At 36.6% G+C, this 72,089-nt stretch overlaps 1 protein-coding gene across 4 annotated transcripts; it reads left to right on the top strand.

The window, feature by feature from the left end:
- The first annotated feature begins 22,074 nt into the window (after window positions 1-22,074).
- Window positions 22,075-63,804, top strand: LOC149535178 (uncharacterized). 4 transcript variants are annotated; one of them, XM_089807597.1, is made up of 7 exons: window positions 22,075-22,421; window positions 35,011-35,210; window positions 36,401-36,541; window positions 36,628-36,708; window positions 62,274-62,398; window positions 62,534-62,605; window positions 63,351-63,804. In XM_089807597.1, exons 1-6 carry the CDS (start codon window positions 22,187-22,189, stop codon window positions 62,580-62,582), a joined length of 831 nt encoding a protein of 276 aa, XP_089663723.1. In that variant the 5' UTR covers window positions 22,075-22,186; the 3' UTR covers window positions 62,583-62,605; window positions 63,351-63,804. The 4 variants fall into 4 exon arrangements, with proteins under 4 accessions (XP_089663723.1, XP_089663722.1, XP_089663721.1 ...); XM_089807596.1 differs by lacking the exon at window positions 63,351-63,804 and adding an exon at window positions 62,729-63,155; XM_089807595.1 differs by lacking the exon at window positions 63,351-63,804 and adding an exon at window positions 62,718-63,155.
- The last annotated feature ends 8,285 nt before the right edge of the window (window positions 63,805-72,089 follow it).

The raw sequence follows: 72,089 nt of genomic DNA, 5'->3' as shown, positions 1-72,089 counted from the left end.
AATTCATTTTTTGGATCTATTAATTCTGTAATTTCTCTGTATTTTTTGAATTTTAGCCTAGTTGGGCATTCGTGTAGAGAAATTTCTTTTAGCATAGGTATTGTGCAGTCACACCCTGGCCCTATGCTGAGAATATTCTGTAGGGAACATTATACATTCAACATTCTGACATTTATTGGTGGATGATATCATTAATCTAGCAAGGACATAGTGAACAAATTCCATTGACGACCCTTGTTCAAGCATCGGCCAATCCAACTATACTGACGACAATTTTGTTTATAAGTCTAGTGGTGGTAATTTTAAATGGGTAGCTGGGCTTTCCCACAATCAGTGTGGGATAAACCCCATTGACTCTCGGCACTACAAACCTTAAATCTGGTACCGGGATTATAACCCTGGCTCGGCCAGTGCCCATCAATCATTCAAACCACAATGTCTGTCGATAGTCTCCTCTGGCCAGTGTTTAGTCAGCAACAGTGCAGACCCAGTCTGCCATGCAGTTGACTTTAGCAACAACCTTGTTTCCACCTGGCCCAATTAGAATAAGACACATGGAGTGCCTACTAAGTGAAACAGAAGGCACGTCAACTGCTAACTAAGCGCTCTGTTAGCATAATCATACACAAGTTGTACTGTCCATGCCAAATTTTGTATGACACATCAACAAGCTAACTCAGATTGTCATCTATACAGACCGTATAGTGTCATATAGCTGACATCATTAATCGTATAGGTGGCGTCATTGCCACGTCAGAAGGGGTCTGTGTTTTGGCTAACGTCAACAATTTGTGAGCCTAAATTTGATGGTCATCTGACCATCATTCCAAGAAAAATTTGAACTACTGTAATAATCATTTGATCATCAAATTTAACATCATGTTTTCCTCTCTAGACCCCTCTTTAGATGCAATTTTGATTTGGCAGCTCAACTTTCAGAGGCCATAACTCGATCATCCGGACTCCATATCATGTGCAATTCTTTTTTGATTTTGGGTAAAATTTTCTGAACTTTTTAGTGCTGTAGCTATTTTCTAGTTTTGGTGCATGGATTTGTCAAAATAAGCTTTTTTTGGCGATTGTACCTATCTAATCCTGCATTTTCCAACTTCAAACACATCGTACGGGCTCACTCGGACTCCTTTTCAGGTTCTATTTTTTTTGAAAGTGCATTTTTTTGGTCTACTTTTTAGATCTGTAGTTAGATTATAGGCTTATGTGGACAAAAATACCACTTTTAGAGATAGGTCCTATTTTGCATTGTATTGCTTCACAATTGTTGTATTTTTGAGCTACATTGTAAAATTCCAGGTTTGAGCTCCATACTGAAGTTGTAATCAGCAAAATTAGAAGTCCACATTATCCATTTTGACAAGTGGCCTATTGTAAATGCACTATACATAAAGTGCCAAAATCATTCATTTGGAGGGGGGGATTTTTTGATTGAGTGAAAGGGGGGGGGGGGGGGGTGCACTATGTATTGTGTCTCCTTGATCTTGTGCTCTTGAATTATGGGTTCTTTTTCAAATTTAACTCCACATAATTATGCTACTTGGAAAGAAAACATTAAAGAACCATTGGTAGAAAAAGGTTTACTGCGTTATGTAACCAGTGCAGCAAAGAAACCTCATGCTGATGTTGATGAAGCTCAGAAAGAAGATTGGGAATCCAAACAAGAGATGTTCCTAGGAACCTTGTTGAAAAATATCTTTGATCTTGTCAAATTTCACATTAGGAAGCTTACCGATCCAATAGAGATTTGGGCTAAACTTGAAGCTTTGTATGGGACAGTAGATGAAGACATGGCTTACACCATAGAGGAAAAACTTCTTAATTTGGATCCTAGGAATTTTGACACCAACAAATACTATCTTAAACAAGTAGACATGTATAGGGCACAACTTAAGGATTGTGGTGAACCCATCAAGGATGGAAAGATGATCAAACACGTCATGTCTCATCTTCCACTTGAATATACTCCTTTTGTTTCCAGTTTTAATACTCATATATTAACGATGGGTAGTGCCTATATCAAGCCTTCATTTGAGAAATTTTCAAAAATGTTGATCTTAGAACATGACAATCTAGTGGGTATGGGAATTCTCAAGTCTTCCAAGACCAAAGCCTTGGTAGCAAATGAAGGTAATTCAAGTGGTAAAAATTCTAACAAGAAGTAGAAGTAGTGGAAGGCTAAGCCACAAGATGACACAACAATCCTCCTCAAAATAACAATCTTCCTCAAATCAATCTTCTTCCACTCAACAATCTTCTTCACAACAAGGAAAGTCTTATTCCAAAAATAATCAAAAGGGGAAAAATTCCAACAAAAGGGAGAAGAAAACTTGTTCCTATTGTAAGAGGAATGGTCATGATGAACATGAGTGCAAGGATAAGTAGATTGATGAATTGGTCAACATAATGAGGAAACACAAAATTGATGTACCAAATGCATATAAGGATAAGGGATATTCAACCACTTCAAAGGGTAAGGGACAAGCTTTGGTAGCTAGTACAAATAATGTTGAGGAATGGGTTCTTGATTCAGGAGCAACACATTATATGGGTGCTTCAAGGGAGCAATTTTCCTCTTTAAAACCATCAAATGTACCTTACATCTATGTGGGCAATGATACTCAAGTGGAAGTTCAAGGGAAAGGCAATGTTGAGTTGGACAATGGCATCTTCAAGGATGTTCTTCATGTTCCTCACCTTAGCACCAACCTTCTCTCCATCTATCAGATAACTCACTATGGATGTGGCAACAAAGTAGAATTCCTCCCTGATATAGTTGTGGTGAAAAATCTCAAAGATGATTCAATGGCGGTGGTTGGAAAGGAAAATCATGAGACAAGACTTTATCTTTCTCACATCTTGTGCCTAAGTCCACTTCTCTTGCCTTGTTGACTCATTCAAATACACAAAGTGAACAATGGCATGAGAGATTTGGACATCTTAATTATCACTACCTTCAACAACTTAGCAGCAAGGATATGGTCATTGGTCTACGTCAAGTCAAGTATTCAGATGGTGCATGTCTAGGTTGTGAAGCAGGCAAGCATCCCAAAGAGAAATATGACAAGAGGAAGTCATGGAAGGCAACTATTGTTCTAGAATTGGTTCATAATGATGTAGTTGGCCCATTTCCAATACCATCCTTTGGTAAGGCCTGCTATGTTCTCACATTTATTGATGACTTTTCACAGTACATTTGGGTCTTTTTTCTTTCTCATAAGAGTGAAGTATTTGATAACTTCATCACCTTCAAAGCTCAAGTTAAGAAAAAATTAGGGAAAGCCATCAAGATCCTAAGAACAGATAATGGCAAGGAATACGTCAACTCCAGACTTATAGACTTTTGCACACATGAGGGTATAGATCTTCAACATTTAGTTGCATACATGCCACAATAGAATGGTGTAGCTAAAAGAAAGAATAGAACCCTTAAGGAAATGACCACTTATATGCTTCAACATAAGTCTCTCGATCAAGAGTTTTGGGCAAAAGCCATGTGTTGTGCCAACTACATCCAAAACAGAAGTTCGCATAAGACCTTAGATGGAATAACACCTTTTGAGGCATGGTGTGACAGAAAACCAAGTGTCAAGCACTTCAAAGTTTTTGGTTGTCCAGCATGGGCAAGGATACCTCCACAAAAGCGAAAGGCATTAGAACCACAAAGAAAACCATGCATATTTGTTGGATATCCTGACCATCTCAAGCATACAAACTAATGGATCTAAAGACTCATGAAATCTTTTATGAGAGGAGTGTTCACTTTGAAGAAACATGTCCAAGTTTGGCTTCTTCAACTCCTCCTTCTTCCTCCTTTGTGGACAATGATCATAGTGATGACAGTGACTCAGAAGATGAAATTCCTCCAACTTTGACTTGCAGGACACCACCTTCGCAAGGTCAACGAACAGTTGAGGATATTCCTTCTTCTTCTAGTAGACCTCGGTGGGTACAACAAACCCTTGATGCAATAGGTTCGTTGGTGGGAAATCCTTCAGATACTTGAAGGACTAGGTCATGCACAAGTCATTTCCACATGCATATATAGCCATTGCTTTAGATCCATAGTAATTTAAGGAAGCATTAGGGATTCCAGAATGGGACAAGGCTATGGAGGAAGAATATAACTCCTTGATGAAAAACAAAACTTGGGACTTAGTTCCCCTTCCTAAGGGAAGAAAGGTGGTTCGATGTAAGTGGATCTATTGAACAAATTTGTAGTAGATGGAAGTGTTGATAAGCATAAGGTTAGATTAGTTGCCAAAGGTTTCTCGTAGGTTCCAATTTATGACTATACAAAGACTTTTGCACCAATTTCCAAGGTGAACTCCATTTGCCTAACACTAGCTATTGTTATAGCTCATGGTTGGGTTGTACACCAGATGGATGTTAAGAGTGCTTTTTTGAATGGTGAACTTCATGAAGAGATTTATATGAAGCAGCCACAGGGGTTCGTACAAGATTTTACTATGGTTTGCAGATTGAAAAAGTCTATTTATGGTCTTAAGCAAGCTCCTCAGGCTTGGTATGCCAAAATGGATTCATTCTTACTCTCAGTAGGATTCACCAGGTGTCACTATGATTCAAATGTCTACATTCTTTAGAAGGATGACTCACACTTGATACTAGTGCTTTATGTAGATGACTTGATCATTGTAGGAAGCACTTCATCCATCATTGCCAGTGTCAAGACCTCTTTACAGGACAAAATTGCTATGACAAACTTGGGTTTTCTACATTACTTCCTTAGCATTGAGATCACATAGTCTTTACTGGGGATCACACTTTCTCAGCCCAAGTATGCTCTTGACTTGTTTTCTCGATTTCACATGAGTGACTGCAAGCCTGCTCCTACTCCCTTTCTATTAGGTGTCAAGCTAGAGGCTAAGTGTACTAATCCACTTGTTGATGCTACATTATACAAATAATTAGTTGGGAGCCTTATCTACTTGACACATACATACCCTAATATTTCTTTTGCAGATGGCATGGTTTCACGCTTTATGCAAGAACCACATGAGCTTCATTGGAAGGTTGCCAAGTGCATTTTGCACTACATAAAGGGTACACATACACATGGGATACATTATGGAGTAGGTATAGGACTTCAGCTAGTTGGATAAACAGACTCAGACTATGCAAGGGACCTAGATTCTCAAAAGTCTACTTCAGGATATATCTTTCACCTTGGTTCTGACCCTATTTGTTGGCAGAGTAAGAAGCAAAAATAATGTTGCTCTTTCTTCCACAGAGGCTAAGTATTGAGGAGATATCAATGCAGCTACAAAGTCTCTTTGGTTACAACACATCCTAAAGGAGGTTGGATTTGATCTACCTAAGCCTACAATTATTCATTGTGACAATCAGAGTGTCATTGAGATATCTAAGCATCCAGTTCAACATCAGTAGACTAAGCACATTGAGGTTCACATGCACTACATTAAAGAGCTTATACATGAGCTACAATAGAGCAGGTCGCTGATATCTTCACCAAACCCTTCACCGAGGTCAAGTATATTCATTTGCGAGATCTCTTGGGGGTGTGGGATATATCAGAAAGGGGAGTCCCTTGACTTCTCTCTTCTTCTTTCTATTGGGAGGGATTTTTTCCTCATTTGAGGTCTTCTTCTCTCTCATCTTCTTTATTGTACTTATCTCTCTTTTTGGAGGAGGGTTTTTCCCATGAGGTTTTCCCTCTTTCTCCACTTTATGAGAGATTGCATTGCATCATTCTATAGCATTGCTTTTGTACATGGGTACCTAACATGGCCTAGTAGCCAGGACCCATCTTGCATTCGTAAGCTTAAGTGCATTCCCCTAAGTTGCATTTAAGGGGGGGGGGGGGGGGGTGGTGTTGGTGTAAATAGATATTTATTATTTACACTTTACTTAAGTTTACTTAGGTTAGTGCAATATTTTATTATTTTGCATTGTTTTATTATTTATTTTTATGAGACACTTAGGAGTTTGCACACCTTTTTGAGTTGTCATGTTGACAACATAGGAGTACGCAACTCTATTTCAGTACATGGTGTCTACAACACTAGAGTTTGCATCATTCACTGAGTTGTCATGTAGACAACATAGTTATTCAAACTCTTAATTTAGCACATGGTGTCTACAACATAGATTTTTGTGCTACACCATTGTAGGCTTATCCTCTCATCATCGCACTTACTTCCGTGCTTAATGGAGGATAACCCATATTTGGTGGACATGTGTCTGGTTGTATGACTTATCATGATGTTGATTATGAGGCATTCTAGATGCATCTCAGAGGCCTTTATATACAGGTACTCCTAGTGTACTTGTACATTGAATTGAATACTATATAATTATTCTGATCATACTCTGGTCTATTTTGTGCTTGTGTTTTGAATACCTTGGTCTTGGGTGAATTTTTTCATAAGGAAAATTCTCATAGTCTCCTTTTAACTGGAGTTTTGATCTTTCTTCTCTTAGGAGCCTATGGGGAGGCTTGTACCTCTTGTTCAGGTGGAGACACTTCTTGTATTTTTGTTTCAGCTCCTACTTGCCCTTGTTCTGGTGGTGGCACTTGAGGATTATCTTGAGTTTGCGTGACTTCTACATTCTCTACCCCATGATGTTCTGGTACTTGAGTTGTTCCTTCTTCTAGCTCAGCTTGTTGGGGCAAAGTTCTTTTCCTCTTGCCTTTACCCTTCTGAGCCCTATAGTATCCAACCTCTCTGTCAAGTTGGTGCACTATTTTTGGCCTCACTGGGGACTGAGCCATGAATGTGGGCACTATTACCTTTGCTCCTCTACCTTTCATTGGATGAGTTGTAGCTTGAAAAACTACAGTATGAGGAACTGGATCTAGCTTGAAAGGTCTTTTGATCCAATCCTTGGTCAATTGGATAACGTGCCTCTCCCTATGATTAATATCTAAATTTTCCTCTTTATCGATCTCCAGATTCATGATAGGTTGATCAAAAATCTTATCTATACTGTACAATGGATCTAGGACCTCTTCAATATCTTGTTGTACTATCTTTAAAGGGACCTTTATCTTCAAGACACTACTTGCAAAATAAAGACTAATCCTACAATAATCCCTTATTCGAATTTTGTATTCATCTATCACGTTCATCCAATGATCCTCTGTTGCATCTTCATGTTGGAATTGTTTCCCCACTAATTGCTGCACTCTTCCAATGTTATCAAAAAAAGGATGAGGAGAGTTATATTCATCCAAGGGATACTGATCCCACTTAGACTCAAATGTCAAAATATCCTATTTTTGGACCACAGTAAACAGTCCTATAGTAATGGGCCATACCCAAGTTTTCTTATGTTGCTTTCTTTCTCTCTCATATGCAGACAAGAGTTCTCACACAATCTCCAACAATATGAGCCTATCACACAGATACTTAGGGAGCTTCTTGGGATTGACAATCATACTCGCTACCCTCAAATAAGTGAATGTCTTATATTGGATGTAGTAGGCACTGATTTCTGTAATCTTTGTCACTGCCTCATTTGACATCCTTTTCACATAATCTCCCTCAATGAATTGAATAATTACAAAAATAAAGGCATCATTCATTATTTGATATTCCTTACTATGCTCTAACAACTTTTTCTTTATGAATTGAGGGTATACTACATAAGGCCATGCATTTGCATCCTGTATGTTGCCTCTTTTGAACAATCCTGGATAGTCTATTGCTCTTGTAAGTAACAGGTACACCAAATAGGATGTCATATAGAACTTTTGATTGTTCTTGACTGCCACCAGTTGCTCATCCAAATTCTCATTGAGAATTGAAGCCCAATCAATTGGCATCTTTGATGTTTTGATGGCCTCAATGAATTGTACCATCCATATGTTCAGGTGTCTTGATGTCGGTAACCCCATGACTCTACTCAAAAGTATTATAGAATATTCAATATCATCTTTCATATAGCCCCTTGTCATGTCCACTTTACACCAAGAGGAGTCTTATCAATAAGATACGAGGATTAGATGATTTTTGATGCTTTCTCTCCATGCTCGTTGTACCATCTTTCCACCTGATGATATGTCAATCTAATATATTGATCTACTCTTGGAAGATGGAATACCTTCTCTATATTTTTAGGTCTTAGATCTAGCATGATCTCTCCAATTATGCTTTTCACAACCCTTTCTTCTAAGACATAGTTCTTTGCCAATGCCATGATCAATTCTGAAGACTGTATTGATACCAGGTTAGATGCTGCGTTGACTAGCCTTGATCTGATAAGAGCAGATATCATTGGAGACCTCTTGGTTGGTTTGTTGCATAGAACTAAGAAGGTGTTCCAATCGATATGGCCAAGTTCGGTGTCTTGAAAGCATGATTTTTCCAGAACATCTTGAAATTTAGAGACTACTAGTTTTAGAGCCATTTTTGTAGCGAGAGAGGACAAGGATGAAGCCATTGAATATGCATAAAATCAACATCCATTAGTCTGGAGGTGGCAAAAAGTAACTAACTAAAGCCTAATTACAACACAAATACAACCCAAAAAACCTAACCAAAACTATTATACAACATCCAAAAAACCTATTAAAAACCTCTAGAAAACAAAAAAGAGTGCACCTTGCACGTCTCATAGGTGCACTAGGTGTGTTTTTCTCTTAGCAAAACCCTCAACAAGTGCACCTTGTGCACCCCTAGCACACCCTTATGACACCAAGGTAAATTAGAATGTAAAAGGAAAAGAGTGTGCACTTAGTGCACCTCATGGGGTGCGCTAAGTGCACACCCTTTACTTTCCTTAGGAATGCTTCCACCTTCGTAAAGGTGCACATATACACACATTAGATAGGTGCATGCCTGTGCACCTTACACTAGGTGAAGCTTTGTTTAAGTTTGGTTTTTTATTTGTTAAATTTAGTTAATGAAAAGGAAAGGTGCACACCTTTACATTAGGTGTTGATGTTTAATGTTGTGTGCTTTGTGTGTAGGTGAGGGAAGAAGGATTGGGCGTAGCGGAGTAGCGCACCTCAAGCACTACGAAGGTGTAATAGGTGGAGTTGGGAGGAGAGAAATGATGAAGAAAAGGGGTGGGGTCCCGGGCTTCATAGGCTTGGGCTAGTTGTGCACTTCCAAGAGGGAAGTGCTTTCCTTAAGTAACCAATGCACTAGCGCACCTAGTGAGGTGTGTTAGTTTCACCTCTCTTTTTTGAAAAAATGACTTTCTCCTCCAAATATATGGTTTTTGAAATTTGGGTTTTCAAACAAAGACCTAGATTAGGAAAAACACTAGGCAAACCCCTAAAAAAGACTTAGACCTTGGACTAGGGATCCGAAAAGCTAAAAAAATAAAGTAGGGGGTCCCCATTTCTAGGCAAAATGGGGGCATGCGCTGTGAAACCACAACAAAACTTTCTATACATATCATGTTCACTTTGTTATTTTCCTAAATCCCCCCCCCCCCATTTTCTAACAAAACTTCTCTTACATATCAATTATTTGTTGCTTGACTAGGGTTTGTTCTGCCTTGACTATATCTTCGTAAAAGCTCATACAATTACTTAGATATTTGGTTACTTATTGTATTATAGTTTTAGAGTTGATTAATTTATATAAATTAGTTTTTAGTGGGTCAATCAAAGCTATCAAATTTACACAATCCATCTAAATTTGTTAGATCATTTGTAGATTTGATTGTGTGGTATTTTTTATCATCAACATTTTAGATCACACTACACGATCCATCATCAAGATGCAAGAGAGCACATAAGGAAGAAAGATAATGTGTGTTGGTGTCAGGTGAGAAGAGACCTAAAACTATTTGAATGTGTAAAGTTGAACACAACCTGCACAAACCATTTCCATGTTATAAGAGGAAATCACTATTCTAGAAAGTTTAGGTATTCCTTGTTTCATGCTCACTAACTTTTTTTATAGCCTTTACAATTGCAAAATACTTTAGACATATCTATTTTGTGCATATTCAATAATTATTTCAATTCATTGTACAACATATCTTACAACCATTTTGTCATTTATTTGGAACACGATTTGAAATTTGGTTTGGTTCAATATTTAAACCCTAGGTATTGTATTTATTTTTTAATATAATAACAAATATTTTGATAATATGCCCTTGTAATTTATTGTCATTTAACAAAATATATGTTAAATAAAAAGTGTATGATTGCTCTGAACCCAAAAAAATTATACATTTCCTATACCCTTATGTTTTGTATAGGTTCCAACTTGACACAATTATTGTAGTATATTTGGTTGTCTTAAGGGCCCATTTGGCTATGAGAATACAAATATGGGAATAGGAATTGTTATCCTAGAATAGAAAAAATGGATAAATATTCCTATTCTCGGTTTGGTTCAGCCAAAATTTGATGTGGAATTCATGGACCCAAAAATTTATGTTTACTAAAACAAATAAATCTGGAATAGGAATGTTGGAAATATATATATGATAGGCTAAGTTACTAAGAGGGGAGGGGTGAATCAATAACCAATAAAATTTAATCTTTATTTACCAATTAAACCTTCATGTGAATTCTAATCTAATTCCATGCATAAGAAATTGAAAGCATTAAAACATTCAAAACACTCTGAGAAACAATATGGCGACCCATAAACCTGTGAGATAGAAAGTAAAACTAGGGTGGGGATGATACCCACAAGCTTTAGTACTATAGTATAAAGTTGGCTTGTTAAGGCTTATAAGGATCACTTCTGATGATCTACCCTATTAGGAGCAATAAGGACTACTAGGTCCACCTTGCAAAAGGATTTACAAACATACAATAAAGTATGCACTCCATAAAGAGATTTACAAAAGACTATTAAGTCTACCTTGTGAAAGAATTTAACTAATCCACCTATTAGGATGAAATAGTGGTTGATCTCTGATCTACAACTTGGTTTGCTGAGTGAGATTCCTTTGAGTTTGATGATCACCTTCCTGTGATAGATAAATCTTTGCTGCTCCTTATATTGTTGTACCCTTTGTATTTCACACTTATGCTCTTCTTTGCTAGTTACATTCCATACATACTTCTCATTAGATGTGATACAATACATTACATATACCAATCCAAATTACAAATCAACAAAGTCAGCTACAATACAAATTTACACAAAATACACAAAGTCGACCCAACTGCAGGAACTCAGGTTCTGAAGACTAGCTCGGTGAGGTTCTGATACTCAGCATCCACTATCAATGCTCGACATCGTTATGCATTTGGTAGATGTAGAAGCTCAGTCCATATTGATCATTTCCAAGTAGTTTGAACTCAATCTGCACTGGTGACTCAGTGAATACCGCAAAACTCGACATATAAACTGAATCACTTGATTCACATTCCATAGCTCAGTCAATACTATCACAACAAGCTCGATATAAACTAAATCACTTGGTTAACACTGAGTGGCTCGGTCAACACTAGATTCACATTAATGTAACTGTGAACTCGGTCAACACTGCACAACTTGGTTTGCACTGAGGAACTCGACAAACCTTATGAACCTAGGTTTACACTGTTGATCACCATCCTGGTGGAAATTACTCGGTACAAACTGAATATTGTTCCTTGAACTTGGTAGCAATTGTAGAACTCAGTAAAGCCCAAAATACTTGGTTAATACTGTTAACTATACAATAAGCTCAGTAGATATTATTTTTCTGGATAATTGTGTGTCACTAATAACAAACATGAGTGTAATGTCAACAAGGAATACATATTCCAATTCCACCTATTTAGGTGGAATTGCAAATGCTCATTTTGGGCCAAAATTGGAATAAGTATTCTTAATTTATTCTAATTTTCAATTCCAATTTGATGCACCCAAATGGAGAACTCAAAATTTTAAGAATTTACATATGCATATTCCACTTGTATTCTCGTTGCCATATGGACCAGAGAGAATTTGTAGGACCAATTGAACATACGTGAATTGAGTGTCCAATTCCCCTTTTTATAAATATAAGGTTTTTCTTTTGTAGATATTGACTTGCTTCTTTGAAATTCTCTTGGTTTAAAATCCATGTTTGCATGCTCCGATTGATCTTCCTTAAGGACAAATTCAACTTTCTTAGAACTCATGATTATTACAATTTTTTTTTTTTATCAATACCAAAAAGATCGCTTTATGAGTGGGTCTTTTGATTTAGGCTAAATCACCAATTAATTATAGGAAGAATGTGTATTTGTTAATATGTACTACAAATTGTAGAACTCATATTACTAAAAGAAATAAGGGCATCTCACCTTAAAGAAAAATGGAAACTTGAAACCTCAATATCTAAAATGGAGAATGCAATTTATCCATAGATTTCAAAGTATGGAGAAATTGATATTTAGGTGAATCATCATTAGCATTAAATGATGTAATTTTTTGGATTAGATTTTTCTTATGGTTGTAGATATATTACGGTAAGTGTATTGATTTTTTAATATGCTTTGTTTTGTTATTATTTTGGGTGAATTATGAGTCATGAGGATTACATGATTGTTTTAAAATAGTTTTAGGTCTTTACTGTAGGTGTGCTTTTATCATTTCCCCCCTTAATGTACGAGTGTTGTTGGCTACTACATTGTTGTTTCATTGTTCTATGCACTAATGCTCTAAAACCTCTATCTCGAATAAAAAGTAGCATATAAATGTGTATATTCTGGAGGTTTATGAGTTGAATCACTAGGTATTGGCCTTATGGGGTTTTTTCAAAAGGTGTGTGGCATTTTACAAATTGGACTACTTGGTGCTTCTTATTTGACTAATTGTTTATGATCTATAGTGATAGGGAATAAGAATCACCATTCATCCAATCTTCCCTACATTCTCTATTCTAAGACAATTTTGACCTTTGGGATCCATGGAGTTTGTGGTATACCGAAGATAATGGTTTGGGATAATACAAAGGGAAGAGATCCATAGCTCTTGGGGAGTTTTATGAATTAGTTGGTTGTTGGCTTGTTATAATTTTTCCTGCTCTAGAGTTATGGGATGTGGATTTTAAGGACATATTTTGTTGGGTATTGGCATTTCGTAGTTTTTTTTGAGCTAGATTGATATTTTACAATGATCTTAAATGACCATGTAGATGTTGTATAATCATATTAGATTTTAGGGAATGTGTGTCATGTAAACAAAATATATTTAGAGAACAAAAAGTAAAGTACTTGGTGAATGAAAGATTATTCGGTGATTTGGTTTGCACATCAGCCTTTGAAGAGTTAATCATACTTTTTACTAGACTGATGCAGCTTAATATATTTTCATGTGCATGATTTTTATAATGTTTTAGTTGATCTCATATAGCAACTTTCTCTAGACATAATTAAAATAATCAATGGTTGCACATTTTTTGAAATCGTAAGTTTGTGTGTTTTTTTCTTCACAAAATATTTTAAATTCACTTCAAACCAATGAATTTTTTTAATATGGTTGGGATTTTAAAACTTTGATTATCATATAGTAATATAGAACTCTATTTTTCATCCATGCATATAATATGAACACTAAATCTTTCAGAAATTGTATTTGATTCTTTCTACCATTACTATTCTTATAAGTGTAGAATGGACAAAATTTTCAAGGTACAAACATAACTACCATGTTGTTGATGTTGAAGGTTTGTAATATATGGTTGTCTAAGGAGACATACTAAATGGATTTCACCACCACTCTTATCTTCATTTGAAATTTTACTTTTCTTATCCAATGTGCACCTAAATTTGTACAATAATATTTCACTGCAACTAATTATTATTTTTGTTTATTGTGAACTTTATTTTTACATTTTTCATAGTGATGTTAATATACAATTATTTCTTACATTTACATTGTTGTTAATAATTTGATCGTCGAAGTCTGATTAAATTTTTGTGGTATTTTATTTTTGTATTTTTATGTGGATGATGACATTTTATGCAACATTGATGATAAGACAAGGATAGAATGAGCATGACTACACACAGAAGAACTAAACAATACAACAAGTACCTAGATTTGTGTATTGTAACCACCAAATTTCAAGTGTATTTGGTTATAAATTTACACTTTAGCAGGAACTCAACCTTGTCGACCATGTCATGCTTATATTTCAAATTTGAATCACTTTATACAATCTCTAGAACATATAGATGAACCCTATAATCTTTAAATTTTTAATCCAAATTTGAGACTACTTTGAATGGAAATTCATTGACAATCTCACATTAGAAGTGAAATTGAAAATATATATCATTATTGAAACCGTACGTCCATATGATTCTTGCTGCACAAAATGTTTTAAATTCAATTTCAATTGGTGAACAATTTTAATATGGCTGGGATTTTAAACATGTGATTATCATATAGTAATATACAACTTTGTTTTCCACTTGTACATATAGTATGAAACCCTATTTTTTTGGAATTTATAGTTGATTTGTTCTACCATTATTATTCATGTAGGTGTAGAATGGACAAAAATTTCAAGCCATAAACATAACTACCATGTTGATGATGATCATGAAACCACCTTCCTATTCTATGCACCTTTGTTAATTAAAAGTGGTATTTGTTTCCTATTTTGTTATATTCAAGTAAATCCACATCTAGTCTCCTACCTACTCACTATGTCTTGTTTGCAAAAAAAAATCACATTCTTCTAATACTGAAGTACTTTATGAACATCATTAACAATTTTCTTTCTTCTTAACAAATAACTCTTCCATTTCTTAGTGGCTTGTAAAAATGCATTGATTTCTTTGTTATAAACATTTAATTCTCTTTTTGTTTATAAAACACTTCACATTGATTAAAACTAGCCAAACTTGTTATTGTAGACCCATTGGATGGTTGTGTTGGCATATCTAAATATTATCTTTGAAATCTTGGTGTGAATCTTGTATCCAGTAATGGCATTGTCACAACATTATAATCTTGTGCTTCTTCAACCTCTACAATTACCCATCTTTTACATTCTTATTGACCATTGATTTGATTTCACATTCACATCTTTGGTAACAATCCTCCTTGGAATTGTATTTTTTTGTTATGTTTTCATCATAATTTTGTTGATGTTGTTTCCTTAACCAAAACCATCCCTTGTTTGCAAATATAAAGTCTCTTGAAGTGAATATTTTGGGACTAAAGATATATGTTGATCCATGAATACCACCACATGTATTTGCACTTACACTTTTCCTAAAATATGCTTGTATTTTGACTTCTTAATAGCAATTTAGCATACCTCAATCTCCTTGTTGATTGATTTAATGTTACCATTTATGTCTGGTGCAAAAATAACCTCACACCAAAGTCAATTAATATGATTTTAGGGTTCACATTGATGATTAGTTTATAAAATTTGTATCAAATAAAAATTGACCACCACCTTGTTGATTTTGTAATGTCCCCTTTTGAAACACACCTGCTTTTGCCCAAAAAATAATAATTCCAACAAATACAATTTATGCCTGAATAGAATTCAATAACACATTTACATATATGACAATTATAATACCACTTTGGAGCAAATCCTAGATTAGGTCTTATTAGCACTATTTTTATTTGTTTATTATATCAAGGGTTAATCAATCATTATCATCCATCATTTGTGTATGAATAAATAAAGGCATGCTTTTCTCTCACTTTTGAATTGAATTTGCAAATACTATTATTTTTCCAAGTTCTTTATTATTGTACACGAATGATACACAAGACATGAATATGCATAGATTCACATAATATATATCTTACTTCACTTTTTGTAATGCTTATTTTACATGCTATGAGAGTTCACATTATTTTTCTTTTGATTGTATATAACTAGAGAGACAAAAATACATGCTCAAATTTTAAGGTAAGATCTTAAGATCATGACCTATTGTTCTTTGACTTGATCATTAAATCCACCACATTATGAAATATTTTATACTCTTAAATTGTTATTTTAATTTGATGTTTACAAGTTGAAAGAAAAGAATTACATACTCTAGAGGTCATGTTTAGTCTACTCTCAAGCTCAATGACTTATATTCAAAGAGCTCACCAGGCTTACACTGTTTGAGAGATGCTAGCCCTACCTTACCTTGCTATAACCTATGCTATATTATTATTTTAACAACATTTGAATACCTACCCCTACAAAGCATATATTAACAATACCAGATTTCCACAATTCATTTTTAATAACTTTTTGTTTTGTTTCTAAATTTGATTGTTGATGTCAAAAAAATACACAATCAAATCCAGGAACAAAAAAATCAAAATAGATATTGTTAGAGTAAATAATTAATTATTAATTATTTATTCTATTACTTAAGCTTACTTAGGTTAATGCATTTATTTAATATTTAGTATTTAATCCATGTAGTGGTTAGTTGTTGACAACACGGGAGTTTGTTGCCTTCTAGTTGTCACACTTATCTTCTACCACCTTCCAGCTTGTTCTACAAGCTCCCATGAGGCCTTTATAAGCGGTCTCTCACTCATTGTAAATTCATTCCATTTTCACATAGCAATTCTAATTTTCTATTGTGAAACATTCTTGTTCGATTTTTGCTTCAAGCTCTTTGCTCCATAGGCTTTTCTTCAGCAAGTTATTTGCACTGCAGGTGATCTTGGTGCATTATCGGAGTCAAATTCTCAACTCCTACATGGTATCAGAGCCTCCCTGTTGCTTCTTGTTTGAAGGTTTTTGAAGCCGTGATTTGATGTCACAAACCCTAGTTTGTTTGTGAATTTTTTTTTCAAATCAGGAGTAGAGCAATTTTTCGGAGCATTTTCAGCCCAAACGGATGCCACCATTGGATCTGAAAGGCCGTTTACAGTCAGAGATCATATAAAACTTTTCGATTTTGGACACAGGGCATTTTTGGAGATTTTTTAAGGCCTCAAGGGCACTGTCATACGGACAAAAAGGGCAAAATTTTTTTTTTAAAAAAAGAAAAAGGGCGACCGCTGTAGCAGCGCCGAAGCGCCACCCGGCGGCCACCACCGTCCGCCTGCTCTCGGCTTGTTTCCTCTGCCCGCCCGCCGCTACTGCCCCGGGGTCCGCCGATGCCACCCACTCTCCGCCACCGCAGCAGAGCTTCAGCCCCCGCCGACGACCACCCGCTGTGCAGCACAGTAGCACCGTCGGGTTTTTCCTCCCGGGCGCCACCGCCGCCGGCGGATATTGCTCCAACGCCGCTCTGCGGCATTTCAGACCTGCTGACGTCAGCTTTCTGACAGCTGGTGTCATTCATGGCAAGCCAACATCACTTTTTCGGTGACTAAAATTTTTTTGGCGACAGTCTCATGACAGGCATACAGCCGTTAAATTTCGGCCAGTGTTTGTAATTTTTCAGCAAGTGTTTTTTTGGAGCAGCAGTCGGTTTTTTGGCTATAACTTGAGCATACGGAGGTCTTTTTTGGATCCGAAAGAAGCATCGGAAAGCTAGCTCAGAGACAGAGACATTGGTGCTGGTTTTGTAAGATTTTGAGTTCATTTGATCTTCTATTTTTGGCCTCAAAGTAGAGGCTTCTGTTTCCTCTTATTCTGCATCAACAAATCCAGGTTCTTTTCCAGTTTTTTGCTTTCCTTAGTTGTTTTTTGTGGTATTTGGGAGATATTCTTGTACGTTTGTGGGGGGGTGTCTTTCTTTTCTATAATTTACTTCAGTTAAGACCCTTCTACTTCCATCTTCTTCTTTCTCTCAATGGCGGATCCATCTATATCCCGTCTCACACCACACAACTACCACACGTGGAAGGCACAAATGACTAGACTTCTCATATCAAGGGGTTTATGGTCATGTTTGGATGAGAATCAACCTATTCTTACATGAGCTTTTGATGTTCTTCAGCATAGGAACAAAATGGATGAGGCCATGGGATTGATTGCACTGAACATTTCAGACAATCTACTATTCCACTTGGATGGTTTGACTACTCCACGAGCTTATTGGCTCGAATTTCAGACTTTGTTTGGCCAAGTGAATGAGTTTCGGGCACTTCAGCTAGATACAGAGTTGACTTCTTTGACACCTGATAGCTTTCCCACCATTGAGGACTTCTTGATGAAGTTCAAATCTCTATGTACACTTTTGCAGGGATGTGGGAAGAACAAAACAGATGATGAGTGTATCTTTTTGATACTCTCAAAGTTAAAGGGACAGTATCAGATCTTCTCTTCCACTTTCTACTCCACTATGGATGCCTTGGGTGATAGACATAGGATGCCTTCATTTGAAATATTTTGTGATTGGTTAACCCGTGAATAGTCCAAGATCACTCAAATGGATTCACTTTCAGGTTCATAGTCACAAGCATTGCTTACATAGGAGCAGAAGTCAAAGCAGATATCAGATCCCTCTTCTATTGGTTCATCATCTTCTAAGAAGAAGGAGAAAAAGAAGACCGCAACTCCTACCTATTCCTATTGTGGGAAAGGATCTCATGATGAGGCACGTTGTTTTCAGAAGAGATGTGATGGATATGAGAAACAGATTGCTGATTTGCACGCTCTCCTTCAGAAGAGCACTATTTCCTCTCCATCCTCTTCTACCTCACAAGGGTCTTCTTTTCAAGCTTCTTCCACCTCTTCAACATCTACATCAGATCTTGGAAAGGGTCATGCATTACAGGCTTCCATTGCATCTCCTTCACAGGTTCCTTGGATATTGGATTCAGGTGCTTCTCACCATATGACATCTTCTCAAGGTATCTTCTCCACTCTTGAGGCTTCTCCTATTCCTCACATTCTCATGGGGAATAACACTGCATTACCAGTCTGCGGGAAAGGTTCAGTTCCCATCCAAGATGGTATATTCAATGATGTATTGTATGTTCCATCTTTGTCTGCTAACCTTCTCTCGATTTCTTAGATTACACGCAGTGGATCAGGGAAGACAGTTGAGTTCACTACTGATTCAATCTTCATTCGAGATCGTGCTACAGGAGATCTTATTGCTACAGGGGCAGTTGATCCTTCCACTCATCTCTACACCTTCTCACACTTTGGTCCACCATCTCCATTATTGAAGCACACTACTTCTCTTTTGCAGGAGCATCATGTGGTGCAGTGAGGATACTTGAACCTTTGTATTGTTCCTGAGATCCCTATTTTGACTGCCACGCCACTTCCAGTTGAGGGCTTTTCTTCTCTGTAAGATTCTCCTTCTGCTCTACTTGATCTTCCAGCTTCATTTATTGAGACTCCAGGTACACTTGTTGCAGATACTACAATGGACATTCATGACAGTGTCATCACACCTGCCTTGGGGATTCCATTTCCAGATACTCGTACATTCTCCTCTGGGCCTCAACTAGGCTTTCTAGTTTTGCCTCTCATTCAGGGATTCCCTTTTATGTACCCTTGTTTCTTCCACATTGGAGTTGCATTAGTTTGATCCCTCCTTTAGGGGCTCCTTTATTCTGGGGAGGCTTTAGTATCTCTCATGGGGGGGCTGGTTTTACTTATGGTTTTGAGTGGGTCTATTGACTCTTTTCTTATGGAAGTTGTCCTTGGGGGGATTGGTTGAGGCCTTCCTTCCTTCTTTCATGTTTTTTTTCTTTTCATTGTACATGGGTACCTAACATGGCCTCGTTGCCGGGACCCATTATGCATTTCATCTTAGTTTTGGGAGCTTAAGGCATTCCCCTAAGTTGCACTTAAGGGGGGGTGTTAGAGTAAATAATTAATTATTAATTATTTATTCTATTACTTAAGATTACTTAGTTTAATGCATTTATTTAATATTTAGTATTTAATCCATGTAGTGGTTAGTTGTTGACAACACGAGAGTTTGTTCCCTTCTAGTTGTCACACTTATCTTCTACCACCTTCCAGCTTGTTCTACAAGCTTCCATGAGGCCTTTATAAGCGGTCTCTCACTCATTGTAAATTCATTCCATTTTCACATAGCAATTCTAATTTTCTATTGTGAAACATTCTTATGTGGTTTTTGCTTCAAGCTTTTTGCTCCCTAGGCTTTTCTTCAGCAAGTTATTTGCACTGCAGGTGATCTTGGCGCATTATCGGAGTCGGATCCTCAACTCCTACAGATATTTTTAGAAGAAGTTGAGAAATAGGAAAAATAATATATGCTTGTACATAATTTTTTGTTTATTTCCTTTCAGAAAACAAGACTTGGCAGGGAAGAATCATGAAGGCTAAATACCTTGCCAACACCTATTTTAGGTATAATCTCCTCAATAATGACCTCCCGAGCAACTCTAAGGTTTGGAATAGCATCCTTAAGAACAAGTCCCTTTTGAGGAAAGGGGTGATATGGTTGGTGGGAAATGGTAAAAGAATAAGATTATGGGAGGACAACTGGTTGGAGGGGAAACCATTGATCTACAACAAGTTCAACGGTCTATAAGAACCTTTAAAAAGAATGGCAGGAGAGAAAGTGGCTGACTATATTGATGCCCAAAGGAAATGGAAACAGAGAGGACCCTCTAGTTAAAAAATTGGAGGAATTGATCAGCTACCACAAACTCCCCTTGCATGCTCAACCTGATAAGGTGGTTTGAGATAGGAGGACTAATGGTAAGTTCTCGATTAAATCTACCTACCACCTTATATTTGAACAGGATAAGACCGCTATCAACTGGAGAGATCTAGAATAGCCACTTGCTGCCAAAAGTCAATTTCTTTTGGTGGACAGTCATACATAACATGATCTTAACAACTGACAACCTAAGGAGGAGAGGCATACTGATTACTAACAAATGCTATCTCTATAAGGAGGAAGAGGAAAGCATAGTGCACCTCTTTCTTGAATGCCCCTATACTTTAAGGGTATGGTCCCAAAATTGGAGTAAATTCCCATTGGTTTGGGTCACGAACAAAGGAATGGAACAATTTGAGGAGAATTGGAATTGTCCCTTCTACCACCCCCGACTTAGAATCCTTTGGAATATCCTCCCCCCACATGTTTGCTGGGGTGTTTGGAGGAGAGGAATAATTGGGTCTTTGAGGAGGAAGAGGGGCGGGGGGAGGGTGGAGGTAGTGTGAGAGATATTGAGGAAGCTTGTTATAGAGAATGTTATGGTGGCCAAGTTTAGAGCTCCATAGGAACCCCCGAGCATGAAGGATGGGGAGATTGCTAGAAATTGGAACATTCTCCCCAACTTCGCACACTTTGACAACTCAAAAATTTTAGCACGAAGAACCCATTGGATCCCTCCCATCATGTCTACTGTTAAGCTCAACTTTGATGGTGCAACGAGAGATGGTTTGGCAACAACTAAAGGTGTGCTGCGAAATGCTAGGGGAGAAGTGCTGTTAGCCTACTCGGGGAATTTGGGACAGGGAACCAATAACATGGCAGAGGCCACTACCTTACTTTGGGGTCTTAAATTTGCCATGGAGACGAAGTTTAGGAAGTTAACCATAGAAGGTGATTCTACTCATCATTGGCTTTATCAAAGGGCATGCTCATCCGGGTTGGGCTTTACATTGCATATTGGGGGACATTTGGCAATTCCTAACAACCCTTGATCAATATGAGTTACAACACACTTTCAGGGAAGACAATGCGGTGGTAGATGCTATGGCAAGCTTGCAATTTAACATGGATAGCCTAAAAAGCTGGACGAGTACTAAAATGTTACCGAAATACATAAATTAATAACCCCGACTTTAAAAAAAGAGCCATCATTTTTTTATTACGAAAAAAATCATCATTATTATCATCACTGTTAGATTATTAAGATATTACTGTCATATCATTATTATGATTTCATAAAACATAATCAACTATATAAATCAAATTTGTAATTTTTACTAACAACAACTGCAAAATCATTACGGTAACCTCATTTTCATTTTTCTTTTATTGTCAAAACATAGGCATTTTAAATTGAATCATATAAGACTTCTGCTAAGTTACAAATAACTTAAAATTCCTTCAAGACAACCTATTGCACCCTAAGGTACTATTGCTAGTTGATAAAATTGGGTGTTTACTGCCCAAACGTTAGATACCATCAAAATGTCGCCACTAGGAAGAATGCTTGTCCTATTGGCTATGGCGGCGTAGAAAAATGTTGTTTGGTCCCCCGCTTTGCCAGAATCGTAGCCAAATAAAGGAGGATTCCCTATGTCACAGAACTTACCTTTTAATATTGAAAATCAACTGTGAGGTAGTTTTAGTGCGTTTGATTCGCGTTGAGGATCGGGTTGAATTGAATTGAATTGGGGATTGTGTGCGCTTTGGATATCAAAAATGGCGACAATGGGGAAATCGAAGAGAAATCCAGTGAATGTGATGTGGGGATGGATAATAAGGCAACCTCCTAAGGTGAAAGCATTTTTAGCAGTAATCAGTGGCATCCTTGCGCTTGTCATTCTAAGATTCCTCGTTCACAACCATGACAATCTCTTTATTGCGGCCGAAGCAATTCATGCTGTCGGTATCGCTGTTTTGATCTACAAGCTTATGAAGGAGAAAACATGTGCCGGTAGGTCTTACATTTTTCTACCTCGGCTTTTCGTTTTATTTAACAGTTGACAGATATTAATACACAGTTATCTTTAAAAAACGTACAATTTGTATATGCACGCGTAACCATTGAGGCGCCCACACCTCTGTACAATTTGTATATGCACGCGTAACCATTGAGGCGCCCACACCTCTGTACAATTTGTATATGCACGCGTAACCATTGAGGCGCCCACACCTCTGTATCTTAAAACCATGCAATATTATTCTCGCGGACAATTAAAACCGTACCCACATGATATATTTTATGGGTAATCTGTCTATCTGCATATGTATACTTTGCGCTTGTGAGCATATATATAGTTGCTGTACTATAGGGTTATCTATCTGTAAATTTTTGATTATGTTTGCGATTTTGAAACAGAAAGTTGGTCTATTTCTGTTTGCTATGTTGATCAAAGGAGTGGTGCTTTGTGCTATTCGTGATCCACCCTTTACTTTTATTTCTATTTGTATGTTTGCCTGCTGTGATCAATCTTTGTGCTAGTAGCCGCAATTTTATACAGAGACTTCTGTCTTAATGGCTAATACTGGGAAAAGTAGTCCATAAAGCATGGTGACTAAGAACGTGGGTTCATGGTCTGTTTGCCTATACCTGTATCTCCTGGCAACCATATTTCACAATTCCAGGTTATATTACATGTAATAGAGCTATAGCCTTTTTCATGCACCCATAGTATATTGTGCTCATAAAATAATCTCTCCGTTCCTTAGACAAATTCGACAGTTGCAGGTGAAAATGCTGTAAAGGTTGTAGCATCCAAAATTACAGAAGCCGCTTCTATATTCTTCTCATTATTATAAATTTAATAAACTCTCACCCTCATTTGTTTGCTTCTATACTGTTTTTTGAAAATAACATCTCTGTCCCCATGCGCACATGCCATGTTACCATATGACTGTAATGTAAAGTTATTGCTGGTAACCGCCAAAATTATGGACAGAGCCTCTACTTTCTTCTCGTTACAAGCAGCCCATAGGCCTAATGAAACATTTAGGTGGATGTTTGCTGGCGAGGCATCACTTGAACTAATTCAGAACAATAAGATAATTTCTTATAGTTACACGTTAACAGCGCAAAATTCATCTTAGTTCCTTGTCAGATACTATTGAATGTAGTATAAAATGTGTAAATGTGTAACTTGCACTATATATTTATTGGGGAGCCTTAATGGGTTGGCTTAATCTTATGTAGCTTATTGATACTGATAGGTGTATAAATAAAAGCCTCTTATCTCCTCCCTACCAAGAAAATGAATGCATTGATTCTCGATTTTCGCATTTATTCATTTAGGCTCTAGATTGCATTATTTTTATGTTTCTTACCATGTCTATTCAGTGGTGGTTTTTTTTTTTTTTCGCTTGTGAAGTTTATTGTTGTTTGATGCTAGACCCGTTACATTAATTGTGCAATATTAATAATTCAGTAATATGTTATATGTTTGAATTTATGCCTCTCTTTTAATAAATCCAAAAATGTGAATAATAAATAATATGGATCAAAGTTTGCAAACTCGGAACTCACAAAATTTGGCAATTATAAATTTAACTGACCTGGGACTGAAAATTTTGCAACTTGAATAAATACATAAATTCATTAAAAGTCAGTTGTGTGATTTTATAGTTGAGGGTGTGTTTTTGGGTCTACAGTTGAGTTTTTAGTGGTCATGATTGTAAACGTAGTGCAAATATTAAGGCACATGATGAGTTCAGTGAAAATACCAACATAGGTTTGCAATGGTGGAGTCACAGTTTTTTTGTGGTGTTGCTGCACTTTTTTTGAGTTTTTCTTTCGTTTGTCTAAGTGGCAAGTTTCAATTTGAGTTACTCATTTTCAATTGTTACACATGAATACTTACCAAATCAAAAACTATGATATGGATACAGAAACAAAAAGAGGGAACTGCCGAAAACTATGCTTGCATTAGCATTTAATTTTATCACTTTCAGGACATTGCAAAATGAAACAGTGTATAAGGATGAACCTTTTCACAAATTGGAAGGGGAGGGTTCCTCTAACTACAAAGTAAACTAAACCCCCAAATTTATTCGAAAAGGCTTTAACTTTCTGTAATATGCACATGATAAACTTAAAATTTACAGCATGCAATGCAAACAAGCTAAAATGAATACTCATCTTTTTGTTCTTGGCTATGGGCACAAGGCTAAAGAGCTCTTCTACATGAGATAAAGGATTATATAATTTGACTATTCAGCTTATGATAGTTAACAAACACGCATGTTTTGGCTAAAAATAGAAACCAATAAGATTGAGTAAACACAAAACGTTATGTTGATTTGCATACAAAGCAAAAAATACTCATATTTACAAAAAAATGCCCATAGTTTTTGATTCTATTCTAGTCACATAAACACTTACACAAAAAAAAAACATAAATCAACTTCAACAGTAGTTTTAACATGTAACCGTTGGCATAAAGTTTGTGATGCCAGAGTTTTCTAGAACCTCAGGATTTACAAATGATTAATACTTTCACAATGTTCCAATTTGATAAAAAAATGGCTAACTGAAATCAAGGTTGAAAATTGAAAGCAGAGTCCTATAGACCTGTGCAATCGCTTCTTGAATAGAAAACTCAATAACCATTGAGTTTCCACCCTCGTAATTGCAGAAAGATAATTTACAGTTTCACTAATAATTTTCTGCTTCCAAGCAAAGACCGTAATACATAAACAAATCCATCTTCCATATGTGTACAATTTTAATTGCGAACTCAGAGCATTGATCTTACATATTTTGGATCTATAAGATCAAGGATTACAACTGTACAGTTTTTCTCCACAACGAAATGCACAAATGAAATTAAGTAGAGCCAGGAACTTACCAAGCTTGTGAATAGATTATCATAGCTTGGGCCTCTAACTAAACAGTGGTGAGTCTACCATTTGACCACATGGTCCCAAGGGCCCACCACACTTGACTGCTAAGACGAGCTCATGGATGGCATACACAAACAAAGCACTCAAGTGGTAACACACATAAACACATTCATGCATGGCTTTCTCAATACAATTGGACACACATAATGCAATTTACTCAAGGAAGTAGAAAGTAAATGGAAGTATCAAGGAGATGTGAGTTCATGGTGAGCACTCATCTACAATGAATTTTTTTCATATACAAACATTTTGCATCAAACTCTACTATATAGAATTTGGAAGAAATGTTGCATCAAACCCTACTATATAGAATTTGGAAGAAATATTGCATCTAATCTACTATCATTATTCATTTTCTTCTTTACAACATCTTGCATCAATCATCACTTTTAAAGTTTGGAAGAAATGTTGCCCTTAATCATTTTCTTATTTACTTATTATTCTTCTTTTCTATCAAATCCTGTTACTCCGTTTGGAAGAAATGACCATCCCAAGCCTCTATTTCACATCCAAAAATGTTTTTTAACAAGGGTGCAAGGGACACATGAGCATTAGCATTTCCTATGCCTATTCATTTTCTTCCATATTTGAAATGCAGAAATGTCTTATTTATGTGTTTAAAAAGTTTTTCATGCTCATAGGATGCAATCTTTTCAAGATAAAATATAAAATAAAATATTAAACTATTGAGGTTCTATAAAATTCTTGCACACAAGCAATGTCTAAAATTTAAATACAATTTTTTCTGAAAATAAAACAGTTAAAAGAAATAAATCTTAAACTAGACTTCTACAAAAAATATCAAGTATTAAAATAGACTTTCTAGAAGTTTATGTAGAAACAACCATTCTCCAAAAAAATAAATGCTCGGAAATATTGATTGGCAAGCTTAGACACAGCAGTAATGTTGTTTGTATTTTAAAGTGTTCAAAATCTGTCAACGAACCTCTGAACTTGATCATCCCTTGGCAACAGAAAAATGCTCATACAGGTGACTAGGATCTCTAGGATGTAGTCACTCTTGATCATTAACTTATTGTCTGAACCTGCCATCTTCTGCCCTTTGCCCGTATTTGGAAATATCAGCCAACGCATTATGTCCAACCTTGCTTTCTCCTTCGGCATAGAATGTACATGGTACTGGGAGCCCGACCTGTTTCGCTTTCTAGTAATGTCTTGCTTAGTGGCATTAAGCTTGCTCCATTGTTCTCTCTAGATCTTCTCCACATCCTCAAAGAGCTGAGAATTTGTTCAAAGAACCATAGGCGCTTGAAAAAAAAGTGAATTCAAGATTGATAGAACTGATATTAAATGCTATGTGCCTTGAAATAATTTTAAAAAACTGTTGTATCATGCCCTTTGAATGTCTGAAAATCCTTTAACATTGGTGCAGTTTGTCCAAAGTAACCAAATCTTGAAAACCTCCACCAACAGCCAGCAATGGTGCCTGGATCCTCTGACAACCTACTGAAAGTCCTCTTGCTTTTCAAAAAGGTAGAAATCATGGAGTTGAAGAATGAGAGGAAATAGACATCCTGTCACCGTCAAATACGTTCTGTCTATTTCACTTGAACTGTATGCACATGTTAGTCATTTGTAGACCTTTTTGTTTTACTATTTTTTTGGGAAAATACCATATGAGCGGTTTCATCTAGTGTACATGTCATTTTTTATTTTTCTTCTTCAAATGCAGCAATGCTGTGTATTGGTGCATAAACTAAGTGTTTAGAGTGCCATTTTTATTTAGAATATTTTAGTACCTTAAATTATTTTGCCAATTTAGTCTTTTAGATTTTTTGCTATCTTAATTCAGTTCTTTAGATTTTTTAATTAGTGGTCATTTAAGCTATTTTTTTGAATTTGTATTGAAGTGTTTATTTTTAGTCGTCTTTATGTAGATGACTCTGCTTTTTGTTAACATTGTTTATAGCATTTGTAAACTTTGTTTATTCTAGATATTTGGTTAATACAGACACAAACTTTCAGTTTTTCATGGCATCAGAGTCAACTGATTCCTGGGCGAATTTTTATCTGGTCTGAAATTTGAAGGGTTTCAATCGTGTGATCTTGTTTTGTCTGCAAGGTCATTTTTGTACTACATGAAAATCAATTTGTGTCTCTATTTGGATGAAAATCTTTGCATGATTTTGTAGTGTTTTTCCAACCTGCTGTTTATGTCTCAATTTCTGTTCATACACGCCCAAAACTTTGTGTTTTGCGGCTAGAATTTGCAAATAAACAACACAATAATTTCTTCTAGCATCATGATTTTCTGGGTCATCAAATTTCATTGTTATATTTTCTTGTGATTTTTGTAGATGTAAAAACTGTGCCAAAATCCCTTGATTTTTGTCCAAGTTCTTCAAATGCAAGAAGGGTTTTTAGATGCTCTTTTTTCTGTCTGCATTTTTTGCAGAACTTTTTTGGCAATTGGTGTGCTCTGTTTGGCTTGCGTAATTTTGCTAGGGTCTGAAATCTGAAAAGGGTTTTCTGTTTTTTGAGGCTTTCATACCTAGATGTTCTTTCCAAAAAGTAGTTTTTTTTCCTTGACTTTTTTGTTTGTTTTCAGATTCATCGAAGTTTGGTTTTTTGCTCCAGTATTTCAGTGTGGTCTGCCTTGGAAATTGTGCCAGTTGATTGCAATGCCTACCTCGATTGTCGTGCCTTGATAGGGTTGACCACTAAAATTCCGTAATGGTGTATTTGGCCAACATTATGTTGGAGAGAAATTAATGCTTCAATGACCGCAATTACAACACTTGGGAGCAGCGCATGGTGACAATATTAAAATATTGATCCCTTGACAAAATTGTTCTGGGTAAAGAAACATTTCCTACATAAATTGGGTTAGATTAGGACACATTTGATAAGTGTAACCCAAAAGCCGTCAAGCTCATAAAATATTCTGTTATTGATGATCAGCTCCCTCCGGTGCCTTCCAGCAAAACAATTAAAGAGATATGGGATCTCATGAAGAACCTTCATGAGACGTTCAACAAGAGCTGCTCTTTATTTTTGAAAAATATGTTGTTTTGTATGATGATGGATGAGAGGATGTCTCTCCAAGCACATCTTACGAAGATCAAGGACTCTTTGCCCAGCTCAAGGCTAGTGGCCTCAAGATGGAGGAAGCAGATATGGAAGTGATCATGCTGAAAAGGTTGCTTCTATCCTACAATCATTGCATTGAGACACTCATTATCACCTCTATTAGTGTTGATCTGAAGTTTCTTGATCTCCACAATAAGCTTTTGTAGCAAGATTGATGGAAGCAACAATTTGGAAGCAATGCTAGTTCGTCCTCTACTGAATAGGTGGCCTTCACAGCCAAAGCCTCAAACAAGAACAAAGGTAAACCTCAGTCCTCTTAGCAGAAAGCACATGGACACCTCTGACATCTTGAAAGAAGAAGAGTGAAATGCAATTATTAGCTAATTTGGTCACATGAAGATAGATTACAAGAAACAGTTGGCTACCACACAATCTTCACGAAGATGGTCTTAGTAGAAGGCCCAAGTTGCTACTCATTCTAATTAAAAGGAATCTGCCTCTTATGCGTTTATGGCCACATGCCCATCAAATCAAGACATCATCTGCCTGGTACATTAATTTGGATGTCTCTTGACATTTCACACATCATCGGGATCCGCTTACAGAGTTCACACCTTTCTATGATTCTGTGGCCTTTGGAGGCTGTGAGGAGTATACTATTAGGCAACAATCAACTTTCACTTGGTGGGAGGGATTGAGTCTATCTAAATGTATACTTTCGTCCTAGGTATCAAGCTCAATCTACTTTAAGTAAGTCAGATTATGCATTATTCTCCTCAGTTGGATGTTGTCTTCAGTTTGCAGAAGTGCACCATTGTTGATAGGGAGTCTCACGCTATAGTTGCAGTTGATCTTGAGGATCATGGTCTTTATAGACTCATTGATACATGTGGTTCTCAGCAGCAGGCCATACCAACAAACAGTACTTTCATCAGCAATCTTTGGCATTAATAGTACGGGCATTTATATATTCTCTATTTCTCTTAGTTGGCTCGAGATAGTCCAGTTTTTGGATTACCTGAGATTCAGACACATAATCATGGAGTTTGCTAAGCTTGTCAGACTGGGAAGCAACATTGATTATGTTTTCAAATGGTGACACTTGGAGGGCATCCAAGGTCTTCCTGTTGGTTCCTGCAGATATTTGTGAACCCATGAACATTCCATAACTCAATAGTTGTAGGTATTTTCTGCTATTTGTTGATGATTTCAGTTAGAAAATGTGAGTATATTTTCTTCAGCGTAAATTCGAGGTGTTCAACATGTTTCAAAATCTCAAAGCCTTAGTGGAAAAAAGTTAGACTGTCAGACAATCACTCTTTGGTCCAACAATAGTGGAGAATTTTTGTTTGTTTGGTTTCTCTAACTTGTGTGTATTGACAACATTAAGCATCAACTTACCACACCTTATATCCCACAACAAAATAGTGTTCTACCTGGGTCTAAGGGGCCCTTTTTTCATTTTGACATTGTTTTGGCATTCTTAAGCAGAGGTGATTGTTAAGGTGTGGTGATGTCAACTTTCAGTTACTTTTGCCAAAATTCAACACTTTTATGTATCAGTGTGTGCTCTTGCATTGGGATGCAATTTTGACAGTTTTCAGCTTGGCCTTCTGACGGGTGCATGTGCTCCAAGTCCGAGATACCACTTTTGACACTTCCATGTATTGACATGTGCTCTTGCATTAAGATGAAATTTTGACTATTTTCAACTTTTTGACATGCTAAGGGGTGTGTGCGCATTAAGTCTGTGATACTTCATTTCACTTAAATTTGTATTGAAGAGCTAATGGATATTTTACACCTCATAATTGGCATACCGACTTTCCTTGAATTCTATAAATTCTGGTTTTCCTGTTGCATCCAACCTTTGATACTTGTCTTGTTTGATGTGATGAAAGCTCTTATGTTACATTAACTAGAGCTGAGAACATGACATTTATGTACATTTTTAGAGAAAGATTTCATGATTCATTTAACTAGAAATGAAATATGTTTTTGGCAAGTAGCGCTTATAATTTTTTGCTGTATAGGCACTGTAATGGGCATTGTCTATGACCATGATACATACTTGGGGCATGGAAGAAGCTCCTAGAATCTTTGGTTCTTATGGTGGAGCAATATCTTCTCAGTTGGAGAAGGAGTTCTTTACTTCCTAAATTACCTAAATACAAGACTAAATCAACAAAACACGACACACAAATAAAAACAAACACTTATCTACAAGAAATGACGAAGGGAAACAAAACCATTTATGGGTTAAAGTTATTAGCAACCCTTTCTTACAAGCTAAGAAGCCAACCATGATAGTAGGTAACCTTGAAAAAAATGAGAAAGATCAATTCTATACAGTTGATTAGGGCAGCATTGGGGTTTGTGCATTTGAAAAATGCAAATTGGAGTTTGGCACTGCTTTTTGACTCGAAGTGAATGAAAGGCATTGAATCTCAATGATATCCATGTATACTAGTGGATGGTACCGTGCAGGAGCACATATGAGTTGTAGATTTTCATGGATGGGGAAATCCTCATATTTCAACTCCTTATCACAAACTTTATTGCAAAAGCATTTAGTTTGAGTTCATTGATAACTGTTGAATCTTCAAATGATCTTTTTTACACACATAGAGGGTATTGGGCTTTGAGTCAACCTCAAGAAGAAAAGCATGTTCATCAGTTGGCTGCAAATATGTATCATGATTTTGAATTGAAACTTCAATTCTTGCATTAAGAATTCCTTTTTTAAAAGAGATGTAGAGTTGGAAACTTAAGTAGGCCTAAGTTCTTCAGTCTTGCCATATGAAGGAATTCCAAATGGCTTCTTAATTGAGAAGGAAGAGAATCTTGAATCACAATCAATTTAATGCAACTTGGGTTTTTCTGGGGGGGTGGGTGAGCATACCTTTCATCCTTAGATGTTTGTTTATACTATTCTTGATTAGAGAACATAAGATATTCTTGTGTAATTACACTTGTTTCTAGAATAAAGAGATGTACTTTTTTCTGCCAATGATCCATCATCCAGTTTAGTTGGATTAAGCAATGTTGAAGAGGTACACAAAATTTTCATCTTCTTTTTGGTGCTTTGCGATGCAAGAGGGATGCTTTGTTGAAAATATTGTTGCTTCAATGTGGTTCTGTTCATACTTTTCTCTTTTTTATCAAATTAATGGTCTTGTTAACATGCAAAGGAGACGAGTGAATTACTGTTCAGAACTACAAAATCATGTTCATATTCAATTAATGACATCTCGAAGTCAACATTTGTTTTGTCTTATAGATGCTGAGGGGTCATTGAAGTTCCTTGATCTGTGTTTGAAATTACCAATAGTGTATGAGTTTAGCTTATTTGGGCAATTTATTCCATTGTGACATTTTTTCATGGACTCTACCGTAAGAGTAACTGGAGGAGGTCCTTCCAAGGTTAGTCTTGTTAGGGAAATGGGGAGATGAGGCCCATTATTGCTCCTGCAAGGAAATAAATTTGTCTGTGATATACTTTGAGTCTACTGCTACTGAACACTAGGCATAGACCTCTTCATCCACAAATCTTTGACTTTGTCCTGCAAAAAAGTATTAATAGAACTTTGATGAAGATGCCTGATTGAATCTGTCCTTATTGTCCTTTATTAAATTATGTTGTCTTTTATAATTCAATGGTTTGATCTTATGCTTCTTGTAGTTTAGCTACTTGTCATGGCTTGACTAGGAACACAATATCAGATTGAGGAGTGTTGAAAGCAACTTAGAAGGATTTCTGCAGATGAGTCTCAAGGTAAATAATGATTTAGTTGATTAGCAGATTGACCTGAGCAATGAATTCTCTCATAGGTTCATTATCATCTTTCATGACACTTGAGAGCCGAGCAAATAGGATGTGATCATCCTTAGTTAGCATGATTTTTTATTTTGTTTTTTGCTTGTTTTTATTGGTAAATGGCATTTTAAGCTGCCAAACACTCTACAAATTCAAGTCTGCAACTCAATGGCCCAATGTAGGCACAAGGCTGGCAAGCGTAATGGCCCACCAGGATTTGAATCTTGGTGGCAGCCTTGCCAACAAAGTGTTTCAACCACTGGTCTAAACAGGTCACCCCTCCTTAGCTAGCTTGAATTGAGTGAACGACAATTCATGCATAATGTTCCAGAAACGTCTATGCAGCCAACTAAAAATCAATCTATTTGAAGGAGACTCTTAAACTTTCTTTGAAAGCTCCCCTTGTATGGGTTTCTGTTTAGTTGGCCGGATAGCCATGGGTTAATATTCCAATGTATGATGGAACTGCTCTGAAGACGGTGGAACCAATCTACAGAACTTTTGACCAAAGTTTCTATAAACAAGTGGCAACCACATCCTCATGCCCAAATCCTAATATGCACATGCTGTTGGGAACATGGAATATGCTCATTGTGATGCTCATTGCCACACCATAGAAGATGCGCAATCTCTTTCTTGATCCATGAGGAGGTTTGTGTTGTGTGGTTGTGGCCAATGAACTAATGTTATTGCTCCATGGTAAGGGTGGAGTACCCTATCATTATTTGTCTCTGTTTACCATTGATTGAAGTGGTTCCTTGCTGAAAATTGTATCTATTTCATGCTGTGACCCTGTATAATAATGTTGACTGCTAGAATCAGTTCCAATTAGGATTATGACTTGGTCTTCCTGTGGCTTCGTCTGCTTTTCTTTTTTCTTTGTCCAAAATATCTTCTTGAATTTTTTAGTCTAATTCAGATTGGTTGGAATAGAATTATTCTTTTCAGTCTAATTCCAACCAAACAGAGAGGACCTTTTTACTAATCCCAGCTAGAGAAAATGTGTAGTTAAAACAAGAGGAGCACATAGTCAAACATCAATTCACCTTTAACATATATTCCTTCTACTATTTGCTTTGACCAATTGTGTCATGCTCTAGGTGTTTCCAGAGCTATTTTGTTCTAATAAAAAATATGCCAAATCCCATTTGAGTATGGGCCTTAGGTTTCCTTATCATTTTTTGTCATGGTTCAAAAAGTGGCAATGTTCTGTAGTAATATATTCGAGGGGTCTGGAGTGGTTCAGAGTGCCCACTCTTTAATGTTTTAAAATCTTTGGCATATATATGATTATGCAGTTATGTACACTTTGGTTAAGGAGGTCCCCCTTTTTTTATTACATATTTTTGGCATTGCTGAGTAGAGTCATGCTCCTACCTCTTCGTGTTTTTGCCTCTAGCAGATTGGTGCATGCTCCTGTTTTGGGATACCAATTTTGTCAATTTTCAGCTTCTTAGCATTCTAATGGGTTGGCACATGCACCATGTTTGGGATTCACTTTTGAATTAAATCAGTTTTTGTGGGGCAGTGGATAGGCCTGTGCCTCACCATTGTGGCATGCCGATTTTCCATGAGTTTACTCTTGCCAAGCTCCAATCTTTGCCTCGCTTGATGCATTGTAGAGGTCTTTAGATAATTATGCAGAGGCTTTTGATTAGAGCTTTAAAATGCAACTTTTATAAACATGGGGGCCAAGGATTGCATAATGAATCACTAAATGAGACATGGCTTATGTATAGGTACAACTGTCTGTATGGTTCTTTAATATATGCTTACAAGTATTCACAGGGGGTTGAGTGTTGACTGGGTAAGCTAAACAGACACATGCGAAGTTTCCTAGAACTGAGGATGCATTCTATAACTGTTAGTTTCACAAACCTTGTCAATATTGTTTCCTTATAGAGAGTTTCAAGTTCAACGCTAATTGCAGGATGGTTGATATAAGCTCAGTTGATAGTAGAACATGGGTTGCCACTTATACTAGTTCTATAAACAGCTCTTAGGTGTAGCTTTCAGTGCCTAACATTTGAAATATATATTTTGAAATAAATGCATGATAACTACATGATTATTGAGAACCCAAATTCAAGTAGAACACAGTTCTTGAAAGCTATCAAACCTCTTATCTGTTGGTGAAAACTACTTTGACATTAGTAGAGTTACAAATGGAATTAATGCAGTATAGAAAACTCTATTTTGTTTCACCCATTTCTCTAATCTTAACCTGTGCAAGATGGATATTTTATGGGTTAGACACTTAGGATTTTGTTATTCTTTTACATTTTTATGGTCAATTAAAAGAAACGATTCTACACAATTTCAGCTAGATGATTACTTGAATAGGTGGATCATTTGTTTGACATGTCACTTTGTGGATTGGAAGTGACTTTTCCTACCGTGAATTGTTTTACTACCCTAATCTTACATAAATCATGATAGTTTGAATCTGCTCACTAATTTGTACCAAGGAAAGACATTTAGTTTGGTACTCCTAGGTCAGTATCATGTAGGATCAATGTTCACTGTAGCAGTTAGCCACTTAGCATATTATGTTTCATGGAATTAATCGTGATTTAGCTGCCCTTTTTGTTAAATTTGTAGTCTCCCAAATTATTTTTGTAAGACTAATAGTATTTTTCAATACCAGAGTTCAATTTTTTTTACAGATTATCAATATTTTGTCAATTGTAATTTTAATAGTAGTGTTTTGCTTCTTTCTATCCTCGAGGATTATTTTTTTATAATTTGTTTACATGTACTAATCTCTTAATTGGTTCAGGTTTATCACTTAAATCGCAGGAGCTTACTGCTATGTTCTTAGCAGTTCGAGTGTATTGTAGTTTTGTTATGGAATATGATATACATACGGTGCTTGATACTGCAACGTTAGCAACCACTTTGTGGGTGATTTACATGATACGGTTTAAGCTGAAGGCGACACATGTGGAGGATTTGGATAACTTCCCAATACTTTATGTTGTAAGTTTTATTAGATATACTATTTTTTCTTCTCAATATGTTTCTTAGTAAAATGAGGTCCAAGTACGTGTTATATAATAGTAGCAAATCTCAAATTTTTTGGTGCATTTATTCATTTCCTAAGGTTACTGTCCATAACTTCGTTGTGTGGTAGTATGGTGAATGTCAGTTGGCCATTAGGATTTGGTTTTGCAGGAGCAGTGTCATATGGGGTTGTCCTAAACCTAGGGGACATGTATGATGCCCTATGCATCAGAAATGTGTACCTTGTGTTCTACTGGGAGATGATGGATGGGCTGGAAATTTGTGTGCTTCTTACATGAGCATCTTCCTTGTGCATGCTACTGACATTTTTGTTTTTGAGAGTTCGGTGTGATATACTGCCTAAAATATTTTTTGTGTTTTGATGAAGATACCATTAAATGTGTCAGAACTCAGAATTGTGGACTTACCAAGCCTTAAAAGCAAAGTGACTGTTAAAAACCTGTTCTATATTGTTTTGACTTTGTGCTGTGTTTTCTTTGGAGTATAAAATTTTCTGAGGTTTATCTAAGGATGTTTTCAGGTGTTACAGGCATGAAAATGTTGAGGTTATGTTATACGTTTCATCTTGGGCTTTCAATCCTTTGATAAATGTCAACTGTGGGATGTCACTCATAAGGGAGAAAACGGTAGATAAATGAATTGTTATTAGCAAGATTTGATTCAACAGCTGTGTTTTTAATCCTGCTTGATGTAGAATCCTATTTATTATTCATACTTGGTTATTTCGTTTTGATTGAAGATGGTACTTGTTAATTGAGATTTTCATAGCATTTCAGCTAGTGCTTGAAATGCTTTCTTGAGTGAGTTATAGAAAATGCACCTTAGACGGTGCCATAGGGATAATGATTTACTTTTTTATTTTGGAAATGTTTTTGCTCTACTTCTGTTTGTAATTCTGTCAAGTGAAGGTGAGCTGTTAATGTCTCAGCTTAGATCCATTTCTTCCCTCTAAAAGAATTATTATTCTTTCTTGAATAGCATCATCTTTGAAGAATGGTTTTTTATTAGATCTCTGTCCAGACTCCAGAGTTTTGGTGCAATATTGATGAATGCAATCATAAAATGTTAACTATATTCTCTTAAAAGTGGAAACTGAACCAATGAGAAATTAAATGCTGAAGTTAAATTTGATTGGTTGATTGTAGGTGCTTCCATGTGCTGTGCTTGCACTTGCTATTCATCCATCCACACACCATAATATTGTAAACAGAATCTTTTGGGCCTTTTGTGTGTATCTTGAAGCTGTAGCAGTATTGCCCCAGCTCCGTGTGATGCAAAATACAAAGGTATAGACAATTCTGATTGTATTTATGTCAGGTGCACTGTTAGTTTTTTTAGATGTGATCTGATATGTTTTTTTTTCGGGTTGCAGATTATTGAACCATTTACAGCTCATTATGTGTTTGCGTTGGGCATTGCAAGATTTTTGAGTTGTGCTCATTGGGTACTCCAGGTGTGCTGCTTAGCTTTCCTATATACTCTGTTCACACAATTGATATTTTTTGCGTAATTGTCCTGATGCAGCTTAAGAAAAAGGATATGGTTTATATTATACTTTTTTGATAGGCAAATCTTCCACTTCATGAGGTACTTATGGTTGTCCTAGTCCTTACTTCTTTGTGTGTTTCTGGCAGTGTAAATCTACACATGGGACAAATGAATGACTAAAAGCATTGTTTGATATTCCTGAACTGAATGTGTTTGGTGTAATTTAACGAGGGCTTTTACAAAGTCCTCATATGCACTTGGACCAGAATGACTTACGAACTCATTACATAATTTACTCGTGAGAAATGGTTGAGATTTTTCAAAAGCTTGGCCCTGGAAAGAGAGCTTTGAAACTATTTCCAATGAACCTACAATCAAAATAAGGACAATAGACACAGACATGCAAAATGAGAGCAACAAAATGCTTTTATAATTACTTTGGAGTGTTAACTTGAGGAGAGAATCTTCTCAATAGAGCATAAACCTCAATTATAACATCCAAGATGCTTTACATTAGGAGAGTCTTTACAATATTTAGAGTTTAGATAAAGAAACTACTACATCCCCATGCACGTGGGTTAACTACTTTAATTCTAATTATCATATGAATGACGTACAAAGCATATGCAGTGTACACCCAACTTATACTAACCAATACCTGGTACAATGTAAAATGGGGGTTCCTAAAAAGGCAGTCACCTACATTTGTACAGAAAAAGAAAACCATGGAAGGCATCCTATATGGTTATTGCAACTGAGATCAAGACGTCTCAGGCAAAGTAAAGAGGTGAGTGAGGAGTGTAGGTGGTGTTCCTGCTGAAATTCATCAAATGTTATTCCAGTCTGTTTACATGTGTGTCGGGAAGTTCCGTTCCTTCGACAAACTTTGATTGAACCAAACTGTATTCTTAAATAAAATTCTTCAACACTATTTCTTTAGCTTTTGAAAACCAAGAGCTAGGTTGGAGGGTATTGCTGATTATAAGAAAGGAATAAATTAGAAAACACACAGCTATTGATAAAAGCCATGAACGTGTTGAATTGAAAGCAAATCTGTGGACTCATATTATTGGTGATGATTGATAGTTAGTGCTAGGTAAGAGCTGTGGTTCTAGATGGAGGTTAAGAGTTTATAAAATTGCTAATCATGGGAGGCTGCTCACTTGAAGAGATCTTAATCCTTATTATTTACAGAGGACATACATTGAACAATTAATTAATTTTTTTTTGGTCAAATGATTTCTTGAGTTTGTCTTTGAGACTAAACAATCCTAGATGAAGTGAGTTTAATTAATTGACATTATATTTAAATCCATTGGAGACTAGCATTGTTTAGCCTATTATTTCTATTTTGAGTGGATATATTGAAATGCTCACTTTAATAATGTTTCACTCTTTCCTTGTATTAAAGTCTTAGGTATTGTAATTTATTTGTATTCTAAATCTTTCAATTGCTAAAATTTCATATATTAGTTACAGCAATCACACCTACCATCCATGAAACGTATCCTCTCTCCCTAAAAGCTTCTACATTTAACAGTTGAGCCACAATGAATTACTGCCCTTAATTCTTCTTCAAGAAATCATTATAATTTGTTGTTCACACATGCATAATGAATGAATGAAATCATATTGTAGGAGTGATAGTTTCTGTGTTAGTCCCCCAATGCTTGTGGTTTTTTGCCAATTTGAACAGCTAAGATTCATTTATTCTTCTACCCATTTGATTGGGGTGCTTCTAGCTGATGGAACACCTATCCTTTCTATCAGGGATTTACAGAATAGCAAAGTTGCTTCATCTGCCATTTCTATGTTTCTTTCTGATTGAAGTTACCTCTTAATGTTGGGTTTAACTGGATGGCATTATCTAAGCTTCGTTAGGACATTGCCATCTATGTTTGGTCTCCAAGGCCTGAGAATAATAGTTGCATCTAAGACTATGCTGAACATGCATATGATCTCATATTTTATTTGTTACATTCTCTTTATGGACTTGTTTGTGTATTGATCTCCCAGTCAGGGTGGAGGTGGACTGGATGGAGTGATCCTGATTGAGAGACATGTTGTGGGTCCTCACTTTATGACTTTTTTTCTGCCACAGCACCTCTGCTGTGCCTCTTACGTATAGACATTCTGCCATAATTCCTTTATCATGTTCCATTTAGGCCCACTACACTAGCCTTGAATAGTGTAGATTTTTGTTTATGTTTGTTCAAAATGAATGATGGGTCTGGTCTGTACCTTAAGCCTTTGGGACTTCAGACTCGTGATATGGTATTTCTCTAATATTAGAATTCTGAGCTCAATGCTGAAGGAACATTGATTGCATCCTCTGCCCTGTGCTCACAGAACATCAAATTGCACCATGGACGGTTCACCAAAGGAAGACCAGCATCAATATAGGCTTTGGAGATATGAGAGGAGAGAGAACACTGGTGAAATCATAAAATATAACTACTGTGATCCGCTTGGATTTCTGTTCTGTTCTTCATCTATTACATTTCTCCCTCTCTCTCTCTCTCTCTCTCTCTCTCTATTGATAAGATTATTCAAATTAACTAAGGAGACTAATGGTCCAACAAGTGACACTGAGTATTCCTTTGTTCACTGCCTTTAATTGAACAAATTGCCACATTTATCATTTTTTCGTATTTCTTTGGACGCTCCCTTGTTTATACTGTACATTTTTTAATCTACAGTCTTGATTTTTCTTTTATCACTTTCTTGGTTCTTGTATATACAGCCTTGCACTATATCTTTTGACTGTATAAAAAGAGGCCTTGCACCTTTTATTACGAAGTAATTGGAAATTATTTGCTTGTTTTAGATTAAGGTAAAAGCAGGTTTTGAAGGGGCCCCGAAACCCATTATTTGCTTGTTATTAACAGTGATCAAGAGATCAATTTATACAAGAGACTGAAAGATGTTTCCTTAAGAAACAATTGTAAAGAATAGAAACATTCTATTCTAAAAACATGTTGTGGGTCCTCACTTTATGACTTTCTTGTACCGAGAGACATGTGGGTCCTCACTTTATGACTTTCTTTCTGCCACAGCACCTCTGCTGTGCCTCTTATGTATAGACATTCTGCCATAATTTCTTTATCATGTTCCCTTTAGGCCCACTACACTAGCCTTGAATAGTGTAGATTTTTGTTTATGTTTATTCAAAATGAATGATGGGTCTGGTCTGTACCTTAAGCTTTTGGGACTTCAGACTCGTGATATGGTATTTCTCTAATATTAGAATTCTGAGCTTGATGCTGAAGGAACATTGATTGCATCCTCTGCCCTGTGCTCACAGAACATCAAATTCCACCATGGACGGTTCACCAAAGGAAGACCAGCATCAATATAGGCTTTGGAGATATGCGAGGAGAGAGAAAACTGGTGAAATCATAAAATATAACTACTGTGGTCCACTTGGATTTCTGTTCTGTTCTTCATCTATCACATCTCTCCCTCTCTCTCCCTCTCTCCCTCTCTCTCTCTCTCTCTCTATTGATAAGATTATTCAAATTAACAAAGGAGACTAATGGTCCAACAAGTGACACTGAGTATTCCTTTGTTCATTGCCTTTAATTGAACAAATTGCCACATTTATCATTTTTTCGTATTTCTTTGGACGCTCCCTTGTTTATACTGTACATTTTTTAATCTACAGCCTTGAGTTTTCTTTTATCACTTTCTAGGTTCTTGTATATACAGCCTTTCACTGTATCTTTTGACTGTATAAAAAGAGGCCTTGCACCTTTTATTACGAAGTAATTGGAAATTATTTGCTTGTTATTAACAGTGATCAAGAGATCAATTTATACAAGAGACTGAAAGATGTTTCCTTAAGAAACAATTGTAAAGAATAGAAACATTCTATTCTAAAAACAGAAAACTAAATATTAAAAACATTCTAATATTTATAGAAGATTACAATAGATAACCATTAGATACTAAGCAGAGATAAAAGAGACTATCTACTATTGTAATACCCTCCCTTAATGGTTAATCTATTCAGAGCATGAAGCTATCAAAAAGCATAAAAGGCAAATTTTGTCTGTGTTGGTGTAAATAAGTATTTACTTATTACACTTACTTAAGTTTACTTAGGTTAATGCATTATTTAATTATTTTGCATTATTTTATTATTATTTTAGGTGAGACACTTAGGAGTTTGTGAACTCTCATTGAGTTACGCAACTCTAATTATGCACATGGTGTCTACAACATAGGATTATGCATCATTCACTGAGTTGTCATGTTGACAACACAGTTATCCGCACTCCTTATTTAACACATGTTGTCTACATCATTGATTTGCGTGCTACACCATTGTAGGTTTATCCTCACATCATCGCACTTAATCCCGTGCTCAATGGAGGATAACCCATATCTGGTGGACACGTTCCTGGTTGTATGACATATCATGATGTTGACTTCTATGTATTCTAAAAGCTCTCCTTAGGCCTTTATATACAGGCACTCCTAGTGTACTCTCAAGTTGGCTAAGCTGTCATATTGAATAAATATCATCATTCTGATCATACTCTGTCTATTTTGGTCTACTGTGTGCTTGTGTTGAGTTCTTTAGTTCTTGGGTGAACTCTGGCCTAAGCCAAATTCTTACATGGTATCAGAGCTGAGGGAGATTCTCTACACGTAGCCGTTCGAGACCGTTTATGCTTCAACACCTCGACACGAATTCGGAGGATCCGCAGAAATTAGGAGCGTCTAGAGCCAGGTCTGACCTCACCGTTACGTCCGGAGCATCGATTCAGTGAAGATTGACTATAAATTTGCCTATATTTGGTGAAAGTTGATCGTGAGGCAAATTTTTTTTGCAAATCGGAACCTGGAGGCCCCGATTTGCAGATTGGGTATGGTCAATTAATTGATCTGATTAATTCTTTTTCAGATCTGAATATTTATTTTATCTCTGCATTTATTTTCCAATCTAGATATTTTCGGAATTTTTTATAGTCAAGCAGAGAAATTTTTTTTGCCGAACTGGGCAGTGACACCCCAACTCGACTCTATATATTTTCGGTGGAATTATTTTATTTGTAGGGTTTTAATTAATTAATCGGCGGGCTCATTATATTAAACTCTGCGAGCATCGTACTGTGCACTGCACATTAACCCGACCGATTTAAGGCAACTCTGCACATAACTTTTGGCAAATTTTGCATTGGCCGGCGACACACTTTATCCACCGAAAATCGGCGCCTTTACCAATTTTTGGCAGCCTTGCCATTCACATTTTGCACGCGGAGTGTTATTTTTAAATCGCGTTTGAAGCGACATCCCAACGCATGTGGGATAACTCCAAAGTTTCGGCAGCAATTGCAGTTTAAAATCCGGCATCGCATAATCCTTTTCCGGCAGCATGTCAACAGTCCCGGTAATCGGTTAAAGAAAATCCGGTGTTGCCTTCCGCATTTCACCGACCCCTGCTAGGGTATATTCTTGCATCGTCAGCAGCCCCGCGCAAACTGTTGAGAACACGCGGTGCGAACCCATTCATCCATGCGCATACAATCAGCGACAAGTCAGCATCAGACGTCATCTACCACGTCACCCTTGCATACAATTTCGTATAGCTGACGTCTTGCTGACGTCATCAGAGGGCTAGGAGTAGCTGACGTCATCTTTTAGTTGTATTAAAATTGACAGTCGTCTGGACATCATTCCAAGGAAAAGTGCAACTGTTGCGACGGCCGTATGATCGTCAAATTTAACCCTCTCATTCACTGATGCAACCCCTCTCCAGATTCATTTTGGTTTTTGTAGTTTGACTTCGGGAGGCCATAACTTGTACATCTGAACTCCAAATCAGGTTTTTTGAAATTACGTAGAATTTCCTAAATTTTTCAGTGGTGCAGCTTTTTTCTAGTTTTGGTGCAAGGATTGTTCAAAAATTGCATTTTTTGGCAACTGTACCTGCATAATCCTGCATTGTGCAACTTCAAATGCTCCGTATGGGCACATCTGGAGTCGAGAACAGGTTCCATTTTTTTGAAAGTGTGTATTTTTTCATCTACTTTCTAGATTTGGCATCAGATTGTAGGGTTGTGTGGACAAAAGTGTCACTTTCAGCAATAGGGTCTTTCTTTGCATTGTAATGCTTCATAATTGTAGCACATTGTAAAGTTTCAGATTTGTTCTCCATTAAGAGGTTGTAACAAGCAAAATTAGAAGTCTACGAAGGCCAAAATTGGCAAGTGGCCCATTGTAATTGCACTATTGATAAAGTGCCCAAAGCATTTATTTTGGGGGGGTTTCTTGATTTAGTGAAAAGGGGGGGTGTTCTTGGTGTTGTGTTCTCTCTTTTCTGCACTTTTCTTTCATTTTTTGCATTATGGGCAACTTTAAGTTTACTAAATTAACTCCTCATAACTATGCTTCGTGGTCAATCAAAATGTTGTATCACTTAATGCATAATGGAGTTTCACAATATGTAGATGGTACTCTTTCTAAACCAGCAAGTGATAATGTATCAACAAGTGAAATTTCAGATTGGGTAGCAATGGATAGGAAAGCCCTAGGTGATATATGTTTGGGGGTAGATGATAAAATCATGTATCAAATCAAGAAGTGTACTACATCCAAGGAAGCTTGGGATACCCTCGAAAGCCTTTATGGGAAAGTGTCTGAAGAGGATGTGTTCAAAATCGAAGATGAGCTTGTTTCCTTAGATCCTAAGTCGTATGACTCCATACAGGATTTCATCATCAAGGTGAATGAACTAAGGACAAAGCTTACTGATTGTGGGAGTTCTATCAAAGATGACAGACTGATCTATCTCATACATAACAAGTTGCCATCGGAGTATTCCACATTTGTATCTTCTTTTAACACCTCAAAGACTACCTTAGGGTCAGCCTACAAGAAAGTCACTTTTGATGAATATGCTACACTGTTGGATGATGAAGAAAAGAAGTTGAGATCAATGGGGATTCTCAACTCACCTCAGTCCAAAGCAGTGGTGGCCAATAATGAGGGTTCTCAAAATTAAACTGGATAGTCTTCAAATAAAGGAAAGGGTAAGAAGAAATGGAAGAAGGACAAATCTGAGGATGCAGAAAAGACAACACCGCAATCCAATCAACAAGGCAAGTCCTCGAATTCCAACAAGAAAGGGGACAATAATAAGGAGAAGAAGAAGTGCGTTTATTGCAAGAAATCGGGTCATGAAGAGCTTGAGTGTTATATCAAAAAGATTGATGAGTTGACCAACATCATGAAGAAACATAATGTTCCATTGCCTAATGCTTACAAGGAGAAAGGGTCTTCTTCAGATTCAAAGGGCAAAGGGCAAGCACTCATGGCTAATTCGAACTCTTCAAAGGAATGGATATTTGACTCAGGTGCCTCATATCATATGGGTTCTTCAAAGGAGGATTTTTCTTCAATGAAGCAGTTCGAGGTACCGCACATCTTCATGGGGAATGATAGTAAAATGGAAGTTGAAGGAAAAAGAAATGTGGAAATGGAAAATGGAGAGTTTCAAGAGGTTCTCTATGTTCCAAACCTAAGTTTTAATCTCCTATCAATCTACCAAATCACTCACCTCGGAGATGGACATAGAGTTGAGTTCCTTCCAGACTCAGTAAAAGTGCACAATCTCAGAGACAATTCCTTGGTTGCAGTGGGGAAAGTGAATCATAACAAGAGGTTGTACTCTTTCTCTCATTTTGTGCTCAAGTCTCCTTCAAACGCCTTGTTATCTCAATCCAATTCAAACATGCAATTATGGTATGAGCGGTATGGTCATCTTGACTACTGCTATCTTCAGCAACTTTGCACATACCACATGGTGAAAGGTCTACCTCAAATCAACTTTTCCAAGGGTGAATGTTCAACAGATTCAGTGGATATGCATCCAGAGGGGAAGTTACAAAGAGTGAAGTCTTCTAGAGCAACAGGTGTTCTATAGATGGTTCACATGGTATTAGCAGGTCCTTTTGCATTCAGCCAGGGTCGCTACATACTCACCTTTATTGATGACTTTTCAAGGTTCACTTGGGTCTACTTTCTGCATAGTAAGAATGAAGTGTTGGACAAATTTCTAGACTTTAAGACTCATGTTGAACGCAAATCTAGAAAGGCCATCAAAGTACTCCGAATGGACAATGGAAACATGGATGTGAACAGAAGACTTAAGGACTTTTGTAGACATGAGGGAATTGATCTTCAGACTCCACCAGCATTCAGTCTGCATAAGACAAATGTTGCAGCACTGAGGATTAAGACTCTCAAATCTATGGCAAGTTGCATGATTCATGCTAAGTCTCTCGATCCATCATGAGAAGTCGAAGCAATCTCCAGTGCAACTCACATTCTTAATCGTTCTCCTCATCTAGCCTTAGATGGCAAAACTCCTTTTGAGGCATGGTGCGGCAGAAAACCTATTGTGGCACACTTTAGAGTCTTCGGTTGTCTTGCATGGACAAAGAGATCGTCTAGGGGATGCAAGGCACAGTCACCTTGGCCTTGTACCTTCATTAGTTATGAAGATAGTGTGAAGGCATATAGACTTCTAGATCCTGAGACACATCAAATATTTGTGGAGAAGGATGTACATTTTGAGGAAAGTTCACCCAGCTTGTCCTCTACTCCTCTTCGCACATCATACAGTGTGGAAATTGATAGTGACACCAACGATAGTGCTTCAACAGATTCAGACATGTGGGGTTCTATCGATAGATGCAGGGAGAGGTCACTTTATCAGTTCAGTCCACATGCATACATAGCCATAGTGATAGGTCCATAACAATAGGGTACATCCAGTCTTCCAGATACAGGTTTAGTGATAGATTTGGGGGACAGTATTGATGATCTGCCTCTTCTTCTTGATGCAGAATTACCTTCTTCAATTGTCACGAGGGATCCATCCGACTCTCTTGTTCATTCTCTACATGATCGATCCTCATAGGTTGACATGATTGTGGATACTTATGATCAACAGTTGCAGCAGGGTTCTTCATCAGTTGCAAAGACAGACAGTTCTTTGGGATAGGTTCTTCAGCTAGATGAGCAGGTTTCAGAGACATCACTTATTCATGGGATTCTTTCCACAAACAGCGAAAGCGTCTCATTTGTTCCTTTGGCATTGTTTCTTCCTAAGGGGAGGAACACCATTCTGCAGTCTTGGATCAGCTTCTTCATCGGAGCAGTCACTGTTCGGCATTCTTCTTTTGGGGGGGAGTCCATCTTGTCTCTCGTCCTCTTCTCATCATTCTCTTATGTATATACTGGATGTATGTCGTAATGGGGGGGTCTTGATTACTCCATCCATCCATGCATCCCTATTTATCTCTTTTTGGGGGAGGGTTTTTCCCACGAGGTTTTCCCTCTTTCCCCGCTTTATGGGAGATTGCATATCATTATGTACATGGGTTCCTAACATGGCCTAGTAGCTGGGACCCATTCAACATTGCATCCTAGATTGCGTAAGCTTAAGGGCATTCCCCTAAGTTGCACTTAAGGGGGGGTGTTGGTGTAAATAAGTATTTACTTATTACACTTACTTAAGTTTACTTAGGTTAATGCATTATTTAATTATTTAGCATTATTTTATTATTATTTTAGGTGAGACACTTAGGAGTTTGTGAACTCTCATTGAGTTACGCAACTCTAATTATGCACATGTTGTCTCAACACAAGAGTATGCATCATTCACTGAGTTGTCATGTTGACAACACAGTTATCCGCACTCCTTACTTAGCACATGTTGTCTACACCATTGATTTGCGTGCTACACCATTGTAGGCTTATCCTCACATCATCGCATTTAATCCCGTGCTCAATGGAAGATAACCCATATCTGGTGGACATGTGCTTGGTTGTATGACATATCATGATGCTGACTTCTATGCATTCTAAAAGCTCTCTTGAGGCCTTTATATACAGGCACTCCTAGTGTACTCTCAAGTTGGCTAAGCTGTCATATTGAATGAATATCATCATTCTGATCATACTTTGTCTATTTTGGTCTACTGTGTGCTTGTGTTGAGTTCTTTAGTTCGTGGGTGAACTCTGGCCTAAGCCAAATTCTTACAGTCTGCTCAAGGTGCTTTGCACTGTTCGTTGTGGGCTGTGAACTAGATTGCTTAGATAGGGCAGCTAAGTGATTCCGACATTCAATCTTCATATGCCTATACTTGTGGCAATAGTTGCATTGAAATTTTTCTTCCAGGAGCCTTCTGAATTTGGAGTAGACGTTGTCTGTTGAGAAGACTGCTGATGAACCAAAACCACCTTATAGTTGTCGTGATATTCGAAGATGGTTAGCATCTGCTGTTTCCACGTACCATAATGGCGACCGTTGAACTTTTGATTTCCCTCGACCAAAATATTAGTTAGAGAAGCCATAGCATGTTTTTTTAGTGAAAAAGCATGAAAATCTGTAAAGGCACGTTCTTGGAGGCAAAAAAATAGAAGACCCAAAAAATTTGAAGGATGACCCAAAAGAGAGCTCGAAAAATCCAGAAAGAATATGTTGTTAGTTTCTAGATCCACTGTCTCGAAAATCAAGGCGTGAAAATCGAAAATTGGACAACCCAGTTGAGCTCTTAAAAAACCCACCCAAGAATCTCTTATTTTATTTGATCTGGTACAGAAAATTAGGGTTTGAACAAAAGCGGCCTTGGCTGCAAAAAAGCTTCAAAAAATGGTGGAAATGTGTAGAAAAAAAGAGATGAATCTGGACAGAAATGGTTTGCAGAACCAGAGCCACCTTATCATTGTCGCGATATTCAAAGACGGTTAGCATCTGCTGTTTCCACGTGCCATAATGGTGACCGTTGAACTTCTGATTTCCCTCGAGCAAAATATTAGTCAGAGATGCCATAGTATGTTTTTAGTGAAAAAGCGTGAAAATTTGTGAAGGCACGTTCTTGGAGGCAAAAAATTAGAAGACCCAAAAAATTTGAAGGATGACTCAAAAGAGACCTCGAAAAACTTAGAAAGAATATTTTGTCGGTTTCTAGATCCGTTGGCTCGAAAATTGAGGCGTGAAAATCAAGGCAGCTAGAAAAATTGGACGACAACCCAGTTGAGCTCTCAAAAAACCCTCCAAGAATATCTAACTATTTTTGATCCGGTACAAAAAATTAGGGTTTTGAACAAAAATAGCCCTGGCTGCAAAAAAGCTTCAAAAATTGGTAGAAATGTGCAGAAAAAAACAGATGGATCTGGATAGAAATGAGTTACAGATTTGAACCAGAAGTCGGCGGATTGAGATCTCTCAGAATGGAAACCCTAGTCAGATTATAGAGAGAGTTGGAAGCAAATATGCATGTAAATAATTTCGAAAATAGAGGTAGATAATTTCAACCAAGAAATTATAAATATTTTCGAAAAAATTAGAGTATTGGCTTTGTTACCATATTACGAAGTAATTGGAAAATATTTGCTTGTTATTAAGTTATTAACAATGATCAAGAGATCAATTTATACAAGAGACTGAATGATGTTTCCTTAAGAAACAATCGTAAAGAAAAGAAACATTCTATTCTAGAAACAAAAAACAAAATATTAGAAACATTCTAATATTTACAAAAGATTACAATAGATAACCATTAGATACGAAACAAAGATAATAGAAACTATCTATTATCATAATACTTTTTACCCATTGAGAGGCTTGTGAACTAGAGCCCCTTTTTAATGCCTGCAGGTAAGCAACATTATCTATGTTTGCAATAGGCAAAATCCTTGGAATGCACAAATATACATGTTATATATACTATAATCATTAGTTGTCTTTTTGGTTTTCTTGCCCAAATTCCGAGCCTATGTCTTTAGAGCAACTATTAGAAAGGATACAAGACCCACTATAGTTGCAGGCTAAGTCACATAGGGTTTGCCAAATTTAATCCATGAAGTTTGAGATCAGGCAAAAATACAAATCATCTAAAAAGATCATTTCAGTTCACACTTAGGGTCTGTTTGGCTGCAGGAATAAGAATATGGGAGTAGGAATATGTATTTTGGAATTGTTATTCTACAATAGAAAATAAGAATATGTATTCCTATTCTTGTTTGGCTCAGTCGGAATTTGATTGGGAATTCATGGACCAAAAAATTTATGTTTTCTAGAATAAATAAAATTGGAATAGGAATATGTATTCCAATTCCACCTATTTAGTTGGAATTGCAAATGCTCATTTTTGGGCCAAAATTGGAATACGTATTCCTATTCACAATTCCGATTTGGTGCACCCAAACAGAGAATTTGAAATTTTAAGAATTTACATATGCCTATTCCACTCATATTCTGGCTGCCAAACGGACCCTAGGGCCTAAACTTTGTGTAAATGAGGGCTTTGAGGTTTCCTAATTCAGTTCTGGTGCAGATATGCTGCTAGGACTGCTTAGGTTCTTTCCTTCATGGTGTAAGTGATGATAATGATTATAATTTATAAACAACAGTTGAATCTGCAACATGTGATAAAGTAGTTCCCAGTTTTGGCCATAGGGATTAGAGGTGCAGATCTGTTTCCCTGTTGCAGAGGGAATGGAAATTACTCTGTGGTTCAGGCATGAATGAGTATTTTAATTTTTAATTGAATCCAGATTTATTGCTGTTCCCTTATTTTCAGTTTTGTTACTGTTAACTAAATTTCTGTTTTGTTGCCGTCTATGGTAATAATTTTTTAAGTTTCTCAATTACATTAATTATATTAAATATATTTGTATTTGCATTGTTTTCCCTTTTTCGCATTCTATTTGATCCATCTGTTAGACATAGCATTTCTTTGTTCATAATTTTTATTGACTATATATCAAGAGTAATATATTTTATTTAATTTAATAAATTTCATTATATTTTACACATTTTTATTAATTAAAATCTCATATTTGTAAAGTACTTAGATTAGATCTATATTGTACTAGATTTTTTTGCAAGTTTCTTTTACCAAGCTTCATCTGAATAGTATCTTTTCTGAACACAAACATGAACCTTGTGACATAGGCTGCAGGCATGGGGGCATTAATGCTGATACAAGTTTGTCAACTAGTGAACAAGCAGTATCCCCTAGTTCTGAACTATTTGATATGATTTTATGAGAGGGGCAACATAAGTAAAGGACTTTTGAATGTGGGCTAATTTAGGTCAGATTAGAAAAATGCTTTGTTAAGTATGTTTTGACTGTTTACTTCAATCCTTGCAGCATAGAAGCTATGTTTGTTGAAAAAAATGAAATACAAAATGTTCCAGGAAATATGACATACATTCAAACAAAATAATTCAGGAGGCAATTAAATAATGTACGGCTTTTCTAGCAAATGTCCCAAAGCATTTAAAACTTTACTTAGAACTTCAATATAGTATTCAATTAAGATATTTGAATGTGGGATGAGCAATTTAGCGTTGACCCTCTGTTGTCCAAAACTGAGTTTTATATGTATGGACAAAAAAGTGGGAAAACATTGGCCAAAAAGTGGGAAAACCTCAGTTTTCTTTAAGTCTTGGCAGTATCAGTACGTCAAACCATGTTTATAGACCCAAACAGCTGAGTAGTTGTTACAGTGAGCTCCCAATTATTAATGTGATAAAACGTGTTTCCTGATAAAACATCTATGCAATTGCAAACCATGAAAACTGGTAAGCAAATGATATTGGGAGCTGCCGCAAGGGTTTAGAGAATTCGAGGCAGCTCGACTCAGCTCTTTCAAATGGTCGCAGGTCGCGTCTGAGGCAGTTCCTTTGGTGGAAGGTTGTGCGAGTGGGAGACAAAAGCGTTTGACAGGCGTAGAGTGGGCAGATTTGGTTTGGTCGGCAGTCTTGGCAACCAGTGGGCCCAGCCATCCAGTGATAAAGGCTTTGTTATTACTAGAGGGTCCATATTTACGAGCTTCCAGAGGTAGATCCCAGGTACGCCTTTTCCCTTAGTCTTACCTCTTACATTTCAGTGTACATTTGTTTGGGCTTTTTTTATTATTGCTCCTGGCTTTGGTAAATTTACAACGGTAAAACAACATAAAGAATATATATCAAGGCACCAGTGTGCCCTCATGGAAGGAACAAATGAGGAAATCACAGAAACACCTGCAGAGAAGATACTTGTACAAGTATCATTGATTGACCAACCAAAGATAATAGAGACACAGCTAGAACTAGGTGGGTCCACCTTGCAAACCACAGGATCTGTCAGTAACAGGGTGGCAGAGAATCCGATAGTTAGGGCACCTGTAACAGCAGAACAACAAACTAATCTGGGAGAAACTACGAAACACAATGACATTTCTGGTAACAATGGCTTGGTCCTGACGTACGGGGATAGTTTAATGCACAGCAGCATCATCAAGTGGAATCAAGGGAGTTTCCTCATTCTTCCAGGACCCTCAGCCGGACACGCAAGTTCATTCAATCTTGGAGGGACAAATGGTAATTTACCCACAAACACTTTGAGCTTCTCACAAGCCAGTGGACCACCCACAGGAGGAAACTACACCTATGTGAATGCCAAGCAATATAAAAGAATAATTAGGCGGAGAAAGGTACGAAAGTTTAAAAATGCAAAAAGAGGGAAGTTAGCAGCTTTACTTCCGAAACCGATTCCACATACCTCAGACAGCTCAAGGGAGGCAGAAATAAATCTGAGGTTGACTGAAATCTCTGAAACAATTAAGCGGTTTAATAATATCAAAGATATTAACGGTAAAGAGAAGACAAATAATTCTCAGGTGATAGATGCAGTGGAAGATGGGCTGCCAAATAATTACAGCCCCACAAGGACACCTATGACGTGCTATCCAGACATCTTTGTAAACGATTTGGTAGCTATGAAGGAGAGGGTGTGGGCGCTTGAAGAGAGGAGCCAGATAGAAACTATCACAATGAAAAGAGTTACTGAGGATAATTGGAAATTGACAGCGGAGGTCAAGTCACTTAGAGAACAAATTCAAAAATTGCAATTTAATATGGAAAAAGGAGAGTATGAATTAATATTGTTAAAGAAAGAAGTAGGAGAAAAGAGGACAGCAGCAAGTACTTCAGGAGAAGGAGAGGCTACGGAAAAAGATGAAACTCTGCAAATGAAAAATATACAAGATGCCATGGCCAATATGGAAATAAAAGAGAATCAACTCAGAGAACAAATTGAAGAAGTTAGATCATGGGCTAAAATAATAAAGGGACCAGCAAACACTTCTATTGACAACATAGAAAAGCAAGTTCGGAGACAGATTAGAGAGGAAAAAGAAAGAAATGAGAAAGCAGCAAATATTATCGTCAAAGGACTACGAGACTATGGAGAACAGGAGAAAACAACGGATTTAGTTAAAGACTTCTTTAAAGACCAATTAGACTGGCATGGAACAACCATACAAGCACAAAGAATCGGAAAATGGATTAGAGGAGGCAAAGACAGACATGTTAGAGTGACAATGAGGAATACAGGAGATAAAAACAGCATTTTCAGCAAGAGGAAGTTTCTTAGAGGCACACACATATATCTTGATGATGACCTCACCGTAACTTAGCAAGAAGAAAGCAGGAAGGAATCGGAAAAAGTGAAGACAGCGAGAGAAAATGGCAAGTGGGCGTGGCTACAAAATGGCAAAGCCCAAATTAATGACAAAATGACAAACAATAAATAGGAACTCGGGCCCACCCAGGAACATTTAACTATAGTTAGTGGGAACTGTAGAGGTTATCCTTGGAGAAGAGGACCTGGGTTAGGGCCGATAGCTAAAGATAATGACATCATTATGCTTACCGAGACACATGAGCATGATGGATGTAGGGTTCCAGATTTTGAAGGGTATAAGAAGGTATCACTGTGGAATGAGAAGATAGATAATGGTAAGGGGCATGGAGGCATCACCGTTCTAATAAAAGAAACTTGGAGCAGATTTGTAAACTTAGAGAAAGAAGATGTAAACAAGCAGTATATTTGGATTAAAATAACGGAGAATCAGATTACTACGAGGGTGGCTGTCTGTTACTTCGCCCCAAAAGGCTCAAAAATGTATAAAAAGCATAGATTGGATCGAGAAGACCCTTTCGCTGCACTCAAAAAAGACATAGCAGCCTTTAGCTCTCTAGGGGAAATAATGATAATAGGGGATTTCAATGCTAGAACAGCAAACAACCAAACTCTCAATCTTAAGGAGAGCTACAGTGAAAACAGAAACCCAGTTTGGCTTGAAGAAGAAGGGACACAAAAATGGGAAAGATCTTCGCAGGATAGCATGGGAAAGATTAATCATTTTGGTGCTGAATTACTAAGTTTATGCTGCCTATATAACATGGTCATATGTAATGGTTTGGAAAAGTGGCCTAAATCAGGTGGAATCACATGCAAAAGATACAATGGACAAAGTGTTGTTGACTATGTAATATGCTCGCAAGAATATGTCGCAAAGATAATTAACTTTGAGATAGAGGACTGCCCCATGGAGCTAAAATCTGATCATAACCCCATTTTGATAAGGGTGGCCACTCACTTTAAAGATCAACATATTGTCCCAAAACCTTTACAAAAGACGAAGAGGATTCCGATTGGCAAAGTTTTAATGACACAAGAAAACCATGCTACTTTCCAAAACTCTCTTTTGCGGCTGTCTAGAGTCCTGGAAAACCATCCCAATTCTGATAAACAACATTTCATGGACAAGGATAATCTTGTTCTTACTATCATTAAAGCATTGGAGGAGTGTAAAAGATCTAAGGCCACTAGAGAAGCCAAGAACACTTTTCCGGCTAATCCGTGGTTTGATGAAGAATGCAAAACAGCAAAAAGAAATTGGAAAAAGAACATAAATAAAGAAAGTAGAAAGGAGTATGATCAGCTGATTAAAAAGAAGAAAGGAGAGTATGTAAATAAGAGAAGAATCGAGTTGATTAATCTTGGTAAAAACAACCCCAGAAAGTTTTGGAAAGAACTTCAGCAGAGAAAAACTCAGTTAGAGAACAACATAACAGGAACCAAATGGCTGGAATATGCCAAGACACTCTACAAGTGTGATCTAGGAGAACGTAGAACCATGGAAACAGGGCCTACAGCGGAGTTATTCAGCGAAAATGATATTATCCAAGGCATAAGGAGGTTAGCTGCCAGTAAAGCGCAAGATAGAGATGGGCTCCAAACTGAATATTTAAAATGGGGTGTTGAAACCCTCACACCACACATCACTAAAATTTTCAACAGTGTCAATAGAGAAGGTTTCCCTGTAAAATGGACAACAAGTGTGGTGATCCCAATCCACAAAAGTGGAGATATAAATAATCCTTCTAATTATCGAACCATCATGATCAATCCACTTTTTGGCAAGTTATTTGGCAGCTTGGTAGAACAAAAAATCAGCAACTGGGCTGAAACAGAAGGCAAACGTGCAATAGGGCAAGCAGGCTTTAGACCGAAGCACTCTACTATAGATCATGGCATCACTCTTAGATACTTGATTGAGAAAGTTTGGGACACTCTGGGGAACAAGGCTTTTTGTTGTTTTGTGGACTTTAAAAAAGCATTCAACACAGTGCCACGTAATAAATTATGGGATAGAATGGAAGAGTTGGAAGTTCCTAAAGAACTTAGGTCAGCAGTTTACAGATTATATGAGCAGGTCAAAGCTAAAATCAGAACGATAGAAGGGCTATCAGAAAACTTTGACAGCAACATCGAGGTTAAGCAAGGGTGTCCGCTATTTCCAACTTTATTCGGGCTCTATATTGACAAATTAGAAGAGTGGATAAGCAAGACCAATGGTGAGGGAGTGCAGCTAGCCCACTTTGTGATAAGATTGCTCTTATATGCGGATGATCTCATAATTCTTGCTAGAACAGCTAAAGGTTTGAAAGAGCACTTGATAGCACTAAAATTTTTTTGTCATGAAGTTGGAATGCAAGTTAACACTAGTAAAACCAAAATTATGATCTTCTCGCTGAAGAAGAATAGGGGCATACAAGACGAGTTTCTATTGGAAAATAGCCCACTTGAGATTGTGGAAGAGTACAAATACTTGGGCATCGATTTTCATAACAAACTCAATTGGGATACTTGCAGATCAAAAAGGATCCAGGGGGATGGAAGGCGTTATACTCTTTACAAAACAAGTGCAGGAACGCAGAATTATGGGATTGGACGACCATGAAAACTCTTTTTGGTTTGCTGGTCACTCCGGTTATTTTATACGGATGTGAAGTCTGAGGAGGTTGTATGTCTGAACAAAAAATGGCAGCAAGTAGAAAGAATTCAAAAACATTTCATCACATGCAATCTTAAAGTCAAGACCACAGTTCCGTATGAGATCCTTTTGGCGGAGGTGGGTTCCTATCCATTAGAAGCCGTTGCTTTGGTTCGAATGATAAGCTACTTAAAGAAAACCCAAGGTCTGAAAACACATCGTTGGCCCAAGTTGATCATAGAAGAAAAACTTTGGATGAAGCAAAATGACAAATGGATGCGAAAATGGGATATCAACACCCAAACTTGCCCAGATAACATTACAGAAATAAAAAAGTTTGTCAATGAAAAATTTCACAATATTCTGTGGACAAGATGCATAGGGCGGAAAAAATCCTATTACATTAAAGAATTTAATCCCACTTATAGTCATGATGAAAAGGCCTATATAAGAGCACCTATTAACTGGAAAGCAAAAATGTTGATGGCACAACTTAGAACTAGTTCACATCAGCTGCGATGTGAAACTGGTAGGTGGCAAGTTCCAAAGGAAGAGTGTGCAGACAGAACATGTTTATTTTGTAATATGGGAATAGTTGAGACAGAGCAGCACTTTGTCAAGGACTGCCTGGCTTACAATGACATCAGATCTGGTTATACAAAAATATTGCAGAACAAGGACTTCAAATATTTATTCGAGGAAGATCAAGTGAAGAGAGCAGCGGATTTGATTACCAAACTTAAGAGAAGGAGAGACAAGTATCCAAAACTTTACAACTGACTAGTTCTGCTCCTGACTCGGGAGGGTGATTGCATGGGTCCCATAGACTACTTTAGTCTCGTGGACGTCATTAAAATCTATCATATCATATCATATCATGCAGTATTCTCAGGGATGTTGGTGAGGCTTGATAGGGGGGACTTAAGTATGGAATTTTTAAAAATTCCTTTTAAGTACAAAGATAAATAGCAAAAGAAGTGATGAGAGATCAAGTAGGTTTTGAGAGACCTCTCTAGGGGTAGGTGAGTATCCTAATTCATCTTAAATAAAAAACCAAGTTGCTGGTTCGGATTTAGGTTTGGATGCGGGTTTGACATTTGTGTTCAAAATTTGCTTAAATTATTTTTGGGCTGGGTTCGGGTTCATTTTGGGTTCGTTCGTACAAGTTTTTTAATCTTTAATTTTTATATGTATATGTAAAAATATGCTGCAGCAAATAAGTTTGTACACTACCATGCTAATATTAAAAAGCAATTTAGCAAAATACACCACCACATATATTAACGATTTAGTTCGAATGGCATGGCAAAATGTCAAAATACACCACCATATCAGTGTTTCAGTTCAAAAACTTTAAAACAGTAATGTTAACATTACTAATCAGTAATCAGTAATCAATCGTATGTGATCAATATCAATGTATCATTAAAAAATTATTAAAAGATTCATCATCAGTAGGCAACTGCTGATTAGAATCACAATTAGTGCCACTAGCATCAGCAGTCTTAGCCGTAGCCTCAGGGTCAATTTCATCATCACTATGTATCTTAGGATCACAATCTTCAATTGCAAGTGCATCAAAGTGGGTTTCCAACTCTGCAGCCTCTGGTTTGACATCCCTTTGTTTTGCCTCCTCTTTTTGTAGGTATTCTCTTTGTGAGTTGTGAGCCTCAAGTTTGAATGCACAAACACCAAGTTATCCGCCTTCTTGGAGTTTAGTTGGTTGTGTTTTATTGAGTGGATGAAGGAGTATGTGCTCCAATTCTTCTTAGTTGATGAACTGGCAACCTATCAAGATTTTCAAATTTGAAATTATAGAGTGAAGAGTTTTGAATATTTACCAACAAGAAATAATAAATTAGAATCTTAAGATTAAAGAATTTACCTGTTAATTTTTTTTTGATGGCAATGGGTTGCAAGTGTTGGTACATTTGTCCAATGGAAGTACCACCATTTATGAGCATCAACATTGTTCTTGTCTTCAAGAGTGTTAAGACCACAATCATCGGTGCTTGCGAAACTCATAATTCAGACTTTACTGCTGGTCGTTGGTGCTCAGGAAAGAGTCTTCAAAGGGCTGTCTTGTACCTATGAGCAACACGAAGATCTCTGTATGGGGCAACTCTACTAGTACTCTCCTAGAGGACCGATTGGCTATAGAACCTGGGGCACAATGCAAAGGCAAGAAGATGCAAATGGGTAGTCATTTTGTTCGATCTCTCTACCATGATTACGTGTAGCTCCTTGAAGAACTTTTCATCAACATCTTGCTCTTTCTCATTTATGATATTTCTAATGTCCTCAACCATGGAGTCAATGCCATCATATACCTCACCCAAGCAAGGTCTATCCATGTAGGCATATCAGATCATGCTCAATATAGGCTTGGTGATCTTCAAAAGGTACTCAATACGATCCCATCAAGAGTCATCTAGTATCAATGCCTTTATGGCAGTTGCCTTGGTATTAGATTGCCTCCATATGCTCCAATTAGCATTGGTTACTGTTGACCATTTTAGCCCTCCCCTTTCTAAAATGCCAACGTTGACCAGTCTCATAATATCCAAGATGGTAGCCTTGATCTACGTTCGTTGACTAATTATTAATTGCCATGCAAGCCTAATAGGAATACGACAAAAATCCTTGTCTTTTCTTTTTTATTCGCAAGTCTTGAATCTTTTCATATTTGCATGCTATATCCTTATGAAGATTTCAAGTTGCGACCTTGCGACTACTCTTCATCGCTTGGTTGCCGGTAGTTAGCACACGGTTACCCCAGTTGTCAACGTAGCTTCACATGATAAAAGATTAACATTCAGATGCAGGTTGCGAAATGCACGGTGCTCGCATTGTCGCAGGAGCTTAGGTCTAACCCATGGTTAAGGTGGTGAAGCAACGATCACTTTGGTCATGGCTTCACAGGGTTAAATAAGGAACTGCTTGCGAAAATATAGGCCCTACCCCCCACCGTACCCTAAAATTTATAGGGATAGCCCCCCCCCAATTTTATAGGGTTCCGTTGTGGGGGAATCTGCCAAAGGTTAAGGGTGTGGTCTTTGTGCGGTCGCTAATACCTGAGTTGCGGTCAAAATTTAAGCCGTGACGGCGCGAATGGCAACAAGCAGTCAAATTCTCAACTTTCGCAGGGTTGCAAACATTTCATGCTAGCCAAGATTTCAGCCGCGACAAGGCTGCAAGGAAAAAGAAAACTGATTTCACATCATCACACAGTTAGAAGACTGTCAAGTCTAGACCACAGCGCCAATCTCACAGTGTTCGCTAGGTCGTTGCGGTTAGGAGAATAAAGTGGAAACAAGCTGCGACACAACGTAAAGTATGAGATAATGGGTAGTCGTGGCTTTGTGAGGTTAGATAGTTAATGAAGGAAACAAGCTGCAAAGTCGCGAACAAGGGGTAGTCAACGGTCAACAAGAAAATAGAAGGCTGGGCAAGGTGGCGAAATATTTCAGGGCCATTGGGCCACATGGAAAGGTTGATGGTTGACTCCATTTGAGTGATGACATGGCTGACTTGGCGTGCTAAAACAAAGAGGGTCAGCTCGTTAATGGCTTTTCTATCGATTGTAACTACCTTTTGATGTTCTCCATGCTTATTCAATGCAGTGTTCTTCTTCCTGTCGCTTGCTTATCCATCTACACAACCAAAATGATGATGGTCACTGTTTCTTGTCTCTTCAGGGCCAAATTTGCACATAAAAGATTTGATTTCCTGTATAGGGACATGCATCTGATCATGATTTCCTCTGCTCAGCAATTATTGCTCCTCTGCAACTCAACTCCACGTGGTTGGAGTTTGAACTCAATGTAACATCAGAGTTATGCTTGAACTCTATGAAAGGCAGTGGTAAATATTTGTAAAGGGTTCTTCTTTGTATGTGGCAACAGCATTATGCTCTACAGCTTTGCCTTTCATTAATGAAAATCCCTATTCCTTACCGTCTCTTGCCATTTCGCTGTCTAGTGCATGTATATGCCTTGTAGTAAATGTTTTCTATCTATTTTCTAAGTTTACATGTATTCAATCTGTTGGCAATCGTTGCATAAGTGAATATTATTTTTCCTTTCAACGTTTCATCAGTTTCAGACCTGCGTATCGCTTTGGGGAATAGACTGAAGTTAATTCTAGTGTATTTTGGGGTTTCATTGATGTTTTGTGCAATTGTAGACAGAGTTGTGACCATTCAATCTAGGTGCATCATCCCCCCTTTAGATTAGGTTAGGTAGTTCGATTTTATGCATCTCCTTCTCCCTTTTCCTTCAAAGTGTAGTTAGGTGCATCCTGATTGTAAGGAAGCTGACCTTCTCCGGAGATTTGACTTCAAAGTGCAATTTCCACACTTGGAGGTCGTTTCCATGTTACACGAGGTTGCTTGAGAGTCATACCTCAAGCAAGGGTGCATACTTTTGTGTCAACAGTTAGCATTTTAGACAGTGCCTCTTTAACCTTGACAAGGTGTATCAAAACAATAGTGATGGAGGCAAAGGGGGTCATGGCAACCTATTTTAAAATCAAAACAATAATAGATTATAAATTTGAAAACATAGGAAGTTTACTAAACTAACTAGATTTCTAAAACAGGTTTAAATTTTAAAAATTTGAACTTACCTTCAAGAGCTCCATTTTTAGAGAATTGTTTGAATATGGCTTGTGTCATATAGTGGTTTGTGATAAACAATTGGATATGTTGTGTTTCTTCATACATTTTTTAATCCACTCAACCCTAGTGCCAATTTTTTGCAACATTAGGTTGAGTGAGTGCACAACACAAGGTGTCCAAAAAATGTGTTCGTACCGCTCCTCAACCAATAAATTGACAACCCTACAATTCTTCACATTGTTGGTTACTACTTGAACAACATTTTGAGGGCCAACTTGTTCGATAGCTTGTATGAGAATGTTTGCAATGAAAGGACCGTTCCTTACCTCTCCTTCACAATCCACTGCTTTTAGAAACATTATACCTCATGTAGACATTACAATAACATTCAGCAAAGCATGGTTTCTTCCATCTTTCTATCCATCTGATACTATTGTCACACTTGTTTCAACCCATGAATCCTTGATGGGGAGCATGGCATTCTCTACTAGCCACCACATCATCCAATAAAGTGGTGCATATATTCTCATAACTACGACCCTTCCCCTTTGGAGCCTCATAACTGCCCTCGCTATTTATTGCCAATACGGTGAACGGACAACATTAGATGACAATCCATTTGCATAGACGCATTTGGCTATGGCTTGATCGACAATGTCTCCAGCTTCATTTTGGAATGATGATTCCAAGGGTCCAATTGATCTCTTACTTACAATCTATTGTTGAGGAGGGTGCAAGAATGGACAACCCTTTGCAAGTGGTTCACTGGTAGTGGTAGTTGAAGACATAATGATATTTTTCCTTTCTTTAAATGTCTTACCACTTTCCAATGGATGAGAAGAATTTATCTTCCTAGCAGTTTCCTCTACTTGCTTTTGTTCTAGAGTGTATTTGTTAACAATGTGATTTGGAAGGAAGGTTTTAGGTAGCACTCCATTTACTCTTGGCTTCTCGGTACAAAATTTAATGCCTTTTTGAGGAGTAAAGCACAAATGTGCTTTCACTCTACTATAAGAGCTACTAGATTCCTCTTTGCAGTGTTCACAAATCCACACATAACCTCCTCCACCTGGCATTGATCAAATCATTTGCACATATTTCTAAAGTGGGGAACATTTGTTGATTTTGAAGTGGGGGTTTCCGGTAACAAAAGCACTTGCAGCCATGATAGAATCTACAAACAAACAAAACAAGTTACAACAATGAGAAAAGATTCAAGAAAATAAACCTAAACAAATCATTTAATTTTGTAAAAAAAGCAAAACAAACAACTTTCAGACTCAAATCATACACAGCAGATCAAAGATCTGCAATCACATCAAATTTTAGTACATATGCTCTCATAAAATCAAAATACATATACTTACAAACATATAGAATACTGAATACAGTAGTCTTACAATTTTACAAACATATGATACTATGTGGATGCTCAAACTTGAGTTTATAGAAGTCTTAGAAAGTGCATCTTTTAAGCAGAATTTCTCTCATGGATCATTAGTTACACTTACAGCTATCAAAGCTCAGTTGTGGATTAGACTGTTCTTTATACAATATTTATCAGATATGTGTGATCTCCTCTTAAGCAAGTTATTGCAGGTCTTGCCTGGATTAATTGTGAGTGTAGCAAATAGAAATAGATAATGGGCAAGAACTTCCACTATGCTTCCACTATGAAATATTAAGCTTCATAGACATTCGATAATATTCTAATAAATTTTAATTTTTTAAAAACAATTGAGAAACCAACAAAAATTTAAAATGCCTGTAACTGTAAACAAATACGCTCACTGCTTGAATGTTGGCAAAGATGAACCCTGGCTCACTGCAGGTGGTTGAACGCTGGGAACAAATATGCTCACTGCAGGTGGTCAAATGCCGAATGCTGTGAACAAATACTCACAAGAAAATGAAGGGAACAAATATGCTGTGAAGTCATTGAAATTCTGCCGCTGCATAAAATCGAAAACTAAGAATACGGCGTTGTTTTAGGTCTGCTGCTACATAAAGCCCAAAATGACATCATTTTAGGTTTAACGAAACAAAAATGCGCTTTATTGAACTGTTGAAAAGTCAACAAAAAAGTTGTTTCCCAAATTCACTGTGAACTAACGCTTCTCAGAGATTGAACAGATTGACAATTTCATTGGAAACATTAGGACCTTTAGTTACTTTGCTCTCAGGTATTTCTTTATCTCATCTCTCATTTATCTTAACTTCAAAGGAAAAACAGACACGGATTTAACATGCTCGGGCCATGAGTTATACCCTATTGAGTGTATCTAGTCATAGTGTGCAAGTAGGTTTGGTAGTGTCCAGTAGAAATCAAGGAGATTCACCCTGGATAATAACTATAATAGTTAATTAAAATTAGTGATTTTGTCTGCTTCGGATGAAAAATCATCAGCAGGGATAGGCTTAAAGTTAAAGCGCCTTTACGTTGATGGTTTCATAAGGGAGAAGGAAATATTTGGATGATCTGTTTTCTAATCTGTCACCTTAATGCCAAGTTATGATTCTATTTAATGGGTTGTTTAAATTTTGAGATCCATTAACTAGGAAGAGTAATTTACTAATATATTCAACATTATGGTACTAAATAAATAAATATATAAGGTTGAAATTCACGAATAGGGAATAATATATCTATGCTTAATGATGAAAATTATGAATGCTTAATAGATAGGCACCATCTATAGATTTTCTACTTTTTAAGCTTGTTTTATGATTAGGCACTAAGTTTAATCTGTGGATCGTAATGATCTACCTGGAACTTGCAGGTTTTGGATAGCCGCGGTTACTTGTTGACTGCATTGGGCCATGGCTTATGGCCATCCATGGTGCTCTTGTCAGAAATTGTTCAGACATTTATTTTGGCTGACTTCTGTTATTACTATGTTAAAAGGTAATTTCTTCACAACAGTTATTTTAGCTGTACATTTTATCTATTTAAGGTACTGGATAATGTGTAAATTTTAGGCTTTTCATTGTATATCAAATTGCAACTATAATTCTCTCTTATACAGAAAATTGTTTACAGTGTTGTAGGTGGTCAACTGGTGCTGCGACTTCCTTCTGGAGTGGTGTGATTTGCATTGCCATTTCCAAACATGTGAGAGGACTTGCACAGGCTTCATTTTTGAGTTAGATCTATTGACGATGCATTTTGTTGTAACATTAGTTATGAATCCTGGAGTAAGTAATGATACAACTCATCGCTGTAGATGTTTTTCAGTTTGATGACTAGGGAGATTCAAGTGTACACTGCTGCTGCTCTCAGTGTAAATTTTTTGAGTTTGCAGCTTGCTTAGATGACTGCATGGAACTTTTAGGTACTATTAAAATATCTTTCTGCGTACCTACAACAACGATGGATCCATTTTTATAAGCTTTGTTTCTGTAAAGGCTTTGTGAGCTCTGTATATATCTGCTGTTTGATTTAACAGTCTGTAATCTGGGTTATTGCATGGTTTTAAAACCCTCAGCTGGGTTGTATATTTTTACCAGTTTAAAACTACATTAGCAAAGAGGGATTCTAGCAGTAAACAACATGTCAGTTCGTATTCTTATTATTTGATAAATGTTGACTTGTGCCCATGTATGAGAGGCAATTGTGCATGAATGGCCATGCTTTTTGGGGTGCATTCATTTTGTCTTTCAAATTATTGTATACATCTTTGCTAGCATTTTTGAGGTGTAGTATGGCTCCCAACTTTAGATTTACCCATTTGTTTATTTTTGCTTCACTCACCGTGTTTCAAAGTAAGCCTTAAATGAATTTCTCTATTAAACTAATATCATATTGAAATTCATCTTACATTATTGATTTTAACAACCTTCTCTTATTTTTGGCTTAGATACCATAACTGGCCTATCTATTCCATCAAATTCACCTGGGAGTTTACGCCTGGCATTGTCTAGTGGATGCATTACTCTTGGAATTGGATGTGATAGATTTACCTGCTCAACATCAATGCACATAAGCATTTGTAGATATAATAGCCTTGTCTCCACTGAAATGCCAGGATGAGACCACCTTTGACTTAATGGTCTTGTGATAATGGTGGTATGGTATCCTAAATTTATTCCCATGCATATAAATTACGATGTTGATCACTTGGTTTTCTAGGCCCAGTATCAAATATTGAAAACTTAAAATACTTATTGTGGTTGTATCATGGAGCTGTATGGAAAGTCAAGTTGATTTTAATGCTAGCAAATTCTTGGTAACCTAAGAATATAAGTCACATAATCATACACCTGTCACAATTTGGCAATAATTTTTTTTTAAGGATCTCACATTCTATGGAATGATCGACTACTGATGGATATTGGGAATTGTATTTTTAGTTTGACAGCCTGATTCTAATTTTATTCCTGATTAGTGGCTTAGTTTTTTTTGGGTGGATACTGTAGTCCACTGTAAATGAATATATATTTTGATTAAAATTGCAGTTACCAGATAATCGGTTAAGATTAGCTTGCAGTCCTACATGATGGAGCTTTTTGAAAGAGTAGTATTTTGGAGTTGCTTTTGGAGTGCTTAATGAATTTGACAATTAAAGCATGGATGGCCATGTAGGAAGATCTATTTTTTATTTTTATTTTTAAGACTGATAATAAGGAAGGCTTGAAGATGGTAATGGAATAAATGATTGCTGCTTAAGTGGATTCAACAACTATCAGTGAATTTGTTTCAATCACGTTGACCATCCCAGATTTCTTAAGTTAATTCTCAACTTTCTTAATTAAAAATAGGCCTGAGGTGCTCTGCCATGCTATTTCCGAACGGCTTAAACATCACGTACTAAGCTTCATTCCTACACTATAAGTGTTAAATAGTCAAAGTTGACTTATTTTTCCCAAGCTTAATTTCTTCCTTAGTGTGTGATTGTTATGCTATTTCTCTCCATATTAAAGCAAGGACATCCTAGAAAATTGATGGGATACCCCATTACAATATAGTAGAATTCATTTTACAGTCCATCTTATTCAATGTCTTTCAGGCACATGCCTGCATATTTGCTCCTTGATGTTATTGAAGGTAACCCACTTGGACATTGAGTGTTTATGATTCCATTGACTTGGAGGTGAAACAAATACATCCTGTCTTCTCAAATTTCTTTTAGCATTTTCTAGTTTTAACTTTTTTATGTTGAAAGGTTACTTTGAAAACTTTGAATATTTTGAATATATATATATACACATGTAGCCGCATGCGTTTATTTCTTATATATGGAAACTTGTTTGGAGGCTTTGCCTCCTCGTGTGTTGACTACTAATCTAGATTTAGTATGAAGAGGGTATTTGACAAGTGTTTCAGTTTTTACGGAATCCAAGCAAATGCTTATGTAACATTGTGATCAAACAGTTCATATTACCTTTTCTTGAGGAATCACATTTCTTACTGAACTTATGGAATCAAATGGAAAATAGATACTCTCATCTTCGTTAATTTTGGGCTTAAGTCTAGATTAATTATTATTTATTTGTTGAGATTACTGCGTTAAGATTGAGTATACTCAAACACAAAACCTCTCATGTGAGAGGCTCACAAGTTATTGTTGTGCTATAGGCTCTTGCCTAACGATAGAGATTGTCTTATAATTATATGCCTACTACAACTTTTGCCTCAAGTGAGACCAAAATGTTTTGTCGTTTAAAAAATTTATGGAACTTTATTCACGGGACAATTAGTACTTGAAACGAGATATCACATTCATTGTTGGATACTCTACCACTAACAATTAACCCACTTTTCCTAGCTTGGGGGATTAATTCTCCAACACCCCCTTGGGCCACACGGTAGGTGCTCGAGTCTCTAGCCTTGATTTAGCTCTAATGCTATCTTAAACCATTTTTATGGATTAGTAATGATATTCTATGATTGCTCATTGTTGCGGTGCTCTATTTTGAGCAACTTTCCTACTTGTGACCAATACACAAGATTTACAGTTGGCTCTTTCTTCAACACTCCCACTTTAGCTACACATTGGGTGCGTGTGAGGCACTTAGTATTGCTTCAACTTTGATACCACATTGAATCTTTTTGGCGGGCGAACAAGTACTTTAATTTAGGACAAACCATTGTTTTTTGTACGCAGCTATCCTCCCAACAGAATGCACCATTGACCTTTTTTTAAAATTTGGGAAACACATTGGAACTTTATCAAACTTTTAGAGTGAATTCTTCATGATCTCAATGAACCATGATAGAAAACACAAGAAGTTTGCAAAAAAATTGCTTCATTTTTTGCAAAATTGGGAATTTCCTTTCCTTTTTTGTTTTTGTTTTTAGGTGCATTTTGTTGGGAGCTAAGCCCACACCTTGTTTTCTCAAGGAATCCAAGGAAACACATTTGTAACATTATTCATGGTATTTATTTAATGATGAAATTAGTTTATGTTACCTTTCCTAATTGAGCAATCACATTTCTAATAGGCTATATAAGTACAATTTTATAAATAAGTGAACCATATAGAATTACCTTATTTTGATTGAGCAATCCATTTCTTATAGATTAGACAAGTAGAATTTTTTTTAGAAGTGAAACATATGGGATTGTATGGAAAATAAATACTCTCATCTTTGTTATCTCTAGGAACCTAAAATAGGGATTATCTTTATTTTTTTGATAGATAATGGGTCGAAGGTTAGATTAATTATTGTTTATTTGTTGAGATTAATAATTATTATGTGGTAAGATCAAGTAAATTTGAACCCAAAACCTCCTATATGAGAGACTCACAAGTTACAATGGGATCATCTTATAATCATATGCCTACCACAATTTTTGCATAAGTAAGACCAACATGTCTTGTTATTTAATTTTTTTTATAGAACCTTATTCATGGCACAGTTAATACTTGAACCTAGATATCACATTTGTTGTTTGATACTCTACCACTAAGCAATTAACCCACTTTTATTGGCTTGGGCTGGATTAATTCTCCACATCTCCTTGGGCCACACGAAGGGTGCTCAACTCTATAGCCTTGATTTAGCTTAATGCAATCTTAAACCATTTGTATCAAGTAGTGATATTTTATGATTGCTCATTTTTTGTTGTGGTGCTCTATTTTGAGCTACTTTCCTACATGTGACCAATACACATGATTTACTGTTGGCTCATTCTCCAACATTCCCACTTGAGCTACATGTTGGATGCTTGAAGCACTTAGTATTGCTTCAACTTTGATAATATATTGAATCTTTTTGGTGGGCTGACAAGTACTTTAATTTATGATCAACCATTATTTTTTAGATGCAACTATCCTCTCGACAAAATGCAACATTGACCATTTTTTGAAATTTGGCGAACATATCGAAATTTACTTTATTTTTGGGATGGACTTCTTCATGATTTGAATGATCTATGGTAGAAAACAACAAGAAATCTACAAAAAATTGTTGCGTTTTTTGAAGATTTGGAAAAAAGAATTCCCAAGATTTTTGTTTTAAGGTGCATTCAGTCAGGAACTTAGCCCACACCTTGTTTTTTTGGGATGATCTATCACTAAGCTATTGGTCCACTTATTTATGGTCAAAGTGGTTCATTCGCCAACACCCTCAAGCACCTAGCACTATATTTGCTTTGATAACATGATTTTTTTCATAAACTAGTTATGACTCCAACTTAGGATTTGTTCCCCAATACCACCTCGTCCACCTTGGCTCTCTTATTGAACCATCATCTAATAATAACTTGATACATTTGCTGAAATGTTGTAGAGCAATGTTTAAGTCTTCCTCCAACTAATGTAGAGTTAAAAGATGGGCTCTATTTATATCATCTTCCAAATATTTTTGTTTAAATTACAATCATAAAATCCTCATTTTCAAGAAAAATCTTAATGTGAAGTTGCAAATAGACATTTTATTTAACTTTCATCAACACATATAATACATTCCTGAAAATCATATGCTAGATATTAAGATGATTTTCCATTATTTTCTTAACAACTTCAATTAGTTTCATGTTTGTACAATCATTAAATTTTGTTTCCTTGTAAGTAGTTATTACACAAATGCCTTATCACAATAATTTTCTCGCAGATACACTCAATAGAAATAAAAACAGTGAAGGTGAATTCATTATCATAATCAAGATGAAGGGAATTCAACCCTCATTGTTGTGTACTAATGAATTTGATCACAGCTTTAATCTTGCTACTCTTGAAAGCCTAGGCACTCATCCATCTTGTACACCAATATGTTAGTACAAACTTATTCCTCAAGGAAGAATTTAGGTTGATCACCTTGACTAAATTCAAATGCCACTCAATGTAATGGCGAGATTTGTTCATGGTTTAAGAAGGTGTTATCAAGTTTTTCTCTACATGAACACACACTTAAGAAATGTGACATGTTCACACATGATGATGAATGCCCTTGAAAACTAAAGACCACTAGTAGCTCACCTAAATGATTTGTATGGTTATAACTACTAGAGGCGTGCTCTATTTTAACATGTCATAGGCACCATTAATGATCTCTCCAACATCACATTTGTTCAAGCATCCCCTAAAATGTTCCTTATAGTTCATATAATATGATACTCTTGATTTTACCATAAAATCAGCAATCTTCAATGTATATGCTCTGGTTTGGATGACCAACATATGATATGGACATTGGATATTCAACAAGAATTGAATAGGGTCATGATAACACTCTTCACACATTAGTTCATTTGTAGTATACACACAACAACATATCATTGGGGAAATATTAGTGATAAATTGACGAAGACTTTTAGTTATATGATTTTCATCAACTTAAAGTAATTCCCATAACATTGACACCCATTTGCTTCTTTGCTTTTTTGATTTATTTTGGATTTGCATCCCTTCATTGTTAGGTTACACAATATGGTAAAGATTTTGTCGAGTGCATATGTATTAGCAAAAAATATTAATTACTTTGACCATGCTAAATATTTGTTTGTCTAATACTAAATACATTAACTATATTTTTCAAGGTTGAGCTCATGAATTTAATGGGGTTTTCTTGTCTCTATTAGGATTCTATGTATCATAGGGTCTTCATTGAAGGGGTAATACAACACTACTACATTTGGGCTTGAATTGTGACGACAGGCCACCGCAATTGCGACGACTATTTGTTGCCCAAGCGACAGTACCATGAATTGGCTCCCATTGGACGGGCAAGGGCATCTGTTGCAATTGCGACAGATAAAGCTGTCGTAACTTTGAAGAAGGCATAGGAAAGAGTTTATCTTCATGACGTCACAATTGTGGCAATAGACCATTGCAAATATGATGGCTTAGACTCTTAATCTGCTATCCCAATTGCGACGACTGTGCTGTAGGACCAATGACTATCCATCGGAGTAGTCCATCACAAGTGCGACAGGTATGCAACAACGATGCCGTGGGAGCGATCATCGCAATTGTGATGAGTATGTGATAACAATGTTGTAGGAGTGATGACTTTCTGTCGAAACAAGTTGTCGCAATTATGACAACTTTTACTATTTTGTGGTAAACGTTGAATAAGTATTCCCAGATTTCCTACAAGGACATCAAAAAGAGGCTCAAAGTTAGCTATGATGCTCTAGGGAAGCAAGAGAAGGAGATGTTCTTGGATGCAACATGTTTCTTCATTGGAGAAAGAAGAAGTGCGACCATTGCCGCATGAGATGCTAAGTTTTATGGAACACTTGGTTGGGGAACTCTTTTCAATAGATGTCTTGTTGAGGAGGACAAAGATGGTCGGATAAGAATGCATGATCACTTGATGGGCATGGGGAGGGACATTGCAAATGGACAACCACTATATCGCCATTGGTCTCCAAAGTAGGTTATCAAGGTGAAGTCAATGCCTTCTTGTATGGATTTATTAGTCATGGCATGGTTTCACCTTTGGTCTCGATATATTCCTCCTCAACTGGTGAAGTCAACACCTTCATTTTATGGCTTTAATAATTGTGGATAAGGCACCCAACTTCTCCAGTTATAATGAGCTCTAAAATATTTCTTATGTTTACTTTGATAATTCAGGAAGCAATACGAGTCCAAGGAATAACAATAGATTCACATAGTTAGTTGTCATGCAATCATAGGTTAATGTTGAACTTTACTTGGTTTCGAGAATAGTTTAATGTTCTCTACTAACTAGGGCCAACCACATGAAGGTGGAAGCTCATTTGGCCCCACTCCCCCCTAACATCTAAATTCCATGTTAACATCTAAAATTCATTCATTCCATTAGTAAATTCCCCGTTAACATCATATCATTGATTTGATAAACTTGTGAATGCCACTTTGAATCGAGAATGCACGTGCAACTATGTCTTATATGCATGGACAATAGGCGGAGTTGAAAAAACCTACAACCTTTACATTTATTTAATAGGTCTATGCAAACTTCTAACAAAAATGCAAACCTGTTGGATTTTTCCAGCTCCACCTGATGTTGTTTGCATATGAATTGAGATTGCATATTGAACTATGGTGTCCTTCTGCATTGCTTGAAACCAAGAGATTCACATAGTTAGTTGTCATGCAATCATAGGTTAATGTTGAACTTCACTTGGTTTTGAGAATAGTTTAATATTCTCTACTAATTAGGGCCAACCATGTGAAGGTGGAAGCTCATTTTCCCCCCACATCTAAATTCCCCATTAACATCTAAAATTCATTCATTCATTCCATTAATAAATTCTCCGTTAACATCATACCATTTATTTGATAAACTTATGAACGCCACTCTAAATCGAGAATGCACGTGCAACTGTGTTCTATATGCATGGACAATAGGTGGACCTAAAAAAACCCACTACATTTACATTTATTTAATAGGTCTATGCAAAAATCTAAAAAAATGCAAACCTGTTGGGTTTTTCAGCTCTACTTGATGTTGTATGCATATGAGTTGAGATTGCATATTGAAATACAACGCCCTTTTGCATTGCCTGAAACCAAGAGATTCACATAGTTATTTGTCATGCAATCATAGGTTAATGTTGAGCTTCACTTGGTTTTGAGAATAGTTTAATATTCTCTACTAATCAGGGCTAACCACGTGAAGGTGAATATTTAAATTCCGCGTTAACAAGCTAACCACCCCTCCTAACATCTAAATTCCGCATTAACATCTAAAATATTTAAGAAAAGATCAATCTTTAAAGTACCTAGAATGTCCTCATCACGTCCTTCTACTCTAAGGGGAAGTCCATCTTCATTACTCATGAGTAATTCATTACAATTCTTTAGTGATTCCCGTACATCTAACACAGGTACATCTAGGAATGTCCTCATCACATCCTACATAAAATGAATCCAACGTTATAAAATGCCCCCCTAAGAAATAATAGTTCAAGTGAAATAAACACATAAAAAATGAGAGAGAAAAAGAGGAATCTACTTACCAATAGGCGTTGCCATCGCATCTGTGGCCATGCTACGTGTTGAGTGAGTTTTATTGTTTTCTATTGTGCCAAGATCTCTCTGTTTATATACATACATACATACATACACAAACACCCATATGTGCGTATGTATGTACACACACACACACACACACACACACACACACACACACACACACATCACAAGGGCACAACAATGAGATGTAGAGATCACAAGGGCACAACAAAAAAATGCAGCGATCACAATGACATGACAACGAAATCCTAGATCTCCACTGATCTCCACAATCCACAAGATCTCTCTATATCATACATACATATGTAGACACACACACATATGTGTATGTATGTATATATACACATATATATACATATACATTATATATATATATATATATATATATATATATACATACATACATATATATACATATGTACATACATATATACATAGATATACATACATATATACATACATACATGCATAGGTACATACATATACACATAGACACATACATATATATACATACATACATATATACAAAGATCTATACACACACATATACATACATACATATATACATGTATGTATGAATGCATGTATGTATGTATATGGAGAAATCTTTTTAAGGTGCCTATTACTTGTTAGCACAATAGAAAAATTGATCCAGCTGCATACATATTCCAGAATCCAAATAATAAAACAATAAAACTCACTCAACCTGCTAAGTGACTTATCTTATAATCCTGCACACAAATAATGCAAATCAAGAAAAATCAGCAGAGTTCACAATAAATTTTACAAAAACATATCATAGCAGATAATTTTAGAAAGAAATAGGCCATAACCTAGTTATGGGTCTAGTTGCTGATTAGTTGGGTTGATTACACATTCTTGTAGAACTGTCATTAGATTAGGTACAATAAAACAAACAATCAACTGTTCTCAGCTAGCAGGATCAAATATAGTTTTCCAAGGTGATAAAATTGCATATATAGATGTATGTATGCATATACGTATGCAGAATATAATTATTAGTAATCTCTGCTCTTTATATTTGAAGTTATTGAACACCAAAGGGCAAGACATTATTGATTTCGATACCTCTCTTGGTTGTTCAGTTGGGTATAAGTATTGTTTCAAAAGACAGAAAGCCAAAAAGCATGCCACAAGAGGACATGTCTCATGTCCATTTGATTCAG

This window comes from Cupressus sempervirens, chromosome 10 (assembly GCF_028749045.1).
Source record: "Cupressus sempervirens isolate cs-2001-9-10 chromosome 10, ASM2874904v1, whole genome shotgun sequence".
Classification (NCBI taxonomy): Eukaryota; Viridiplantae; Streptophyta; class Pinopsida; order Cupressales; family Cupressaceae; genus Cupressus; species Cupressus sempervirens.
The sequence above is the reverse complement of the archived record's forward strand: the minus strand, read 5'-3'. Positions and strand labels throughout refer to the sequence as shown.

Excerpts from the sequence above, each read along its gene's own strand:
- LOC149535178 (XM_089807597.1), top strand. The coding sequence starts at position 22,187 with ATGGCGACAATGGGGAAATCGAAGAGAAATCCAGTGAATGTGATGTGG. Across the intron at positions 22,422-35,010 it reads GAAGGAGAAAACATGTGCCG|GTTTATCACTTAAATCGCAG; the intron begins GTAGGTCTTACA and ends TAATTGGTTCAG. Across the intron at positions 35,211-36,400 it reads ACTTCCCAATACTTTATGTT|GTGCTTCCATGTGCTGTGCT; the intron begins GTAAGTTTTATT and ends GGTTGATTGTAG.